The sequence below is a fragment of the Eumetopias jubatus genome, unplaced genomic scaffold (genome assembly GCF_037043125.1).
Source record: "Eumetopias jubatus isolate StellerSeaLion01/CBP00866 unplaced genomic scaffold, mEumJub1_p1.0 scaffold_5, whole genome shotgun sequence".
In the NCBI taxonomy this organism is placed as follows: domain Eukaryota; kingdom Metazoa; phylum Chordata; class Mammalia; order Carnivora; family Otariidae; genus Eumetopias; species Eumetopias jubatus.
The window spans coordinates 148,041,622-148,102,569 of NW_028274811.1; the positions used below are offsets into that span (position 1 = coordinate 148,041,622).

The 60,948-nt window shown below is 45.1% G+C and overlaps 2 protein-coding genes across 5 annotated transcripts; one reads left to right on the forward strand and one right to left on the reverse strand.

Moving 5' to 3' along the window:
• Positions 1-17,061: 17,061 nt before the first annotated feature.
• Positions 17,062-49,476, reverse strand: MTRR (5-methyltetrahydrofolate-homocysteine methyltransferase reductase). Of its 2 annotated transcripts, none has more exons than XM_028122660.2 (15): positions 49,390-49,476; positions 47,303-47,463; positions 45,408-45,561; positions 43,489-43,606; positions 40,385-40,763; positions 34,673-34,795; positions 32,947-33,100; positions 31,954-32,042; positions 29,413-29,593; positions 26,600-26,642; positions 25,846-26,032; positions 22,875-22,993; positions 21,750-21,842; positions 21,452-21,634; positions 17,062-18,993 (listed from the first exon to the last, which is right to left on the reverse strand). In XM_028122660.2, the coding sequence occupies exons 2-15, from the start codon at positions 47,429-47,431 to the stop codon at positions 18,849-18,851; spliced, it is 2,097 nt and encodes a 698-aa protein (XP_027978461.1). In that variant the 5' UTR covers positions 47,432-47,463; positions 49,390-49,476; the 3' UTR covers positions 17,062-18,848. The 2 variants fall into 2 exon arrangements, with proteins under 2 accessions (XP_027978461.1, XP_027978462.1); XM_028122661.2 differs by lacking the exon at positions 49,390-49,476 and adding an exon at positions 48,841-48,909.
• Positions 49,477-49,605: 129 nt separating this feature from the next.
• FASTKD3 (FASTK mitochondrial RNA regulator 3) lies at positions 49,606-60,218 on the forward strand. 3 transcript variants are annotated; one of them, XM_028122670.2, is made up of 7 exons: positions 49,606-49,692; positions 50,584-52,054; positions 52,688-52,773; positions 55,567-55,741; positions 56,923-56,992; positions 58,245-58,359; positions 59,851-60,218. In XM_028122670.2, the coding sequence occupies exons 2-7, from the start codon at positions 50,617-50,619 to the stop codon at positions 59,947-59,949; spliced, it is 1,983 nt and encodes a 660-aa protein (XP_027978471.1). In that variant the 5' UTR covers positions 49,606-49,692; positions 50,584-50,616; the 3' UTR covers positions 59,950-60,218. The 3 variants fall into 3 exon arrangements, 2 of the variants coding, with proteins under 2 accessions (XP_027978471.1, XP_027978472.1); XR_003612217.2 differs by lacking the exon at positions 59,851-60,218 and having other exon boundaries at positions 56,805-56,992; positions 58,245-58,270; XM_028122671.2 differs by lacking the exon at positions 59,851-60,218 and having other exon boundaries at positions 56,805-58,337.
• The last annotated feature ends 730 nt before the right edge of the window (positions 60,219-60,948 follow it).

Here is a 60,948-nt window from a genome sequence, read left to right on the forward strand (position 1 = left end):
TGTAACACAATTCAGTTCCTAAATCATTCCCACGTGTGAGGTTCAAAGGAAACACTATGCTACCCTGCTATCATTTTCAATTACACTGCCCTGGGGGCTAAATCCAAGAACCTAAGGAAATTGCCCTTTCCAGTATCGGGGTAAATTGTAGAGCTTCAAATGCTTCGTCCGTTTTAATGCTTGTTTCTCTTGCGGAGCTGTTCTGCTCTGCGCTCCTTTGACCTTGTTTCTCTATTCATCTCTTAGCAATTATTTCCAGTTGTCTGGACTCTGCCTGCAGCCCACGGAGCTTCCAGCCGTCAGCGGGAAGAGCCTCCGTCTTCGTGGACAGGACGTTGCGTGCGGACGCAGTCCTGAGGCTGGCTGTCGTAGTCAGTGCGCTAGCCCTCTCTGTGCTCCTCCTGCAGAGCTCTGCGGGCAGCCCCGGCACCTGACTCACTCCCACCTGACCTTCCCATAACCAGAGGCTCCTTAATCAATGCCTCACGGCCCCCCGAGTGCTGTCTAGGGTTCTGCACGTTGTCTCTGACTCTGCCCCACAGAGGTTGCAGAACCGCAGAGCCTTCCCTGAGGGTCCCGCTCACTGCAGCGCCCCCAGCGCCCCCAGCGCCCCCAGCGCCGCCCCGCACAGGACTCACACACATGAAACAGCCGTCAGTGATCTTTCACTGAAGGATGAGAAAACAAGCCCTGGGTTACTTGGTCTTCTATCCTTCCTTCATTCAACTCCATCAACCCTCACCTCCCTAGTCTCCTGAAATGTGTCTTCATTGCTGTCAACAGAGCATGCCGACGCCTACCGAATGCTTGGATACTGCTCAGCTCCTTGAGTGCGAAAGTCAGAACTCATCTCTGAGACACCCATTAATATGATCTGCTGGCTGTTTTTATATTTGTTAGCTTTAATATCTTGACCCCACAACTGTTGCCTCCCACCCCTTCTTTCTGGACACAAATTGCCCAAACAGAGGCTGATCAGCTCAAAAAAAAATTCCTTTTTCTTTTGAGAATCATCTTTGACCAACTATTCCAGAAACTAGCTAAACTTAGGCTGACCTAGTTGTCAGGGCTCTATAAAAATTCACCTCTTCTTCCCCAAGACAGAACATTCCTAGGAACATTCCAAGCTCTGGAATTCTGATAAAAGATTTATACTTAAGCATTCTCGGTACTCTGGTTCCTCTTCTTTCCCCAGACCAAGCCAGTTATTTGTCAGTAAGGGAAACTGAGAGAGGGTTTTCTAATATGGGCTGAGCGGACTTGGGGCTTCAGGTCAGGTCACCTTTGGCGCATCAGAAGGAGGAATTGAGCCCCACTAGGGCACTGTTTGAGTTCCTCAAAGAAGGCAGCACATTTACTGCTAGGTGGGGGACTATGTTGAGTTTTGGTTACTAATATTTCATTTTACCAGCAAGCAGAACTGCAGATCTGATATTCTAGAAAGAAAGTAGGGCAGAAGTATCTCTCTTCATTTTCCCCTTGACCTTTTAGATTTAATAGTCAATAGCTTTGTCCCATGGAATTGTAACAAGTGCTGGATCCTGGCTCCAGAATTATGCAAGTACTTCTGTGCATCACTAAGGGACCCACATCACTGCTTGAATAGCATTAGTGTTCCCAAATTATTGGATGTTGGGGATTATAGGATTATATTACCATGGGTCAGGTCACATTCATCCTCTGGAATCTTCTAGTCCAGCTTCAAGTTGACCCTCACCAGTCCATCCCTTTGACCATCAGTTAGGCAAAAAATGCAGGTGAGCAAGAACCTGCCACAGCTCTAGCTTATTTATCAGTGGTTGCTATTAAACAAGGGTGCACTTGAGGAAACAGTCCCTCTATGCGGCGAAGTCCTGTAGCTATAGTAGGTCTTGTGCTATAGAGTTCACATATTTTACTTAGAAACTTCTTACAAAGAAAATACAACTTTCTCACCTCCCTTTGAAAATCCAGAAGAAAAAAATCTTAATCTACAGATATGTCCTGAAATAAAAGCAAAACTTAACTGTTCTTATACACAACAGAGTCATGCTCTTTCATTAAAGTCATCCATCCGGAAAAATAGAAACATGATTAGACCTTTTCTGAACCTGTTCCTTTACCTGTTAACCTTTGGAAAGTGAATGAAAGCTGGTGGAAGGTGCTGAGTTAACTGCTATTGAATCAAGGACCATGGAGACAGATGTCTGCTCTGGAGTCATGCGGTGGGCTGGGCACATGCCAGGGAACTAAAAACATCAGAAGGACCTTGCCATACATCAAATGCTCATCTGAAATTCAAAGCACACCCGTCCGCAGGATGTTTCTCCAGGAACAACCATAGCAGTGAGTATAATCCTAGTAAGTAGCAATAGTACATACTAACACTATTTTATTTTAGTTTTTTAAGATTTATTTATTTTTTTGAGAGAGGAAGAGTATGTGAGTGGGGAGAGAATCTTGGGCCGGCACCCCACTGAGTGTGGAGCCCAACCCGGGGCCCAATCCCAGGACCCTGAGATCTGGACCTGAGCCGAAACCAAGAGCAGAAACCAAGAGCTGGATGCTTAACCAATTGAGCCACCCAGGTGCCCCCAAACTAACACCATTTTAAATGCTTACTTTCCTCTGACACTTCACGTGCGTTAACTCAGATGATAGGGCCATTATCAAAACTCCTATTCATTTAGGTTAAAACTCCTGTCCAGTTGCCAAGATTAATCCCGATTTAAAAATGTTCTCATAAGGTAGACAATATGACACAGACGTTCACCCAGTCTGCCAGTCAGAGTTCCTGGTCTTGAGAAGGCAGACCAAGAGGTGGGTGTACAATTAGGCTTCACCATGTCTTGTTTCCCTAGAGCCTCCACCTCAAAATGCTGTCAGGATTCTGTTCAGAGAAAAAGAATTAGAAGTGTCACTTTATATACATCATTAACTTTATATATATCATTAACCACTAAAGAAATACTGTGCAATTAAGTTTTATCTTGCATAGTCAGAGTGAAGGAGTGTCCTGGGTTTTTTGTTTTGTTTTGTTTTTTTCTGGTGTGTGGTTGATTTATTTGTTGTTTGTTTTTTGTTTGTTTTCAGAAAACCCACACCAAAAGTTTGGGTAGTTTGGTGAGTAGAACTCAAGCCATAAACCACACAAAATCATCTGGCCTTTTAAAGCCATGTTCATCATACCCTGTTGGAAAATGAGTATTTTGCATTTATGCTTGGCTTCTAGTCTAATATTTATGGCCAAGATCAGCTTTGGTTACATGTATCTGAAAACGGAAGTTAAAAAATGTTCAGAAGTCAGAGTGTAACTTAATATACATGATAAGGAAAATCTGTGTCTTAAGATGGCTGACCGAGCCAGCAGGAGAGTCCCAGCCCCTGCCCCGGGGGCTCTTCTGGGTTCCTCTCCCTGCTCTGCTTCCTGAGCGCACCCTTCTGGTTTCTTCTCCCTGACCCACTTTGCGCACATGCAGAAAGGGCCAAGTATGCGGAAGTAGAAGTGTATAAATTGCCCCCTTTTATTTGTGCTCAGGGCTTAGACCTTTGGAGACCGCTCTCCTCTGAGCCCGCCAGGATTAAATAAACCTCCTATCCTCCAAGATCTCAGAGTGCTGCTTGGTTCTTGCGTCAGGTGATCAGTCCAGGTTCCGTAACATTTGGTTCCCTGACGGGGAAACCCAACCATGCTGGCCCATTGTTGCCACCGGTTTCGGGGCAACTTGTTGGGGCGGTGATGGAATGAGGGATCTAACAGAGAAGCCGGGCCCTGCCTAATTTTCGGCAGTCTCCCGCCCCGGCCGCCTTGGGCCGGCCCCACTCTGCTGTTCCTGCCGGACTCGAGGAGACTTGGCAGGTGAGGATCTGGTCCCGATGTCAGATTCCGGTAAGGCCTGGGGCCCCAGGACCCAGACAGGCCCACCCCCACTGGGGTGGAAGGGGAGCCTGATCACCTCCCAGAGACCTCTTAGAGGTCTCACAGGTAGGGATTCCCAGGGAGGGAATGTAATTAACTTCTGGAGTGTGAATGTGTGAGTGAATGTGAGTGTGCAGTCCGACCTGGGTTCCTCAAGCAGACTGAGTCTGTGACTCCACGGGCGGGCACCCTTAAGGTCCCCAGAAGTCTATGGAGTCTGAGGGGTCCCGTCTGCAATTCCGTGGTGAACAGCATACAGTCTGTGGCGGCATCGGAATAGTTTCTGATCGTAAGTCACGACGCTGAGACTGCTAGGGCTAAGCCTCACCTAAGCTCCTTTGAGACACAGCCAGATGAGCATCTGATTGGTCTTCTCACCCCCAGGAGGCACCCCCCCTTTGTCTGTCTCTGCCCCACCACACACGGGGACATCAATATGGGGTCAGGGCATAGTAAACCTATGGTTCTAGAGACCATGATCAAAAATTTCAGGAAGGGGTTTTCAGGAGACTATGGAGTCAGGATGAACCTCGGCAATCCCAACAATTCATCGAGTATGGCAAGTCATAACAGAAGAACCAGGACACCATGACCGGTTTCTGTGCATTAACTCCTGGCTAGGAATTGCTCAGACTGTTCCCATGTGGGTGCGATTCACTTGCAATAGGCAAGGACAGGCCAGGGTCTTAATTGCCTCATCCAAGTGACCTAAAGAAAATCAGCAAAAGCCCCAGTCTCCACAAATCGTAGCCGGAGATCCTGAGGACAAACCAATCCTGCCCCCACCGTACGTACCCCCAAGACCATCTACACCTGGCCCTTCAGCTCCAGACACTCCACCACCATCGGTTTCACCTGCGCCCCAATGCCCAGAGGATCCACTGCTGCCCCCAGGCCCAGAGGATCCACTTTCTCCAGGACCAGTAGCCAGGCTGCCCCCAGGCTGGGCACAGGCGCCCTCCAAATGCTGGTACAAGAGACACGAGAACCTGAGAGGCATGATGAAGACAGGACGGTCCAACCCAGCCATTCCATGATGTATTATCAGCCCTTCATCATCACCGACCTCCTCAACTGGAAACATAATACCCCATCCTACTCTGAGAAACCACAGGCCATGGTAGACCTCATAGAATCCCTATTCCAGACTCATCAGCGAGCCGGGGAAGACTGCCAACAGTTACTCCGCACTCTGTTTAACACAGAGGAAAGGAGGAGAATGATCAAAGGTGCATGGCAGTACCTGGAAGAGCACGCACCAGCGGGAGTCATCGACCCTGCTGCCTGGGCTAATACGGCTGCACCCGAAGAGGACCCAGCATGGGACTTCATCACAACTGAGGGACAGGCCCACATCCTCCCATACCAGGAGGCCCTCCTCCTGGGAATCCGGGCAGGAGCTAAGAAACCCATGAACGTGATTAAGGTATCCTTGGTCACTCAACAACCAGGGGAGTCCCCTGGGGACTACTACAAAAGATTATGTGAAGGCTACAGGATATACACTCCATTTGACCCCAAGACACAGGAAAGCCAACAGATGACAAGCACCTCCTTCATGGCTCAGGCCGCCCCAGACATCAGAAAAAAACTTCAGAAACTAGAGGGTTTTGCCAGGATTAACATTACCCAACTAACAGAGATTGCCAATAAGGTCTACTTGAACAGGGAGTTGGCAGCCAAACGGGAAGCCAACAAAAAGATGAAAAAGAAAGTCAGCCGCCTCGCCGCCGCCCTGAAAGAAAAGGACAACACAAAGATGGGGAGACCCCAACCACTGAAAGGGGGAGCCCTGAACCCCCTTGGCAAGGGATCAGTGTGCCTACTGTAAAGAGAAAGGGCATTGGGAAAACAAATGTCCCAAATGGGAAAGGCTCAAAATCCCAGCCACTACAAGGAAGAACCTGAGAGGAGGACCTCATAGGCCTTGTGGGAATGGACTCAGACTGAGGGAGACTGGGCTCTTTTCTCCTTGGCCCCCATGAGCCCATGGTCAAAATGAAGGTGGGGGGCCAACCAGGGACTTTTATGGTTGATACTGGGGCCGAGCACTCTGTTGTCACCTCCCCAGTGGCACCTTTTGGCAAAAGGACCGCGACCGGGCCACGGGGACGCGGGCGATGCAACAGCCCTTTTGCCGGGCTCGTCAGTGCAGACTTGGGGGCCACAAGGTCCGACACAAATTCCTTTATCTGCCCGATTGCCCCATTTCTCCTGGGCCAAGACATACTCTCCAAGCTTAGGGCTCAGATAACCTTTGAGCCCACAGGACACACTAGCCTCTGATTGAACCCAAGGCAAGAGGAGACGACGTCTCTAATACTAGCAATTACCACACCAAGGGAAGAAGAATTGAGGCTATTCTGTGCCCAGGCCCAACCGAGCAGCCTGCTGGAGTTCAGACTCGCCTTCCCTTCAGTATGGGCTGAAAACAACCCACCAGGACTAGCCCAGAATCGAGCCCCTATCACTGCTGAACTGATCCCAGGGGCCCAACCTCAGAGGCAAAGGCAATACCCCCTTCCACAAGAAGCTAAGATCAGCATCCAAGAACATCTGACCAAACTCAAAGAAGCAGGTATTCTAGTCGAGTGCCTGTCAGCTGGGAATACCCAACTCCTGCCAGTTAAGAAGCCAGGAGGCGGATTCCGACCAGTTCAAGACCTGCGGGCCATCAACAAACAAACATCTCTCTGCACCCAGTGGTGCCGAATCCATACACCCTCCTTGGCCAAATCCCAGGGTCAGCCAGAGGGTTCACTTGTCTAGATTTGAAGGATGCCTTCTTCTGCCTCCACTTAGCTCCCCAGAGCCGCCACTATTTGCCTTTGAAAGGTCTGAACGTGATGCAGGGTGCCAGATGCAACTGACTTGGATGTGCCTCCTGCAGGGGTTTAAAAACTCACCACCCTCTTTGGGGAAGCGCTGGCTGCAGACCTCACCAGCTTCCCAAGAGAGGCCATATGATGCACCCTCCTCCAGTATGTGGTTGACCTCCTCCTTGCCAGTGACACGAAAGAAGACTGCACAAAAGGCGCAAAGGCCCTCCTACAGCTCCTGTCAGACTTGGGATACTGAGCATCATGGAAGAAGGCACAAATTTGCCAACAACAGGTCTGACACCTTGGTTTCCTCCTCACCCAAGGGAAAAGAGAACTAGGGCTGGAGAAGAAAAGGATTATCATCTCCCTGCCACAGCCCCAGACAAAAAGGGGCCTACGAGATTTCTTGGGGGCTGCAGGATTCTGCCGCGTCTGAATCCCTGGGTTCTCGGCAATAGCAAGACCCTTCTATGATCTCTTAGGGGGACCAGATGGAGAACCCTCTGCCTGGACTGAGGAAGCAGAAGCTGCCTTCACAGAGATAAAGACTGCCCTGGGGCAGGCTCCAGCCCTGGACCTACCAGATGTAGAAAAACCCTTCAATCTCTTTGTGCATGAAAAGGAAAAAATAGCGCTCGGGGTACTCACCCAGACTGTTGGACCCTGGCAACAGCCAGTTGCTTACCTGTTAAAGAAGCTGGACCCCGTGGCAGCAGGTTGGCCACTGTGCCTCAGGGCAGTGGCAGCCACAGTCCTACTCATCAAGGAGGCAGACAAACTTACTCTGGGGCAAGAACTTAACGTCAAGGTCCCTCATGCAGTTGTGTCCCTCATGAACGCACAGGGACACTGCTTCCCTTCCAACTCTCGGCTAGCACAATACCAAGGCCTCCTCTGTGAAAACCCACAGGTCACCCTCGAAACAGTAAACAATCCAGAGCTCGCACGGTTCAGTGATGGCAGCAGTTACCTACAAGAGGGTCCCCGGAAAGCGGGTTATGCAGTAACCACAACCACTGAAGTCCTAGAAGCTAAGGCATTACCAGCTGGATGGGCAGCTCAACGGGCTGAATTATATGCCTTAGTCAGAGCCCTCACCCTTGGTGAAGGCAAGGGAGTCAACATCCATACTGACTCTCGGTACGCCTTTGCTACTGTACATATACATGGAGCCATCTACAAGGAAAGGGGCCTCCTAACCACAGCAGGAAAAGCTATCAAGAACAAGGAGATACTGAGACTCCTCAAAGCCGTTTGGCTTCCAAAGGAAGTAGCAATCCTGTACTGTAAGGGACACCAGAAAGGAGACCACCCCATAGCACAGGGAAATCGTCTGGCAGACGAGGTAGCCAAGACCACAGCCAGTGAGGACATGGACAGAGTCCCTTCCCTCGCCATGGCCCTAACACCCCCAGAAGAAGTACCTCCGCCCAGTTACACTAAAAAAGAACAGGAATGGGCCACGGCTGAGGGAGTCACCCTGACTGAAAAGGGTTGGTAGATGATGACAGACGGGCGCATCTTTGTTCCAACAGCAACTGGAGGGCATCTAGTCAAGGAACACCACTGACTCACTCATCTGGGAAAAACAGCATTAGAAGCCCTTCTCAAGAAGCACCAGTACATCAGTCAGCTGCCAGCATTATGCCAAGCAACGAGTGAAAGATACATAACATGTGCTAACAATAATGCTCAGTCTGCACCACAGCTCCCGCCAGGTGTCCAGAGGATGGAAGCAACCCCCTTCGAAGATCTAGAGGTAGACTTCACAGATGTGCAGCCGAGCAGGGGGTTCAGATATCTCCTAGTAATAGTATGCACATAGTCTGTGTGGGTCGAAGCCTTCCCGACCAGGATGGAGCAAAGCCAGGGGTAGCTAAAGTCCTCTTGTGGGAGATCGTGCCCCGGTTCGGCCTGCCATTAACAATCCATAGTGACAACGGACCCGCATTTGTGGCAGACGTTGTACAGGTCTTGACCAAATCTCTCAGCATCACGTGGAGACTCTACACTGCTTACGGGCCCCAAAGTTCAGGGAAAGTAGAGCTAATGAATCACACCCTCAAGGGAACCTTAGCAAAGTTTTGTCAGGAGACTAACCTCCCATGGCCAGATCTGCTACCCCAAGCTCTCCTGAGTGCTCGCTGCACACCGGGGACATCAGGTTTCTCCCCATTTGGATTAATATATGGCTGGCCTCCCCCATGCTTGGGAAGCCTTCCAGGACTTGCATCAGGTTGGAGATAAAGGGATAGAGGAGCAGCTTCAGGCCCTGGGGGCCAACCTAAATAAATTACAAAAGTACACCATTGAAAGGGCCCCAATCTCCTTAGGGTCTCAGCTACACTCCTTCCAGACAGGGTACTCAGTTTGGGTCAAAGATTGGAAGAAAGACCCCCTCAAACCACAGTGGACAGGGCCGCACACTGTTGTTCTAACCACCCCTACTGCCCTTAAGGTCTCAGGTGTCACCCCGTGGGTCCACCACTCAAGAGTGAAGAAAGCTCATCTTTCAGACGAGGAGCTGTGCCAGTGGAGAGTCCAGCCATGGTCCCTGGCTCTCAGTGGCATGATTTCCCTCATCTTGGGTGTCAGACTCTACACTGTTGCCCCTCCTGACTGTACTTTCCCCTGGAGGCTTCTACCTAAGGTCATAGATCCAACTTTTACTGGCCTTCAGCTGTCTACTCCTGTGCACATTTCACCATGGTTTTCCTGGCCCCAGTCAGTCCTGGTCTTCTGCTACCTGGTGTGCTGTTAAGTTTATGATTAAGTCTGTGTTCGCCCCAAGCCTTGCTGTCAACCCTCAGTCAAACAGAATGATGCCCTCTAAACTAGGTGTTTAAAGGGGCATCACAGGGGAGGAATGATAAGGAAAACCTGTGTCCCAAGATGGCCGACCGAGCCAGCAGGAGAGTCCCAGTCCTTGCCCCACAGCTCTTCCCCGGCTCTCCTCCCTGCTCTGCTTCCCACAAGCAGGTTCTTCTCCATGCCCCGCTTTGCACACGCACCAAGAGTGCCCAGTATGCAGAAGTAGAAGTGTATAAATTGCCCCCTTTGTTTGCGCTTGGGGCTCAGACGTTGGAGACCACTCTCCTCTGAGCCCGCCAGCAGTAAATAAACCTCCTACCCTCCAAGATCTCTGGGTGCCGCTTGGTTCTTCTGCCAGGTGATCCAGTCCAGGTTCCGTAACACGCAGAGAAGTAGAAGTGTGCATTTTCTCTTCAATTTGATGACTTAAAAGATCCTGGGCTGTCTGCTTTGCTATCCATGGAGAGAGGACGGGAGCTGTGATCACCTGGTTGCCATGGACCTTGGTATTTTGTGGTCCCCCAAGCAGGTGCCCGCTCACTCCGGCCACACCGTGGCAGGGCCTCAGGAAAACACATGCGTGACCCTGAGCAGTCCTATTTGCCTCCCTCGGTTTTCGTAGCTGGCAGCTGGCCCCATCAGAGCTGGTGCGACCAACACAGCCACGTAGCAAGTCAAAGGGGACGAAGGCTTCCTGACCAAGTCCCCCTTCATTTTCTGACATACAGACAACAACAGACTTAAAATACCAACTCAGCATCCTTACATTCGCCGACCGTCATTCTTCAGGCAGTGTCAGATGCTAAACAATGAAAAAAATGCCCTTTTTGTCCATGACAAAAACAAAAGGAGTAACAGTCCTGTGTTAGATGCTCTGTCTTCAATTTCTGTATTTTAACACAGTCACGAAAACAAAGCATGGTAACATTTTTACGTTTCGTTTTTCTTTCATTTTTTTTTTTAAATGGAATTCCTCCCCCATGATAGGAAGCTCTTCCTTCAGGATACTGTGTTATTTATTATTCTGACCCCATGCTGCTTCCTCTTTCTGAAGTCATACTTTGAGCCAGGAATGACCTATCTAGTACATTTCACACCCCGAGCAGATCACAGAGTAATACCACCTCCTCCGTGGGACAAAATTATTCCCAGCAGTAATTATTTTATGTTAATGAAACACATAATAATAATGGCAGGAAAGAAACACAATGAAAATTCCCTTTTATTGAATTTGTTGTATGTATATATAATCATGCCAGTTAAAAATAAAGTAAAATAAACATTATAATACAAAATACACTAAGACACTAATACATTTTTTGAAAAACAAGGGAAATTTGTAGCTACATATTGGTCTAACACCTGAATGAATTACACTGCAATGTCTAGTTTGATCCTTAACTTCTGCCTATTTGTCAAAATTAACATTTCAGCACATTCATGTTCAATGGACATATAACAAGGTTTGTCCTGTCTCTTCACCCATAGCTAATCGAAAAACACTTCTAAATTTTAATTTCAAAAAAACATTTTTTCTCATGAGGGAAGAGATACATGAATTGTTAGGAAAATCTTACACACAAGCGTGAGTTTGTCAGATTTATACGAATCACATTTCACAATAAATTCCAGAAGTTGATATAGTGTTGGTATCTGTGTATCTTGGGGATTGATTCTAACAGCCTTCAAATGTCTCTGCAGTTGAAGCATTTTCCTGAAGATATCTGCCCTAGAAACTTCACCATCAATTTCTATTAAGGGAAAACATCCAAAGGATGCTGAGAATATGGCTGAAGTTTGACAAATATTTAAGCCATCACTTTGGGAGAAGTGTCCAGGTCTGGGTGAAATTAATAAAAATATTCAAACAAGCCCAGTTGTTCCTTCTGCCAACACGAGGCCAACATCTTTTGTCCTTTCCCCTGACATTCTGCCTTGAAATCGGATTCTTTTCTTTCTGGGTAATTTTCCATTTGCTTATATTTTATTGTTGCAGAGCTAATGGCTTTCTCCACTGTGTCTGTGTGCTGATCTTTAAGGAACGATTTTAAAGCTTGGGTTTTACTATATGATTTTTAGGGTTGGTTCTGGATATTTGTAAATATTTTTTATCTGATTTACTTGATTTAAAATTTCACGTCAGAAAAAAAGATGGCTTGGAGAAAACATGGTGTAGAGAGAACAAAATCGAAGGAGCACCTCTGGTGGCCGTGTTGACATTCAGATGGTAATGAATTTCAAAGGTGGAGGTAGACTTTTCCACATTTGCCTTTCGCTCCATGTGGAGCTTCATAATGAGCATATCATTTCAGCAGGGGGAGACTTCTCATGGTTTTACCTCCATCGTAGAGCATTTTTCACCTATTAAGAGAATTGGAAAGGAATAAATTATTGTTTTCCAAATGTTAAAAAAGCCACCAGGAAGGAAAACTTCAAGTGGTCATACAGAAGAACAGAACTGAAGGAACTCAAGTTCTGTTGCTTTGTGTTTCTAACGTCTATTGCTACCAAGTTAAGTTTTGCATTTCCTGTTTAAATGCAGAAATCTATAACTCTGTGGCTGGAGGCATGGAGTGTACCCAAAGCAAGCGCTAACAATGCTGAACTCCTACCAATCTGCTCTCAAAATAAATACAGGAATGTTCACTCATCACTGGAGGGAATGCAAAATGAGACAGCCGCTTTGGAAGACAATTGGGCAGTTTCCTAGAATTTTTTTTAAAAAATGGAAAATAAAATAAAAACTGAATATTTGACCCAGAAATCCCACTCCTGTGTGCTTCTGCAAGTGAATTAAAATCTTATGTTTACACAGAAGATTCCCTTCAATCGGTGAATGAATAAGCAGTCATATATCCATACAACAGAATACTACTTTGTCGTAAAGAGGAACCCGATACTGACTCACAAAACCAAATGTAGGAATCGTAAAGACATTTTGCTAAATGAAAGAAGACTTACCCAAAAAGCCACCTGTTGTATAATTCTAATCATATCACAGTCTGGAAAAAGGCAAAATAATAGGTATTGAAAAGAAATTAGTGGTTGTCAGGGTTCTCTAATAACAGGAATCAGGGCTTCTTTTGGAAAATGGCCTGTAATGCATCAGGGCTAAGAAATGAAAATCTAAGTACAACCCATCACAGTCAACAAGGCTATCCCAAATAATGCAACCACTGAAGCTATAGCCAACCAAATGATGTCCTCACTTTGCTTCCCTTTCTTTTCTAGAAAAGTCTTTCTCCTAGCTCCAGCCTGGGGAGAGCTCCTAACAACTCCTGTTTTGGTGCTGTCTGATTTGAATTGATTTTTGTTCAAATAAAATTACTGTAAAATTTTCACTATGCCTCGGTTTATCTTTACCAATGCACACAATGGGATATTATTCAACCATGAGAAAGAAGGAAATCCTGGCATTTGCGAATGAACATAGAGGACATTATGCTAAGTGAAATAAGCCTGACAGGGAAAGACAAATAATGTATGATCTCTCATATGTGGAATCTAAAAATAACCCAGAAGGTCAGAATGGTGGTTGCCAGGGAAGGGCTGGAGGATGAGGAAATGGGGAGACACTGGTCAAAGGTTAAAAGTCTCCAGTTACAAGATGAATAAGGTCTGGGGAATCTAATGTGCTCTGTGGTGTTCTCATCCCACATACAAATGGTAAGCATGTGAGGTGATAAATATATTAACCTGATTATAGTCATCACAAAGTGTACGTATATCAAATCATCTCACTGTACATTTTAAATACACAAAATTTTATTTATATCTCAGTAAAGCTGGGAAAATCTTGAAAAATTCACTTTGGCTTTCTGATTTTTTCTATTGTACATTTTATTTTTTTTCTATTTTATTTCATTCTTCTCTCACCTTTGATATATCCTTCTATACATATAAATTTTTTAATCCTTCTGTATTCTTGGTGCTTCATTTATTGGCCCTTTTCTAGCTTCCCAATATATGAGCTTAAATCATTGACTTCTAAGCTTTTTTTGTAGGAATTTAGACCCACCCATGGAGACCCAGAGCACTGATCGAGGCACATACTACAAATTTTGGTATGTCCTTTTTTCCTTCTTCAAAATATTTTCTAATTTCCTTTGTGAGTTTTCTTTGACTCATGAGTTATTTTGTGCGTTGCTTATTTTTTAAACAGTTGGGGATTTTTCTAGTTTCATTTAGGTATTGCCTTTTGATTCTTAGAAAACCCATCGTATGGTCTCCATCTTTCTGGAAGTTGATCTACTCTGACAAATATTCAGTATCAACTAGAACAGAAGCCTGTTCTGAAGGGGTCACTGTCAGGATGCTCTATATGTCTATCAGCCCTGTTGGTTCTGTTGCTAAAAATCTTCTAAATGTTTACTGTTTTGTCTGCTCGTTCTTTCCGCTAAGAACGGGGTATTGCATTTCCCAATTGGGATTTTAGATTTGGCTTTTCCTCCTTTTATCTTTTCTGACAAATGTATATATTTCAGAGCTTTGTTATTAAGTGCATACTTGGGATTTTCATGTCTTCCTTATTAACTCTAATCACCATGAAAATCTCTCTACTAGCATTTCTTCCTTTAAGTTTCCTGTTTATATTGTTCATCTGCTTTCTTGCGTGCATGGCATGTCCTTTTCCAAGCTTTCAAACTTAAAGTGAGTCTTGTCTCTTCTAAACAGCATGTGGGTGGGTTTGCTTAACATTATTTCTTTTACTTGGACTGTTTCGTACCCTTGATGCAAATACTGAATACTTTGGGCAGTTTGTCCAGCATGTGCAATATAAATAAACCCAGGATGGAAGATGTATGAGGCTTGGCTTTCCAGAAAATGTTACATTCTCTGTGTGATTTTTGTCATGTAAAATGAAGACATTCCTTGACCTAAATAGCTCCTTTTGTATGAGGGATGCCCCCTCTGTGACATGCATATGCTAAATCTCAGCCAGGGCCTAAGGGCCTGAGAAGGAAGGACAGGGGAGCAGCAGTGGAGGCAGTCCTAGATTTCTCGGCACGTCACCTGTGTCCTGAAATCACCTGCACACCTGACGTTAGTAAAGGTCAACACTGGTTAAGATGTCTGACTCTCGTGAGCCTGATTTGATGATCCCCCCTGACCTTTTGTATCATGTCAGCTCTCTGAGGTTTAGCTGCTCTGATCCCTGGCTTCCCCAGGACAGCGGGAGTAGGCCCTCCAGAGTGGAAGCTAGATCACGTTATGCCTCCTATCAGGTAGCTCTCTAGACACTCGGGGTAAACGCATTAACCTACAGTGGCCTCCAGGCAGGCACCATCAGACCTACCCTCCTCTGTTCCTCCCACTGCAGACACTGCCCTACCCCTCAGGGCCTCTCTCCTGTCCCCCTCAGCCGGAAGAAATCCACAGTGGCTGGCTCTGATGTAGGAAAACGTTAGGGTTCAAAGCCAACGGCCAAGAAAGAATCCTTGAGACATCTTTGGTGCAAAAAGGTGGTTTTATTAAAGCATGGGGCAGGACCCGTGGGTAGAAAGAGCCGCACTGGGGTCATGAGGAGTGGCCCATTGTATACTTACAATTTGGGAGGGGGTTAGGGACAGCAATAAGTCTCTAAGGAATTTGGGAAGCCAGGTTTCCAGGACCTTGAGGGGGTTAGCTATTGTTGGGAAAAGGTCATTTATTATCATCTATATAAATGATAAATAAATAAAACCTTAGTCATAAGACCCTTCAGATGTGTATTGGTGGGCCATATGCTCGGGGGATGATTGCCAACATGTATCTTAGGGGGTTTAGAGATAAAGGAAGTTTCCAAAGGAATTTTTATACGTTAAAGTAGACCTACAGGATTGGGGCGGTGGGGGGGGGGGGGCGGCTGTTGGTCGAGCTAGGATTTCCTTTTGCCCTTAGCAGAGTAATAACATCAAGGCAGCTGAGTTCCTAGAAGAACATCACTCTGCCTGTTTCAAGGACCTGTCAATAGGCTGTAAGTAGTAAGAAAAATGTTCTTTTGCCTGTTTCCCACATCAGCTCCCCTGGCCCTTTCAAGTTTTTCCCTTTCCCAGTGAGACTGTCCCTGACTACCCACCCCGAAGGTGCCTCGCCCCTGAATACTGTAGACCAGACCTCCTTCAGACCACAGCCTGTACCGCCTTCCCAGACGCATATAACTGGTACATCGATTTATTCAGATACGTCTCTTCTCAACATAGAATGTAACCTTCCTGAGAACAGAGGTGTTTCACGTTTTGCTCACTGCTGTACCCACAGTACCGAGCAGTACCTGACAAAGCAGAAATGGGGGAAACCCCCCTCTGGGTATTGTTTTGGCTGTACCCATGTACATTTATTTAGTAGTCTAAGAGAAATCAGTTCCAAATATTCTATAATCCATTTTTATTTCCTCCTATGCCATGGATCATTTTCATATGTTTTTATTATGTGCTCTGTGGATAGCTTTGTATAATTCATTAACTCCATTAGGGTCAGAGAACAATGCCTTATTTTATGCAATTGTTTTCTCTATGGCCTAGTTCATAATCAATTTCCAATCCAAGTATATTGGAAAGCAATGAAGTGCCTAGTTTGTCGGATGTGGCATATACATCTAGTTTTCTGTCAAATTCAATTTTATCTGAGTGTAGAAATCCTTGGCACAGATACGTAAGTGTGTTACACAGAGTAAAGAACCCTCTGGGTGCACTTAGCATTCTAGTGAAAAAACCCACATTGCAGACAGCTAGCTGCCCCAGCTCTTTGGTGACTTTCCCTGATCAGCACTGGTGCTGAAAACAAGGGGTCCAACAGTGGCTTGTTAGAATGACTGAGGTTAGAAAGCTCTCTCTTGGGTAAAATTAGTGGTATTCAAGATCTGGTGGAGTTTGGATATTCAGGGACGCTCCCCACGCCTACATACAGGTCAGAGGACCTGGCGAGGCCCCTGGTTAGGGCCTGAGACAGCCCTACAGCACCACTGTGTCTAGCCCCTGGGATGGGGGGCAGCCCACTGTGGTTAGATGGACAAAATCCTGCCCCTGGGACATCGAAACCACCTTGAAACTTTTCCTCGGAGAGGTCATGGACCATCTAGCGAGAGACCCGGACCTCCACTAAGCTCACCTAACAGGCTGTAAGAGCTGTTTCTCATGTTATTTTCACTATCGTCCTGTGGTGAGGCTGTGAGCGAGCCGACGGACGCGCCCTAGCACTTGGTGTCTAACGCCGCCTAGCAGGAGTAACGTGGATGCTGGAGGTGGACGAGACAGCTGAGGGCAGTGCCAGCACCCACTAGGATGGCGTATTTGTAGTTTCTCTTTCCGGGTCAGCTCTGGGGTCCCGTTCACAGACAACCGTGGTAGGTGAACACGAGTTCTTATTCCATCCTGTGACACCAGTAAAGAACGTTGTTCTTTGTCCTTTTTAAGGTTCTCAACCCGTCTGTGTTGGCTGATACATACAGTATATGCATATAATTAGATCTGTAACCAGATTCGCTTGATATGTTCTGCTTTTTAGGTTTGTTTCCATCACAAAATATATGAAATAAGACTAGAGATTAAATAGCGATAAAGCTTGATAAAATCTTAACATTATTTTTCAAAATGACCAGAATCCTTTGACAGGTAGAGGTTTTTCAAATGCCAATCTCTTGACTAAAAAAACCAACATACACCAGAGCCTAGAAAAATTAATCATACCCTTTGACACTGTTTTCTGTTCTGACAAGTTTTAAGAGAACTTGTCACTGGGAATTGGCATAGTCCATTCGGGCGGCTGTAACAAAACACCAGACAGTGGGTGGCTCATAAACAAGGATTTATTTCTCTCCGTCCTGGAGGCTGGAGAGTGGGGTCCAAGAGTGGGGTGAGGGTGGGGTCAGGTTCTGGCGAGAGCTCCCTTCTAGCTACAGACTGCGCCTGCCGTGTCCTCACCAGGCAGAAGGGGCCACGAGCTCTGTGGGGCCTCTCGTCAGGGCACCGATGCCATGCCTGAGGGCTCCACCCTCCTGACCTAAGCGCCTCCCAGAGGCCCCACCTCTTACTGTCATTGTAACGGAGGTTAACACTGGAACACAGCAATTTGGAGGGACGTAAATATTCAGAACACAGTAGGAATTTTTAAAAATATAAGGATACTAATTTAGGCAGGCATTTTAAGCCTAGGATACAATTTGATCGCTATCATGGGGTTAAGATAATGTACGGAAACTAAAAATATGCCAAAAAGAACACAGAGGAAGAATGGGGGGGTTGTAGTTTTACTAAAATATATACTTGCTCGCACCTATAAACTGAATGCAAATTTCTCTAAATTCTAGAACTGGGAGATGAAGAAGTAATTGTGATAAATAAATCATATAACAGAATTTTAAAATATATTTCACATTTCTAAAATCATCGAAAAAAAATCTCTGAGCATTACCTTAATATTTTTTTATCAGAAATATAGTTTTGGTAATAAATAACCATGTGATAAAGTTATACACATCTTCCTTAACTTATAGGGAAGTTACATCCTGACACATTCATTAAAAATTGAAAATATTGTTAGGTCAAAAAGCACTTAAGACACCAAATACCACAGCTTGGTCTACCCTACCTCACATGTGCTCAGAGCACTTAAACAGGAGCCTACAGTCACGTAATAGGGAATCGCTCATGTAATGGGCTGAATACTGCACTGAAAGTGACAAAATGGTTGTGTGGGCACAGATGGCTGTTGACCCTGGAGACTGCTGCCGCTGCCTAGCATCAGAAGCAAGGATGTGATCACTCGCCAGCAGCCTGAGAGAAGATCCACACTCAAAATCTGAAGTCCCGTTTCTACTGAACGTGTATGGCTTTTTACATCGTTGTCAATCCCAAGTCAGGAACTGTCTGGATAAACAAGTAACTATACAGAGTTAATTTTAATACATTAATAGTAATCTTTACAGTAGAGTTCATATAAAAATAAATTATTTTTCCTATTTTAAAACTGGCAACGTAAGTTCACAGGCTTTAACCATCTACGTGGTGGGCGCGTGTGCCCACTTCCATGCTGGGAAGCCCCGTGACACAGACAGACGCCTTCCCTGTGACCTGGAGGCGGCACCTGTGATGTGTGGTGCTGGGCAGGAGGGCTGCCCCTCAGCTCAGGAGCCCAAGCTGAAGTCGGCGTGGGGAGCGCAGAGGGGCTGCGGGGAAACCCAATCAGAAGGCTGCTGTCGCGGGAAGGCAACCCACTCCCACTCTATCTCCTCCAAAAAAATTTTTAATTTTTAAAAAAATGGAAAGTCTGTTTCAGCCAAATGGTCTTTTACTACTTTGAGCCAAAAAAGCATCATTCTCTTCCTTTATTTTCTGATTTTATGACCAAATATCCTGAAGATACCGTTTTTCTTCTTTCAAAGTAGCCAATGTTTTCATTGCTTCTAGTTTTTCAATTCCAGCCTCTTTGCTGATTATTTCCACAAGGGTATCATTGACATCTTTGGCCATATTCTTAGCATCTCTAGAAAAAAAGAACAGCATCGATGCTTAGAAAACAAGAATCTCTACCAAAGCCTCCATAATTCACAAATCTAACTCCCACTGACTCTACCATCGCCCAGCCTGGCCCTCCCTCTATTTCTCTGGGAAGCGTCCCAACAGGTGTCCCAGCCTGTCATCCGTAAGACCTCTACCCAGTGACCAATCCAACTGGCAAAGCTGACCACATCATTCACAGCTGAAAGACCCTCCAAGGCGTCCATGTTCCGGGAGCATTGAGTCTTCAATAAGTGTCTAATGACCTCGTAAACCAGGCTCCTGCTCATCTCTCTCATACCTCCCTTCGTTCTCCGGGCACACAGCAGAACTTGCATTCCCAAGGGCAACAAGGCTTTATGCCTACAAGCCTTCATGTGCGCACACGTGCGTGCACGCAATTATTAACAGACACACTTACTGAGAACTCAGTTATGGGCCTGGCTCTAAGTGCTTTGCCATGTTTTAGCTTATTCATTTGTAGGACGGGGGAGGGGCTCTCCTGTGTGCCCCTGCAGCCCCGACATGGCATCTGCTATACTGTGAGCACCTGCTGATGTGGCTTTCCCGCCAGGGAGTGTGCAGTCTGTGGGCACGGAGTGTGGCTCACTTAGCCTTGCATCCCTCAACATCTGAACCGTGCCAAAGCACTCAGGAGGCACCAAATGTTGTTGAATGAGTAAAAGTTGGACAAAACACTAATATGTCCGCAAAAGAACTTGTCCTGCCCCTTACAGTAACATTTCTTGAAAAAGGTGTCTCCAGTGGCCACCTCGACTTCCTCATCATGCTTCCCCTCAACCACTCTGACGGAGCTTCCATCCCCACAGCCCTTCCCATGGCCCTAGTGGCTGCCAGTTGCCAAAGCTACTGGTCCCCTCTGTCTTCTTACTTGACTATCAGCAGCATAAGGCTCCCCCACTTGGGACAGTGTCCCCTGGACTTAGGGACAGGTCCACTCCCGCCAAGGGGCTGGTCCGCATTAGGGTGCCATGGGGTCTCGTTCTGAGCCCCCGCCACTGACCACTGTCATGAACACTATCAGTTCCACTGTGCAGATGGGAAAAGTGAAGCACCAGTGATTGTAAAAGGCGATGTCTGGGTTAACGTGTTTGGACCTTTAAGATATTCTCCAAGCTGTCATTTCCCAGTATTCATGTATTTGTACAAGTGACTTTGCCTCTATTAGTTAGACATACAACTAAAACTCCAGCCTGGGGACGCCTGGGTGGATCAGTCAGTTAAGTGTCTGCCTTTGGCTCAGGTCATGATTCTAGGGTCTTGGGATCAAGTCCCACCTCGGGCTCCCTGCTCAGCTGGGGGTCTGCTTCTCCCTCTCCCTCTGCTGCTCCCCCCACTTGTGCTTGTGCTCTCTCTCTCAAATAAATAAACAGAATCTTTAAAATTCCAGCCTGTTCAACACTGACAGCTCTATCTATCTACAAAGTAAAGGTCAAACACTTCTTTAAAAACTAAATGAAAATGTAAACCAGCACAATGTCCAGAATCTATGCCCTTCATCAACCTAAAGCAGGGTTTCTCAACTGAGAGTCAAAAATCCATGAACGGGTCATAAAATCAACTTAGGAGGCAAAATCAATTTTTAAAAAACAATAAAACAGAAGTTACCACAACATATCATGAGAAGTACATAGAAAAAGTTGTTTTATAAAACTTGTTTCTATTATATTTATATCTATATTCTAGGCCACTGTATCAGTATTTCTGCTTTGGTATCACAGGTAACAACAACAACAACAACAAAAACCACACCTGACTTGGTGATGTATGTAAGTTTTAAATGCCTGGGATGTGCCAGAATTAAAAAGAGCTATTTCTTACTCAAAAGACCTTTTTAATTAGCACAGTTTTTTTGAATTCCATTAAAACAAGTTGGTAAGTTTCTAAAATTTTTATTTATGGCAATTTTGGGTTTCTGTAACAGATCTTGCCTCAGAAAGTATATAAAACTCAACATAAAAATGATTCCTGGCTTACCGTCAACTTTGACATTACAAATTATGCCTTAAAAAAAAAAAAAAAGGATCTTTAGATCCACATTCTCAGAGCCAAAACCATGGTTTTCCTTAGCCAGGTCAAATGCACATATCACATATTCTTGGACACAACAAAATCAATCCTGAGACTTCAAGTTAAATGATCAGCATCTGAACACCAAATAAAACTTTCAAAGGCTCAAACCTGTATTCAATATGGCACAATGTATTCTGAAATGCAAGAACTGACTTCACTTCTATTTCCCTGATGATGACAACTTCTTGGCTATTAAATGTTAAAATCATCTCAGAACTTGTATTTCTATTCTTATACTTAAGAATCAAATCTCTCATCCCAACCTGTCTAGATTATTAATGGCCCTGGTTCGTTTAATCAATATTATCAACTGCCTTCGCCTACCTGGCATTTGAGTGATTGCCACTTACCCACAGACGTAAATACAGCCGTGCTCATGAAGAAGCAGCTTTGCCACCTGCTCGCTGTGAAGACGGATGTTGTCTTGCACATACTTCACTGGGGCTTCCTCCTCTCCAACAGGAGCATCTCTTGAGAAGGAAACCTTCAAGTGAGTCAGGATTCCACGCTGGTGGAAATGTCTGAGCTCCTCTCTGAAATACAATATATAATAGGTTACTGAGAGGTTTGTCATTTAAAGTTAAAAGGTCTGAAATGAGAACTGTATACCCATTGTTGGAGTCTTCCAATACTAGAATTGTATAGTACCTGAATAAATAATCCCGATCCTTATGGCGGCAGCCAAAAAACAACCACATTGCTCCAAAGTGTCCATCTGGATGTTGTTCTTGGAGTTTCTCTCTACGTGCAAAAGAAAGTTGAGATGTGGGATATAAAGAATATGTAAAACCAATCTATTTGGTCAGAAATACCACCAACCAATCCAGACAGGATTCACCATCACTGTGAGTTTAGCCCCTGAGTTAACACAGTCCTGCCCACAGGGCTCCCAAGCGCCCCCATCAGACACCCAGCCCCACAAGCACGTGCATCTGTGTGCTACAGACACCTACAAGCTCTGTATGGCATCTATGTGGAGAATTCAAAATATCCCAGTGTGAAACCTACACTAATTTCTACATTAAATATTAATAGCAACTTTGTGAATAAAATTAACTCTTAATTAACGTAACGGAAAAGTGGCCCAGGGCTTTAAATGGCAGAATGATCTGCTATGAAGGGTTTCAGGAATGTCTGCCATTACTCTTTGCTTCCTTTAAGAAAAAAATTAAAACTAAAAACAACAAAAAGATTTTGTCCAAAGGATATTACACCACTATCTGGGGACCAGCAAAGAATTGTTCATTATTTCACAAACAAGGAGAGAAGCACAATTTATTTTATATCAAATAGTTCTGCACTGATACAATAACACATCTACTAATATCAATCTGCTGAAAATTACCGACATTTGGGTTTAACTTTGAAACTTCTGGTATAACTGGATGTCTGTTAGTAGCAATTTTACCTAGTTAAGTAATAGATGGAACAGCCTATACATCATCACAGCTTAAAGGTGTGCCTGAAATTTGTCCCCAACTACATACGTTATAAACTATAGTGCGGCTGGGAAAATAAAAGAAAAAGAAAGTGCTACAGTAAAAAAGGGAAGTTCTAATACAAAACAAAACCTCTGGAAGACATCATGTTTACTTTTCCCATGGTGACAAATTATGCTATGCTATCACACATTTGATAGTTATTTTTTAAAATAAAACTTTTACAACCGAAGTCCAATATCCAAAACAAGCACTGAAGAAACAAAAAGGCTATTATATTTCCACCCAGGATCACAAGGGATACATTTTCTCAGTAGTCAAAGAAAGCACACACCTGTGTTGCAGGAAACCAATGAAGGGTGCTATGCCAGTTCCCGGACCCACCATTATGATGGGGGCTGAGGGGTCACTTGGTAAGTGGAAAAAATTGGTTGTTCGAGGAGAGATGGATATCTGGAATATTAAACCAATGCTCATGACTCTGAAAGAAAACCTAGACAAAGGCATATAACCAAGATGATCTCTGCTAAAGAAATTAAATAGCAGCATTAAATCTTCCTGAAACCGTGAACACATTTGTCATTACAGAGAAAAAAAAAAGACAAGACTGTCTTGCAAATACTTCTTTTCCATCGAAATCAAAGGTGCTTTAGAAATGACAGGCATATTTCTCAGGTAGAACACTGAAGAGATACAATCAAATTCTTTTCCTAGGCCCATGAGTAAGATCTACTTCCTAGTAGGCAACCCATTATCTGTATTATGGAGAAATGCACGGCAAACTGAAGCTAGGATTCTGTGTTTACACATAAAGGGGCAATGAAGATCAACATCAAGATGGACTGAGAGCTTCAAGAGCAAATTGGCACCTGAAGGAAAAATGGGGGGGTTGCTCCAAAGATGAAGAACTGTGCAATGTTTGTTTAAAGTTTGATGTTATGTGTTCTTGCAAAACTAGAAGAATAAGCAGCATACACAGATAAAGACAATCTTTTTGCTAAAATTTCAGAAAACTTTTCTTCTAAATCATGTGCCAGGGATATGTACAAGGAATCCATTTCTAAATATATCTCATTCCCAGTGTCACTTCTCCATATGCGTGAGTTATACCAAGTGACAGGAATCTGTTCTAGGTGTAACTGTATATATTTTAATCTTTAATGTAAGGAAAACCTTTTGAAGTTCATCACTAGGATGAACACCATACTTTGTAAAGGAAGAACTGGCAGAGTATTGTAAGATGAATGTCGGCATTCTGGAATGAGACTGTAATTCATCTCACACGAGTCTCACTTGACCCACTCACTTACCAGTCTCCCTGATGGTACTCAATATGACAAGCACTACAGATAGAGAAATGAACAGAATCCCTGTCCTCATGGACTTACATTCTAATGGAAGGAAGAGACAATAATCAAATATTCATCTACAAAATGACTGGTAATGATAAGCCCCGTGAAACATACTAAAGCAGGATACACTGGGTAGGACGGGGTGTGCCAGTGAGAGCACAGGGCCTGCTTTCTAGGGACCGCAAGAAGACCGGGATTAGACCACTCTTGCTGCAGTAGATCTCAAATGGTTTACAACATCGAACGCTCCTGCCTGGCTCTCCTTAAAGGCTACAGGTGGGCTACAGCTCTGCAGCCCAGATCCCCTCCACTTGTATCGAAGTCCAAGGAGCATCCCTGACCTGCATCATCCTATCCTTCCATCAAAGAGGAGAGAGAAGCAAGCCACGCCAGCAGGGGGTTCAGCACTCCTGCTTAGAGGGGGCACAGATCCTGTCTGCTCACATCTCACTGGTGGAATGTGGTCACACAGCCAGACTACACATCAATGGGCGGGGCAGTCTATGCTTCCCAAGGACAGGGGGTATCTGTCAACAGCTGTCCCATCTACCAGTTGGAGGGTGTGGGTGGGTCATGTGAATGTTAACATTCTCTACACTTCCTAACAAAATAGGTAGGGCAGTAAGCACCATACAATTCAAATTGTATCCTTATTCCTGTACCTCTAATGCCTGAATACTAGGGAGTCTATAATAAAGATCCGTTAAAATGGACAAAGGAGAAAGAAAAAGGCGGAAGGGAGAAAAAGAATGTGTGAATGGCACCCACGCTCGGTGTTTGTGATAGGTTATGGATATATGTATTTCTTTAACTTTCTGGAGAGCATGCATTTTTATAGGATCATAAAATGACATAATACTTTTATGTCCATACCATAATGTTTCTTCTCAAAAAGGAAGTGTCTCGGGTTCTTAATATTTTGTTGATGTTTTGTGACCTAGGAGTATTGGGGGAGGGTGAAGGGAGGGGGTCTCTCTTTCTCGCACTCTCTCAGGCACCTCCGTCCCAGACAGGAGCCTGGGAAAATACCACGGTAAAGGGCAATTTCAAGCAGCAGCTTCCCATGAGCGCTCTCAAGTATATACTGAAGTCTTACTTTCCCCTGAGGGCATGAACTTTTCAACTCCAATAACTTATAGCAACCAAACCGGTCCTAAAATAATGCTACAAAAGACACGTTCATTTTTTCAATACCACAGAGAGACGACTTTGTGATAAAGCCTGAAATGTTCTGTTTAATTTCAACCATGCTTACGGGCAAGGAGGGACTTTAAATTGTTCCTTATGCTGTGGTCTTGAGTGAGATTCGCCGAGTGCTGTATCAAAACATGAAGGATGGCACTAAGTCCAGATGTAAATGTGTCCACGGTTTGGTCACAAAAACCAAGGAACATGTTTCTCCTACGTGTTTAAAAGTGCTTCCCCCTCATTATGCCTTCACACTAACAGCACTAATTTCGATTCTACACCACATCTAAGACAAAAAGGGAAGAAACACAGCAAAATCCTACTACCCAAAACTGAAGGACATAAAATCAATCTTTGGTTGTCAACTGATTGCTAAGTAAGGATTTATCTGGGACACAGGGTATAGTCTATACATAAGATGAGGCTGTCCCTCAACACCAGCCTTCAGTATTTACATGGCTCTTTTCCTGTGCCCAATCTTCGAAAAAGTATTAGCCAAAAAGATCTTCTTTTCTATGAATATGATGAGGAGGAGAAAAGACTGTATTATACAAAATTCACACTTTACATATTTGAGAAATATATGGATTAATAGTAAATGAAAATGTAACGTTTTCCTGACTTTCCAAGAGAGATTTTAAAATTCAAGTACGGCAAACATTTTCCTTTGAATAAACCTGATGGACACAGACAATGCAGGGAAGACCGCATTAACCAGGCAAATAGCATAATTCTAATAATGCCCAAACTGCACACTCCCAGTACCTCCGGAGCCGGGGCTTTCCCACCTTCTGCACGGGACACTCGCGGGTCTGGATGAAGAATGGACGTGACCATCGTGGCCAGCCAGCCTGTGCACACGCCCTTCCGCAGAACCTCCGTTGTGGTGTTAGACAAAAACTCCACAATGTTAAAAATGAAATGAAGCTTCCCTGGGTGAGTCAGGTTTGAGCTGCAGAGACACACAGGTCAGCTTTAAACTCTGTATCAGGACTAACGCACACAGGTCAGACGCAGCCTTTTTTACTGAACTGAAGGGTATTTCCTGTGGGCTCTCATCTACCTTCTAACTCTTCAGGGAAAGGAGCTCTGTTGCTACTTAAAAGCTCCTCCTCTCCTGCCCCCTGTTTTGTGATATTCAGAAAAGTTTCCAATTAACTGTTTGCTTTAAGACTCCTTAAGATTTATACAACCTTTCATCTGTCCACTGCCCGCCTCTGCTGCCCAGTGGAGGTGGCCGGGCACGGCCGGAGAGGCAGCAGGTGGAGGACCGGGGCACTCGCAGCCCAACACAGGGGAACGTGACTGTGGACAGGAGTGCGCTGGAGATTCTGTACTCTCTGAACACCTGCAGGACGGGACTCCCAACACCAGTCTCCTTCAGTCCCTGCCACGCCTGCTACTGTCCACTAATCAGGTTAAGTTTTCACTGGGGGAATTCAGAACTAATAAGGATTTGGAAGCCAGAGATTCACAACATTTTGGGAGAAAGATGGCATATGTTAATAAATATCCGTACCTTGCACATGAATATGGTCTGGGCTGGAGCTTAGGAAGATGTTCTACAAAAAAAAAAAAAAAATTAAAAATAAGCAATTACTTTACTGCTACTGAAAATTATATGTAAGGTTTTGTAAAAATTCAAGCCTGAGTTGGCTTTTTCTTATTTAGAACACCCAAAAATAACATTTTAATTTAAATCATATTTTAGAGCAAATGTAAATTCACTGTGACTAAATAAGTCTTTACTGAATATTTTTTTCTAATTCTTCACATTAAAAAATGAGACATATTGCATTTCTTTACCTGAAATCACTGTCTTTCTAAACACTGGTTTCTTAAACTGAAGGGTAATAAAAGCATCTGTGAATGGGTTTCAGGATCAAGAAACCCATTAAATTTTCTGTGTGTACACAGTTTTCTGCAGAAGTGTCCAGAGTTTTCATATTTGAAATAAGATCATGACCCCCAAAAGATTAAAGATCACTATTTTAAGGATTATGGGAAATACCTAGGCTTGAAATATCTGTCCTCCTTATATTTCTATAGCAACAAAATGAGAGTATAGTGGTAAAACTTTTAAGTCATCCAGAACCCAGTGGTTTCTAGATACGCTGGAGCTCTTTTAAAGCAGGTCAAAGAATCAATCTTTGAATACCTAACTGCCCACCAACAAACTCTAAAATTTTTTTCTGCTCACGGTTATATACTTTATTTTATTTTATTATGTTACATTAATCACCATACGTTACATCATTAGTTTTTGATGTAGTGTTCCATGATTCATTATTTGTGCATAAAACCCAGTGCTCCACGCAGAACGTGCCCTCCTTAATACCCATCACCAGGCTCACCCATCCCCCCACCCCCTCCCCTCTAGAACCCTCAGTTTGTTTCTCGGAGTCCATTGTCTCTCATGGTTCCTCTCCCCCTCCGATTTCCCCCCCTTCATTTTTCCCTTCCCGCTATCTTTTTTTTTTTTTTTTTTTAACAGATAATGTATTGTTTGTTTCAGAGGTACAGGGCTGTGATTCAACAGTCTTATCAAGGTTATGTTTTTCATAGTTATCTGGCAAAAACTTGGAAAGACCTTTCTAAAATTTAGTAACAGAATAACGCTTAATAGAGGGCTCAACATAATACTAAGCTTTAGATACATTGCTTACTTAAAGAAGTAGAAAATAATTTAAAATTTTTTAAGTCTCAATGCCTTTATTAGTTTTTACAGAACTACATGATAAATGCTATATAAAAGTTCAAAAAAATCCATCAAATCCATGAAAAGAACTAAAACATTCTCATACGCTGGATAGCTTTACAAGAGTTCTTATAACTTCCCTACATACGTTCTGATTATTCTCCCAACCCCTGTATTCATTCTAAACTGAGAAGGGGAGCGGTGTGAGTTTGAATACAGGGAAGAGGGAAGAGCGACCTCATCTAGTAACTTCACCATTCTGAGAAGGAAAAGGAATAGTAAAAGGGAGAGAAAGCAGGATCTGACTTAATAAAGGAGAACGCCCCAAACTGTACTGGACATCAGGGGACCTGGGGCCTAAAAGTAAAAAGCACGATACACATTTTCCTACCACCAAAGGTAAATGCAAATTTTAAATATTTTATTACTTATCATTACGGGAAAAGAGAGAGGAGAGGAGAAAATTATCAGCACAGGAAAGTACTCAAGGTTTAACAATCCTGTCCAATTTTCACAGTTGCTGCCCCTCGCAAATTTCTCCAATCCCCAGTGAGGCTGCCGCTGAAAGCCCCCTCTCCTGACACCAGTTCCTCAAAGAGGATCTTCTCCCTCCTGTGCGCATGAAGACCCCAGGAGACAATGAGGACAAAAACAGAGTCATCTTCCGTTTGATTATTTTGTGACATGTCTTGCTCCAGCTTCAAGCCTGGAGCACCCTGAACAAGGCCACTTGCACTGGCATAGCAGGAGGGGTCTCCGTGGCCCTTGGAGAACCCTGAGCTGGACTTGGCCAGACGGCGGCATTCCTGTCTTCCGCACAGACAGCACACCGCATTAACCTCTGTCAATTATGTCTACTGCTCATCAGCCTTTATTTTTTTAGGATTTTTTTTTTATTTATTTGAGAGAGAGAATGAGAGAGAGAGAGCACAAGAGGGGGGAGCAGGAGAGGGAGAAGCAGACTCCCCGCTGAGCAGGGAGCCCGATGCGGGACTCGATCCTGGGACTCCACGATCATAACCTGAGCAGAAGACAGTCGCTTAACCAACTGAGCCACCTAGGTGCCTTTTTTTTTTTTTTAAGATTTTATTTATTTGACAGACAGAGAGACAGCGAGAGAGAGAGAACACAAGCAGGGGGAGCGGGGAAGGGAGAAGCAGACTTCCCACTGAGCAGGGAGCCCGATGTGGGGCTCGATCCCAGGACCCTGGGATCATGACCTGAGCCGAAGGCAGATGCTTAACCGCCTGAGCCACCCAGGCGCCCCTGTTCATCAGCTTTGAAAAAGAAAAAAAATTTTTTTTCCTTGGGAAGCTCATTTTTAGGTAACATTGGACTAAAAAAAAAAAAAAACCTTTCTGAAAACTAGCTAAATGCTGACCCAAAGAAAGAGAATTAAGACTGGCTGAAATGAGAGCAAAGGCCAGTGACAATGGTAGAAGCAAGAAACAGGAGACAGACAATCCAGGCAGAGGCATTCTTTCCAGCTCCCAGGAGGCCCTGAACACACCCCGACGTTTCCCCGCGGAGCTGTGTTCCCATGTGCCAGACAGACTGCAGAGGGTGGCCCCCAAGCAGAGGGCTCTGAACAAAAAGGCCTGCCGGGCGCAGGGGAGGGGAGAGTGGCCACTCACCGAGCAGGAGACGAAGCGGCGGCCGGCAGGACGGGAAAGCCGAGAGCAGGTCGGACAGGCTGGCGTGCGCATCTCGCACGAAACGGCTGTAATCGGCCGCGCCCTGGCGGCTGCACAGCTCCTGCAGCCTTCGCTTCTCGGGCCCGGCGCCAGTGTAGTCCACCAGGGCTCGCAACAACGCCTGCGGCCAAGGCAAAGGAAGCCGACTGAAAGATCCACGTGTGGTCAGGCCGCTCGAGCTTCTGGTTAGGATCTAGCTGGGGACGTGCCCAATTATCCAAGAAAAAGTGACAGCACCCTTCGGAGTGTGATTAGGAAAAGGGAATTTATCTTACTTGCTTTAATGTCAGGCTGTTAAGGAAAATCACCTTCCATGTTTGACTTTTAGCCACCTTTCCTGTTTCCTAAACCACCTCAGCAGTCCCAAGTATGATCTCAAACTACATGTCCAATATGTCTGAGTAACAATGACCAGAAATCTCCTAACTCATCAATTTTAACTCAAGACAAAATACTTATTCTCGTCTTAGCGGATGATTACAAGTTGGGCCTCTGCGCTCATCGGACAGCTGTTAAGTGCTCTTTATACAACAGGCGGTGGGCACGACAGCCCCTCTGCTGGCAAGGCTCACAGGCCAGGGATGGCATGCAAGAGCCTGACTACCCCAACGGGGGCACACCCAGGATGTCAGGGCTTCTGAAGCCAAATGTGCCCAGAATGCAAGCCTGAGCTGAAGGCTGGCCATGGGAGAGAAACAAAGTGTGAAGAAGGGCTAAGCCGATGGCCCAGCTCCATGAAGGCACAGGAGGCAGGCAAAAGCACGCTCCCGGGGCCAGGCACAGTTCCGTGTGGATGCAGGGCAATGTGGACATGGGACAAAGGCTGAAAAGACAGGCAGGGCCAGAACATCAAGAAGCCTCCTGCACGTGGCCTCTCTTAGTCACCTCAGAATCACTGTAGAAAGAGGAGGAGAATATACATGAAGAAAGCAAAGCAATAACATCCTGAACCCCAAGCCCCAAAGACAGAGCCATGTCCAAACTCTTGGACAAAAGACCAAACTTGCTAATAACAACTTTTGGTTTCAACATATTCCAAATATGACATATATAGCTCTTACCACTCAAGGGTTAAGAACAAAGCAATTAAGCGCGTAATCTGCATCAAATGCTAAGTGAAATGCTAACAGGGACTTTTTCAGTCCATGGCTCAAGCACCTTTGTGTTCTGGACTCCCCTACCAGGGAGGATGACATCACTCCTCTTGTGAGGGTCACAGGTGCTCAGTGGCTCAGCTCAGAAGTCCTGCCTACAAAAATCCTAAGACACCAACAAATCACAGGCCTTCTTCAAAATGCCAGACACGGGGCCAAACGTGGAACAAGCACTTGGGAAACCATGTGGGGTCAATGAGCACCCCACGTCTATGCACAGACCTCTGGTAAGATACCTTTCTCGTGCTGGGGTATACAAACTCCAAAGTTCTATTTAGGTAAAGAAGGAGTGTGACAGAACAGCACATATACCAGAGGACCTCGTTTTTTTCGTAACAAAACAAAATTTAAGGGTTGAGCCTGAGGATTTGATTATAAAGGTCTTTTGCTTCCCAAGTTACTTAATTTTGTGTCCAGAATTTTTATGAGTGCGTTACTTTTATAGCAAGGAAAAACATGTTCACCTCTACATGCTTTTTATGAAATGGGAGCGGTGAACTAAAATTGTGAAACTGACTTTTAATCAAGAAGTTCTCATCACAGTGAACACTACATTTATTCAAATTATCTAGGTCCGAGCCTCTCTCTAAAGGAGCTGGTTTCCCGAAGACTGCATGCAACAAACACATTAATAAGACAGAGCATAAAAAAGGCCTTGTGGAGGGCAGCCTGATAATAGCACTATTATGCGCACTGGCAATACGAACTTGGCAAAGCACAGCTGGGAAGTCTCCCCCATTCATACCCATGTGAGGGGACAGGCTTAGAAGGAATCAGTTACAGCATCTTTTAAAAGACAGCTCCTGGCATCCTCCTGACCTCTAGTGGATCATTCTGTCCAGGGACATCCAAACAGCAATACAATCTCCCAGAACCTTTCATTTTGTCCTGAAGAATTCTGACTTAACAGTAAAGAATTATGTACTTTCACACAGAAGAGATCTCAACGTTAAATGGGTGGCAAGTAGGGGTAAGCCTGCACTCTCATAAGCCTCCTGTCATCAGTCACAAAAAGGGTGAAGTATAGCTAGGTAACACAAGGTCATCTGGGGTCACTTTAATCACTGATTAATGTAGCACATCAAGTTAATAAGAAAAAAACTCTACTTTAAAAATCTTGTTTCTATAGAAAACAGAATTTCAATACAAGCACAACATAAAAATATCTGTCTATGACAACCGCAAAAATACTATGCACCCTTGGGACCTATTTTGAAAACATGGTGTGAAAGCCATATTTTCAAAGCCTTTAAAGGGCAAATGCCAGATTTAATAAATCCTACACAGAGCTGAGTATACTTTTTAATAGTTACCCAAAGAAAAGTACCTTTTTAGGAACTGCTCGTATTTCAAGGCACCAGGTCAGAATGAATTGGAGAGAACATCCCTCAGGTATATGCTGGGGTAAGGCTGCTCCTTTACAGGCAGACAAGAAAGAGTCCGTGACACAGAAAGTAAAGAACAAAACATTTCCTCACTCTTAAAAAACCAATTAACTGTATACTTTGCATTACAGTGCTAGGAAGGTATAACATGATTTGCAGCAATGTTTATGCAGTCAAAAAAATTTCCAAAATGAATGCGGGGATGGGGGGGGGGGGGAGAGGACACCTTACCAAAAAAATAATAAAAGAATTATAAATTCAATAGCATTAGCCACACCTAAATCTACCAAAGATAGATCTTTGGTATGTTTCGTAAAGATACCAAATCTAGGTGTACCAAACAAGAGGGAAATTATCCAAAGCCAAGGAACAAAAAGCCAAAAGATGGCACTTGTCCACTAACACTGCATACTATTCTCAAAAAGAATTTTAGAACTGGTGGAACTCCAGTTCAAGATTCTAAGCAAATACCTAACTTCCTTTAATCATGAAAAAATGTTTTTATATATTACATAAGCAATAAATATGCTATGAGAAATACACATGACAAAAAAACTTTAAAAAGGTTCATACAATAAACGTTTATTGTAGGATTGCTCTTGTATAACTCAGAAACAAAATAATGCTAACTCAATAAGCAAACTAACAAATCAGCCCAACTAATCTACCGGCTTCTCCAAGACTACAGCTACATTCATTTTTACTGTCCAGCAGTGTCCAAATAAGCATAAAATCCATCATCATCCCATTCAGTACACCTGATGTGAAAGTTAAGAAACCCACAAGTCAGACAGTGCCAGGGTTCTGCCCCCTGACCCATGGCCAACCTGGGACCACCTATGCAGCCGTCACACAGGGTGCAGGGTGGGGTCCTTGCACTTGTCACCTCCAATCTGTTAGCCCAATGACACCCTAAGAAGAGATCAGGGCCCTACCTTTCTTTTGTGTGTCTGCCTTAATTTTTAAGACGACACAGTGCTCTCTTCTGTCCGTGAGCTGCAGTCTTTGGAGAAGGTTTTGTACCTCAGAATCACTGTTGGGACAGATCACATTGAAGGCATCTCCAGGCTGATAGGAAAAATCTGTTTTCTAGAGAAGAAACAATGAAAGAAAAAAGAAAAGCCCATGAGTTAAAGAGTTTTAGTTGTGGGGTAACAAAAGCATGTTTTTTATTATATGATTCTTTAAAAATATGAATTAGAAACAAAATGATTCTAACTGCAAAAAAAATAAGCCCAACTGAACAAATCTACTTTTATTACGAGTTTTTTGTTTTTTGTTTTTTTTAATTTTAAGCAATCTCTACACCCAAGGCGAGGCTCCAACTCACAATCCCAAGATCAAGAGTCACATGCCAGCCAGGTGCCCCAAGAGTTACTTTAAAGAAAAAAATTTCAGTTATCCAATGATTTGCTTTAAATCATTTCAGTATTTTTTACAATGTTAGTTAAAACCTTTCTCATTTAAGATGCCCTAGTAGGTAATGTTTTACCAACATAAAAACCCCTCTTATGAAAACACACATTATGAGGGAGAGAAACTACCCAACGCTGTCTGCATTGGTTCTCAGTTTCCTTTCTTTAGGGGAAGAAGAGGGGTGGGAGATGACACTTTAGTTTTCCTTACTGAGCACAAAAGGTTGCAGCACCTAGCTTGGTACTATGAATGAAGAGCATGGCCATTTACAGAGTGATGGAGAACAACAGCAATATCTGGAGAGAGCCTCTGACCACACATGCTCACGGCCCTGGCCTGTGAGGGGCACAGACTGAACCCACCTACTGGCCAACCCTCACCACTTTATGACCAAAGCGTAGAACAGAATAAAAAAAATGCTTTGGTGGACAAAGAATATTTAACAGTATGGATTATTTAAATGTTCCAAAGGAATGTGGAACTACTCAACAGTATATAAGCAAAACCATCTAGTTTTGATGCTTGTCATTTTTTTCCCTATTAGGAGGTTCAAGAAAATCTACACTGACAGCCCTGACACACCCTTTTCTGAAAGCACAACCCACTTCCCAGAACCTCCATCAAAATACATAGCTGAGTGACTCTGAAGACGTAACTCAAGCACTGAGGTTACAGGATTAGCAGGTAGCTTCTTAACTGAGGCCAATGATTTGGGACAAGGGTTGGGCTCATGGATGGAGGGGAGAGGCAGCATGTAAGCCTCTGAAGTTATATGAAAAATGTTTACATATTTCTTTTTCTGTGGGGGGAGGATCTGTGACTTTTCCCAGAGTCTCAAAGGAATGAGACCACCACTGTGGGAAAGGAAGCATTCTAGGCCCGTCCGGTCTGAGCTCTATTTCCAGCTACTGGCTGACCTCAGGTGAGCAGATGCCTTGCTCAGGACTCTTCTCCCAAGGAAAATGCTGCTCTGATTCCATTACTCTTTTGTCGCTTACTGAGTAAGGGAGCAATGCTGTTCTTCCAAGTTGAGTCACCTCCAGGGTGACTCCTCATGTCAGCCCCTTCCTGAAGTGAAAAGATAAGGAGTGTGAGGTGGGGAGGAAAATGAGGGGTGAAGAATAAAGAGGCCAGATGTCCGGTCAGAGGCTCTCCTCCTTCCTGAGTGTGCGGACCACACCAGCATGCAAGTCTCCGCACTTCTTGACAACATAACAGTGCCGAGAAATAAATTCTGTAACTTACTGAAATGTCCAATTCCACCAGAAGAGTGGTTCTTATGGCATCATCTGTAGTCAGTTGAACTGCCTTTGAAATTGGAACTTGAAAAGTTGGATCCACTGAAGTCACAGATGCTTGGCTTTCCTCCTTGAGAAACAAATGTGATAAAATATTACAAAATGCAAATTTCAATTTTACTTGCCATTGCTTCACTTAGTGACCAGGTAAGATCCGTAGGATTTTATAAAATAGCCTAGATATTTCAGTATTCTTTTCTAAGGCAAATGGCTATAGACACAGGCCTCTCGATCTTTTAGAAGAGATAGCTCATCCACATCTTAAACTCCTTGACTGTTAGACAAATTTCTGAGATAGATACTGAAAATTATCAGATACCAGCATGTTCCTGTAAAGCCCTAATAGTCTTCCAAATAAACCATGCTAAAGGAGACCATATATGCATGCACAATTTCAGGATGGAGATTCTAAAGGAAAGGACATATTTGGGGTTGGGAGACACCTGCACAGAGGTTCACAAGAACCCACAGAGTGGTGGGCCCTGGTGTGGCTATGTTCCACACCTGTGCTGGTCAGTCCAGGAGCCACCAGCCATGTGCCTAAGCACCTGAATTCTTAGTTTTATTTTCATTTATTTAAATTTAGGCAGCCACACGTAGCTAGCGGCTCCTGTATTAGCACAGGTCTTGGGAAACCACAAAGAACCCAATTCGTTGTACTAGTTCTGTTCCTTTTCTAACTTGAAGTTTCTAAGTTCTGTTGAAGACAGAAACTTTCAAAATGCTAAACAGTTAAACCTGGACAAGTGGCTATGTGGAAAAACTGCGAAGAGGATCAGAGCTCAGCGCCTGACAGGGCCTACGGGGCACTGGGAGATGCCCCTGCCTGAGAGAGCCTTCAGCAAGGCTGCTAGGAACGCTGTCAGCAGATGGCCCTCAGCTAGCTCACAGTCACCTCGGAGAGTGACCTCAGCATTCCCAGGTCATGCCTTTCAGAGGCAGCCCATATCCAATGGCTAACTGAGGACTATAAACACCCAGCCCCTTTGCCCCAACTCAGGACAATGTTGAAGGGCCATCCCAGCTCCGGAGAACCCTGTGAGGCTGGTTGGGGCCTCTGCTGGGACACATCACAGCCCACTTCCCACTGTGCCCAACTCCAGCTTCTGTCCCCTCCATTCCCCAAGGTGAGGATCCCAAGGGGATAAAAAATAATCACCTAAAAATCAACCTAAAAAATAATCACATAGTTTGATTCAAAGGAACCCAGTCTGGGACAGCTGGTGCTAGAGTGGTTTCAAGAAAGATGCTAAAATGGGAGTCTAGAGCTGGATCACCGACCTGGCTGACAATGAGCACACGACACTGGTGACAGATGGGAGACAGAGAGCACAAGGTGACAGGTGCAAGAGCTAAGTGGGACGGTGCACCATAACAGGGAATGCATTAGCCAGTACACAGGAGCTGGTGCTTGAGATCTATGGGGAAATGGCACTGATAAGTCCAGTAGAATTGTGGGCATTGCCAAGCTTCACTGACACTTCTGGAAAAAAACGCAAAAAGCTGAGAAAAACTAATCAACAATGAAACACTAAGTGTGAAAGCCAGAAAACATGCTCTGGAGCACACAAAGAAGCTGCTCATCTCATGCACACTGACAGAATGCTAAGGCCTAACTTGGACAGGCAAAGAATGGCCTCCAGGCAGCTGAGAGAGGGACATGTGGGTCGAAAATCTTGAACCCCTAGATTCCCTTGCACCTGCTGAGCCTGCAAAAGTAACTACTTCTTCCTATGAAGAGCAAGAATTTTCTTCTTGCATTAAGACCTCTGCCCTGCAAGTCATGTCCACATTCCCAACTCCTGCATCCTCTCCTAGCTGCTGAGCCAGTAAGGGTTAAGTCACAACATACCAGGCCTCAGATGGGCTGGACCAGCTAAGACAGGCGAGGGACCATGCTCTGAAGAAAGTGTAGGACACAGCAACACGCACCAGCAGAAACCATCAAAGTATGTACAAGATGGAAGGTTGAAGTCCTGGGCTAACAAAGTTAGAATGTCAACTTGGAGAGAGGAGTTTTGCTCACTGGGAGCACTATCCCAGAATACTGGCTTTAACACCTTGGCAACACTCTCTAGAGATGGTTATGAGGCCAAGGAGAAAGCAAAAGTCCAGACTTAATGAGACAGAACTGCTGAGAGTTCCACGGCCAGCATCAGAGGACAGGAGTAAAAGGCCCAGGGATGTGGAGAGTAGAGTGGATGAAACTATGAAGAGCCCAAACCTCTCCGATGACGCTGTCCCTGAGCACCCGGAGCACACACCACTGCCTAGGCCGACAGGACAGCGCTGGTGAGGGGCACCAGCATCACGGAGAAGGTCAGGGCTGCCTGCTCTGCTGGCCAGAGCCAACAGACTGGGCCAACAGCAATGGAAAAACCTGGACCACCAAGGAACAGAGGGGCGTGGGAACACTCAGCCAGCAAAGTCCTGCAGGGTGTTAGAGCGAGTCATAATTATCACAGGAGAAAGGCTGGAGGGGCTGCTGGAAGCAGCCCCCCACAGGTGGTGTAGGTTGGTGGGGGAGACTCAGCAACATTACAGAAACTGTACTCAATAAAGTCCTTCTTCCAGGGAGTAAACATATACTGGGCCAAAGGGAATACCCAAATACTCCAGGAACTGCTAGAAGAGGGTCCAAGTTAGGCTGTTACCCAGGAACCCAAAGTGTAATCATGGGCACATACTAGAGTGGGGCCTATAGGGCCAGGCTGTAAATGGGAATCCTAGGCCAAGTCTGGCTCCATGGGTCCACTCAGTTCTTGGCCTGTGGTTAAGGGCTATAGAGTGGAGAGGCCAAGAGGAAGCCTCTGAATTTGACACTGTCCTCTCCCCTCACCCAGGTAGAAAGTGAAAAATACAGCATCCTGAGGAATGGCAGGTATCAATACTACCCCTAAAAATATGCAGGACCGGGGATGGTCTCCACCTAAGTGACCAACCTGGTCCCTGCATGCAACCAGGCGGATCCTGGGGACTGACAATGAACCACAAGGAACACAAGCAGTAGCTCCAACTGCAGCCTCCGTGAAGGATGGTTTCTTTCGCTAGAGCAGATTCATATGGCCTCAGATACAGGGCGTGTGGACAGAGTGAGCCATTGTGCTCTTTTCCAGCTCTATCCCTAAAGAGGGCCACACACTTTCACTTGGAACTTTCCATTTACAATTTTGCCGCAAGAGGGTGATAATGCTCCTGCCAGCTGTTACAAAACAGTCTGAATCAGTGTGGAACATCTGGACACCCAGCAAAACACCACACCAGCCCACTACACAGGGACATCATGCTACTCACACTAAACGTGCAAGAAGTGGCTAGTGTGTGTGAGTCTCTGGAAAGGTCCAGGCCCTGTGCAGACTGAAGGTCCAGTGCTCCAAGTACAACTTCCAGGAGCCCAACAGCCTGGGGCATGCCAGGCCACCCCCTCCAGGAAAGGACACGCTAATGCATCCTTGTACCTCACTTCCCCTGGAGAGAAGGAAACAGAAGGTAGGCCCTCCAGTATCTGGAGCAGCATCTCCCACCCCTGGGATGACAGCTCCAACCCAAACAGCAGGTGACACAAGAGGCAGCCGGTTGAGAGAGGGGCCCTGAGCAGGAAAGGGCTGTGTGGCAGGTCCAAGTGATGGTGTGGACGAGAGCCCCTGCAGCTTGTCCCACAGGATCCAGAAACCCCACAGGCTACGAGACACCAGGACTGGTGGAACAGATGCTGCGTGGAGCGGGACTGGCTGGGAAGACAGTGAAGCTCAACTGCCTGCTCCACCCAGTGCTGCTCCCCACTCCTCTCCTCGGGTCCCTAATGTGAGGATCCCAAGATGCCCCCACCAAAAAAAAAAAAAACCATTTTCCAACCCCTTATCCTCTAAGTGTATCCCTTGAACAAATGTACAAATAGGACTTAAATAGTTGAGGTTTTAAAAATCTCTCCACTACATTACCAGGAACTAAAGCCTCTTTAACGACCTGTGCCATACCGGAAGCGTTCTCAGGTCCTCCTCCTGAAAGTGCTCCGTCCGATAAACCACGTTCACAGGCCTCTGCCACACGCCCCGTCCTTGTGGCGGGCAGCAGGGCGCTCTACCTGCCCGTGCGCCCACACCCACTGTCCAGCCAGAGGCTGACTGCATGCACTCCTGTCTAGTCCCAAGCCTGACAAAAATGTACTCATTATAATTACCTCACCTAACTAAACAATTTGCACAGTAATGAAGCGTAAGTGGAAAACAATCCCCGACAGAGACAGCTGTTTGTGTAAACACGTTTGTTTATCTGAAGGCTCTAGAAAGACACTATAAGCCACTATCCTATCAGGTGTGGGCCAACAGTTCTAATGTACTAGAAAGTTGTATTTAAATTGCTTCTCAAGTGTCTAAGCCCTGCTTCATTAAAATAAGAAATCAAGGGCGCCTGGGTGGCTCAGTTGGTTGGGCGACTGCCTTCGGCTCAGGTCATGATCCTGGAGTCCTGGGATCGAGTCCCGCATCGGACTCCCTGCTCAGCGGGGAGTCTGCTTCTCCCTCTGACCCACCCCCTCTCATGCTCTCACTCTCTCTCATTCTCTCTCTCAAGTAAATAAATAAAATCTTTAAAAAAAAAAAAATAAGAAATCAAGAAACAAATCGTGACCCTGCACTGAGGGTGAAGTTTATGGGAGAAAGCCCACAGGGAACTGCACAATGAGCCACTCTAAAGAAAGAGGGCGTGGCTCTCCATGGAAAGATCGGCTGCAATGGAAATTTATTCTAGGCATGTTGGAAGAAGTTTCAGGGTGCCATATGCTGGCATTAGTGAGGAGAAATGAGTTGTTATTCAACTTAATGCTCAAAATTTACATACTACTTTAAAAGCACTTCTTTATTGTTAGAAAAAATACACTTGAGCAAAAAAAATGACAATATAGGCAAAAACTGGTCTGGAAGATGTTACCAAGAAAAAGAATAATCCTGGGGCGCCTGGGTGGCTCAGATGGTTAAGAATCTGCCTTTGGCTCAGGTCATGATCCCAGGGTCCTAGGATCAAGCCCCACATTGGGCTCCTGGCTCAGCGGGGAGCCTGCTTCTCCCTCTCCCTCTGCCTCTCCCCCTGCTCATGCTCTCTCTCTCTCTCTGTAGCTCTGTGTCTCAGATGAATAAATAAAATCTTAAAAAAAGAAAAGAAAAAGAAAGAAAGACAGAGAATAATCCCCAAAGTGGAGCATCCCAGGACACCACAAGTCCATGCTGGAAAATAGATTTTACTGTAAATTAGTGCTTTCAAGTGTAGCTGAGGTAATTTCCTGAGTGCCCACAACAACTGGCCATCACCTGACTCACATCTAAAATGAGAAACAAAGCAGAAGTGATATAATACAAGTGCTTCTTCAATGCCCAGGCAAACTTTCTCTGTAAGGGACCAAACAGTAACCATCTCAGGCTTTGCCAGCCTCCAGGTACCCCCTGAACCCTGCCGCTAGAGCACAGAAGCAGCCACAGACCACATGGGAAAGGACTGGCAGGCCGGGGTCCCCATAAAGCTTTACTTCCAAGATAGGCAGTGGACCACATCTGGCCAAGAGGACAGTTTGCTGACCTCTATTGTAATCTAATAAACAACAACAAAGCAAAACCCTGGGTAAGTTAATATTCTACAGCCTGAGGCATAAAGTAAAACCACTTACCTGGCCGAGAGACTCCTGTAGATGCACCTGCAAATATTCTGGTGGTAAGGCGGGAATATTCAGAGAGGCTTGTGAAAGTGGGGGTATCGAGTGGGTAAGTGAGGACTCAGATTCTGCTGGTGGAGCACTTGACTGATTTCTGTTCACTGTATTCTGTTCCCGCACCTCAGAATCCTTTCTCCCCGGATCATCTAATCTCAGAAGTTCAACTTGTGATTCAATGTGTAATAAGTCTGGTTTCACAGGATCCATCCGTTGAGAGGCATTAGATGCCATCTTGAGAGCCCCATTCCTCTCCTCTTTTCCTCTACTGGCCATAAAATGCTTCGTGAGGGCAGCCCAGAGTCCATCAATCCATGGCTCAACCACAAGTTCTAAACTAGATTGTTGTAATAAAAAAGGAAAAAATAAATTCCTAAGTTCTCCATTTAAATATTTAATAATGGGACAATAGCAGTCTACTTGACAGAATGCTATGCAAATGTCAAAAACACTAAATACAATGACTATTCAGAATACAAAATATACTTATCGTTAAGTTAAAAACATTACTGTGTGCTCGTTAGAACTTCAGCTGTAAAAAAACTGAGCATACATAAAGGTCAGAACAGAAATGAAGGCATTTTAAAAGTAATAGGTAACATGAACGAGATTGCTCTTAACTTCGTAAAATATAGTTGGCAACATTTTAAGAAGTTGTCATTTTAAGTGGGCATGTGAAATTCTGATGAGGTTAACAGAACTTATCCCAAATCCAAGTCTACTCTAATATCACATAATAATTACATATGTCAAATGCACCATCATTTTCCCCCCTAATTTAGTGATTTTTTTTTCCCCTATAGATTAAAAGATCACCAAAAAAATAACTCTGAATTAATGCTAGGTATTCTAAGTAAACAGTTCACACCTTCAACTGGTTCTGAACATTTCTGATGAAATTTTCAGGAAGTCTGAACATAAGAGGAAAAAAAAAAACCCTAATTTTCCTTTAGGAAAGTTGAATGAATCATAGGTGCCTTTTAGAATGTGGTAGCGTATTTACTAATAAAGTAGGGCAAGCCAACAACAACATCCCCTACATTCTCACGGAGAAACTTGAAGTAAACTAAACAGGTAAGAAACCGTGCATCAGAATCTTGGAAATCACATCCTTCTCATTTTTAATCACAACTCAAAGGACATATCGATTAAATTCTAATTCATAAAGTTAAATGACAGGAGGAGGCACATTTCAGACCTCCGTCTTATGATTCTAGCTATAATCTCATTAGAACACACATCCACCCCTCAGAGCCTTTGGAAAAGCAAGTACATAAAATTCTGGGTTCAACAATGACAGCTATGTTTAAAATGCCATTTTCACAGCTCCGAAATATTAAGACAATAATACCCCCAACAGAAGAGCTAATTTCGGGGCGCCTGGGTGGCTCAGTTGTTAAGCATCTGCCTTCGGCTCAGGTCATGATTCCCAGAGTCCTGGGATCAAGCCCCACATCAGGCTCTCCACTCAGCGGGAAGCCTGCTTCTCCCTCTCCTGCTCCCCCTGCTTGTGTTCCCTCTCTCTGTCAAATAAAAAAAAGAGAGAGAGCTAATGTCCACGGAGTACTTACTACAAGGCAGACATTATTCTAAGAGGACAACCTGTATCAATTCATCTGTTCCTCCCCAAAAAAAATCTCCACAGCACACACTATTATCCCCTATTTCACAGAGGGAGAAAGTGAAGCCCACAAAGACACAAAACGTAAGTAACATGACCAAGATTTCAGTCAGTGAAGTGGGGGGCAGTGGTTATCAAGGATCTGCATGCAGGTAACTGGACTGCACTCTGCATTCTTAACCCCATCAATGTGGGGGCTCTACACTAAGTCAGGATATATCCTTGAAAATAATTTTAGAAGAGGAAAAATTCAAGGGAGGTAGTTAGGTTGAAAATTCAAGAGATGCAGGTTGATGAAATACACATTCAAGAATTTTAACACTGGAACCAGTAAATGAACAGGGAAACTGAAAGCCTCTGAAGAGAAAGAAAATACAGACTCAGTGATAGGCCCAATGGGTTCTGGAAGAAGTCAGCAAGTAAACGGCTCATGAGACAATAAACACTTAATGGCAACAGGACTCTGGCAAAAAACAACAAAACCCCCCCCCACACAAAAATCAATATAAAGAGACAAAACTAAAAGGTGAACACGTAAGGCAACATGGTAGAGCTTTGTCACAATCAAGAACATATGCACTGGGGATGTGGAAAAAACCCAGCTCATCGCCACCACAGAAAATGATGCAGTGGAGGGTGGGCTACGTGGAAAGAGAAGTGTCTCCAGCACACCTGTGCAAGGTGGTGCTGTGCAGAAAAGACATTCGCTGAATTTGCCATTCATAAACAAAGATCAAGTGAGTAAGAAGTTAATACATACTCCAAGTAGGAAAAAATCAAGTGGCTGTGCTGTCATCTGCTGAAATAGCCAAAAGCTAAATGATAAACTTAGTTGTAGGACATCTATAAGATCTTTGAATAAAGACATAGAGGATCTGAAAGGTGGCACATAGGGTGAAATACTGAACTGTAAAAACAAGAGTAAACTAATGGAAACAGGAATTATTTTTCTGGCTGGCATGGTGGCAAGCGGCCATTAGGATGGTAAGGAGAGAGCCGAGGCACGCAGCATGCTGTGAACGCCTCTGGTCTGTGTTCTCTGCTGGGCGCCCTCCATGTGAGGGCCCGCAACCAGTCACTGTGTGTGCACGGCAGAGAAGCAAACACGCAGGCTATCAAAGTTCCTAAAGAAAATGCGGACTTCTACAAATGCCTACACACTTCAAGACAAAAATAACTTTCCTGGGGCATCTTTTCAAATTTCTTCCATTAGCAGGTACCGAGATGCACGAGGCACTTAAAAAAGTCAAGAGAATATATAAATCAAGCGCTGGCTGATCTTTGGTCCTAGGAAAAAAGCTAACAAAAGGAAAATAACAGTCTCAAAATAAAAGCTTCAGTGCTAAATCAAAAATCATCACATTTTATAAACTCACAAACTTGCATCCAGTACACAGAAGGGCTGACAGGAAATGGCGGAGGAGAAGCACGCTGCTCTTACCCCACACAGTCATCCGCATGTCCGGTGTCATAGAAATGCTGGGCACCAAGCTCCTGAAGTCGCTTATCAATGATCTTCCCACCATTACAGAAGTATGTGTATTCTGAATCACCGAGCCCTAAGGAGCCCAAATAGGTTATGAGTACACACACAGTAAGGTTTAAATTTAAAGAAGAGATACAAATATTTAAAACAGTACCATTCCATGCTCTGATTAATAACGCACACCTTCATATCTTCTGAGGCTTTCCTTGAGTGATACTAAGTATGCAAATATTTGCCTTCTATTTTACAATATTAAAGTACCAGACCCATCAAAACAGAAACAAACACTTCTTGGCCACTGTTAACAGGAATATTTTCACATTTTTGTTTCCATGAATCTATGTAAAAATATGGGAATCTTAGAAGAAAAATTAGGTTTAAAAAAACCATAATATCTGTATTTGCAGACTTTTCTGATCTAGTGCAGAGTTCTGCAAACTACAGCCTGTGGGCCAAACACCACTCAGTCTCTCTCTAAAGTTGTGTTGGACCACAGCCAAGTCCACTTGTTCACCCACTGTTTATGGCAGCTCTCCAGCTGCAACAGCAGAGTCAAGTAGTTGTTATAAAGAACACATGGTCTGCAAAGCCTAAAATATTTATCATCTGGCCCTTTATTGATTTTACTGACCCCTAATTGAGAGCATAGACAGGTACATCTGCAACATAATCATTCCCTATATTTTTGTGTTAGATGAATTAGGAACTGCTGTTTCCTGGTAAGAAAATGGACTAACATTTTCAAACGTGGTTAAAAATTTTAAATTAAAAGCATCAATTTCTCAGTTGTTTAATCATCTCCATGTACTTTCACAAAAAAAAGAACAGGGTGAGATATTGTTGGGGGGGGGTCCATAAATGGCCTAGGAGTGACTAGAATGCTTGGATACTTTTTTTCAGGAATTTTTTAAAGCAACACATACACGTTCATTCTTGAAAATAAAGAAATTAGAAAAAACCTGAATAAAAAATGTAAATATTCTAAAATAAGTTATACAAGACAGATCTTAGCCAGGGTCATAACCTCAAATTTCTAATCAGTTACTTAGCATAATCCATCTTTATCAGATACCCTCCCCCAAAATAATTCTCAAAGAGGATTCAAAGAACATAGACCACAAGCCAGGAATACAGGCTCTGAATTCTCTCTCTGGTGTTCTATCTCACTGAGCTGGTCCTTCTGATACTTTATCTTAGTTTTTTAATCTATACTTCACAGAGCCCTAGGCCAGTGTTTCCTAACCTGGAATGCATATTAGAATCACCTAGGAGTTTTTAAAACCACTGATGCCAGGACTCCACCTCCGAACAATTAAGTAAGAATTACTGGAGGTGGGACCAGGTAACAGAATTCAAGGAAAACCTCCCCCAGCTGATCCTAACATATGGCCGGGATTGGCAATCATCCTAGGGCAGTGGTTCTCAGGGAGATCAGATCTACCTGGGAGCTTCTGGATTTTTCTTTTTTCCTCTTAAAAACAACAAAAACAAAAAACCCAATAAAATAGAATTCAGAGTTGCTCCTTCAGGGTTTTTCTTTCTTTTTTTTTTTTTTAAACCAAGTTTGGGCAGGGGTGGGGGGTGGGGGTGGACTAGCCGTTGATATTCTTAAAAGGTTTCCTAGTTGAATCTGATATGCGCCCATGGTTAAGAATGCTACTCCCGGGGCTCCACAGAGGAGCCGCTATGGGATGAAGACAGAGGAGGCATTCACAGAACACAGAACATTATAGAAATGTATAAAACACGTAACTGTAAATAGAAAACCAAGAACAAAATCTATACAACCACGTATCATGGTTTTGAAGGATACATTCAGATACCAGAATTAAAACCAGGAATAACTGAGGGCAGGCAGAACGCAGAGTCCATACCCAGTAATCCATAGTGCAGGTGAGCAAAGAAATCTCCCGGCAGAGCCTTGTCCTGTATTGCTTTCACGAACTTGCGCGCAGTGTCAGGTGGGTCTCCAGTGCCAGTGGTGGAAACAACCACAACAAGAGGCGCGGTTTCGGTTTTCAGATCATACTACAAAATGAGGACAGCATGTCAGGGATCTCCGGCAGTACACAGTTTTGATTTAACACATCAGCAAGGCAACCAGCTAGGTCTCTACCCAGAACCAGTCATCCGTGCTTCATGTGGCTTCACAGCACAGAGGGTGTGGAGTGTTTCCAAGTTGGGAAAGTGCAAGTGTTACTCCTCAGACACCACGGAACCTGGGTCACTCCTCACTTCCTCTGGGTCCAGGGAGCTGGGAATACTGAGCGGGTAAATGGAGATCATCGGCATTTGGTGTCTTACAGATAAAGTTTCTTCAGTCTAATTCTCACCTAAATTGAAATATTCCAAAGAGAGCACTCACCCTATTTCTAATGATTCCATGAGCTCTACTGCTCATGTGTATCATCGAATCTGACTCTGAGGGATTCACTTATTTTTCATGCTGATACAAGGATCTGAGCTAACAGACTACCTGGTGATTTGATGCCTACAGGGGACAGCACAAACTGTGTATTGAACTTTTACAGTTAAAGTAACTTCACCTCGACAAGAACTATCATGACCCAGGAAGTGGACAGCTATCTGTTTAAACTTGGATCAAGAACTGGAGAAATCAATCAGCTGGGGAGAGCAAACAGGACTACTAACATGGCACTAAAAAAAAGAACATGTACTATTCACCTAATGTTCAAACAGCTGCTGGCCTAGGTGGTGAGGTGACCCCGAGGGGCCAAATCAGGGCTAGTTATATGGTGCTGACAACTTTTTGTTTGTAGTAACAGATTCAGATTATATTCTAGCATGTGGCATCCTCAACGCCAACACTGACGTTACTGTAGGATTACAGAACCTGCTGATTGGTGGTGTCCTCCAGGATGCTCCCTGTTGGGTGAGTGGCTACATCTGGAGTCACCATGACCCTGATGCATAAAGGAACATGAAGGTTCTCCTATGAGCTGAGTTTATAATTCACTGATGCTGCTGACAGTCTAGTCTTTTGAACTAGAGATGTGGGAAAGGCCAGAGGAGGTTATGAACTTGAGTCAGTGTATGAGCAGGGTAATTTTTAAAGTACTGAACTGAATTTGACTTGTTAGTGGCTGGCACGTCAACTTGGGCTTATACAAAAGCTCCTGCTAGTTGCTATGGACTGCATTGTCTAAGACAGTAAAATCTGGAGAACTCAATCAGACTAACTGAAAGAAGAATACAGATGTTACAATCTTACATGACCTAAGGTAGGAATTTCTGCAGAGACTGAGAGTAAAAATAAGCAGTCCCTGACCTAAAGAAGCTCAATCTTCTCTAGATCCTTACACATCTGCTTTAAATTCTATTCCACAAAAGAAATGCATGGTCCTTCACTTGAAGGAACTCTGACATGAATGGCAAGGTCTTTATTTTGGGGAAATACAAACAGGGCACTGGGATTTGTGAGCTGGAAAACACATGTGTGCAGGCGAACACACATCTCTTTCGTTCTCACAGCTGCCCTGAGAGATAAACAAGGCAAACACTACTACTTCCCCTTATGGTTGAGGAGTAATTACTTGTTTCAGGTTTTTGAGACTGTTTAGGCTAATTTAAATGTACACTTGATTTGTTAAAAAAATGACAAATCTTACAACACAGTTGATAAAGTAGATTTGACAGTTGAAAAAAAGAAAAGTGTACGGAAGCATTTAGCAGCCTACTTCGTTTAACATCGCCTCCCAACCAAAATACTTCAAGCATAAAACAGTAAAAACCGTGAGTAACCATTTACCTTATCTGACTCACTAATACAGTGAAGATCTGCAGAAAATCCATGTGCAAATGCTTTTTCACATATTTCTTCTGCTATGGCCTTTGCCTGTCCTTTCTGTGTCGCATAGAGTAACAGAAACCTCCTCATAACCTCACGGCATATGCTACAGCTTTAACACACTGTAAAACAGAAGAGAGAAAAAGGGATTTTTTTTTTTAATTGAGGAGTACACCACAGGTATTAATTCTCCCTCACAATCTTTTTTAAAAGACTCCAACAATATCCACAAATAACATTTAATAGATTTCTCTATAAATATGTTAGTGTAATTCTCAGTCAGTCTAAAAAAGAGAATTCATCAAACCAGGGAGAATACAGGAGTAAAGCTCTAAGTCCATGGCTCAGAAATCTGAGGCTGGGGTCAGACGACCTGCGCTCGAATCCAGCATCCATCACTCACAACTGCAGAACTTCAGGCAAACTTTTCAACCCATCTGTGCCCCGGCTCCCTCACCCTTAAAATGGGGATAATAGTATCCACCTGACAAAGATGTGTGAGCTGCAAAGACCTGAACCATAGCTGAGACACAGCAGTACTCCAAAAATCTCAGATATTTTTATTTTATAAAAATGTAATGGGGCGCCTGGGTGGCTCAGTCGGTTAAGCATCCACCTTCAGCTCAGGTCATGATCTCCGAGTCCTGGGATCAAACCCTGAGTCGGTCTCCCCGCACAGCGGAGAGTCTGCTTCTCCCTCTCCCTCTGCTCTTATGCATGCTCTTGCTCTCAAATGAATGAATAAAACCTTAAAAATAAAAAAAAAGTGTAAAAATTGCATTGGAAGTATAGGATTTTGTTCCTACGTGATCCTAATACCAAATAAGCTAATCCCAGTAGTGAAGTTAATCAAGCTCCATACTCTGCTCTATTGTTTAATTCAGTATCAGACACAGAGGTGAGAGCACGGGTGTAGATGGAGAGAGGAACTATTTCCAGTCCACTCAAGCTTCAACTGTTTTTCCTGAAGAGAAAACCAGGAGTAAAATACGGGACTCGAGCCCGTGGGGAGGTGGTCTAGATACTTTTTTTTCCATACTCATCCAGGATCTACAGCAGGGGCACTGTCGGGGGCCGGCTGGCTCAGTCGGAAGAACGTTGAGACCCTTGATCTCGGGGCGATGAACTGCCAGCACCCACGTTGGGTGTTAAGATTCCTTAAATAAAACTTAAAAAAAAAAGTAACAGAACTGGGGGACTGTCAACTTGTAGGAGCTGATTTCAATAAATCAATATCAAATCCCGGCTTTTTGGGAATGGACCATCAGTAGTTTTATGCTCCATTGCTCAGGTACATCAAGGGATAAATTAAGCCACAAAGAAATTAAGAGAATTGTGTTAGAAAACATTAAAATCATGGGATGTCCTCAGGGAGCAGAACAGCGCCTGGCACAGAGCAGGTGCTCAATAAGTCGGCTAAACGAACGCTGTGAAGACAACACCCATCTTGGACTCGGCGAGAACTGCGGAAATGCAGTGATGGAAAGGTCACCGCTTACCGTCACTCTAGCTGAGGACCTCGAGCTCTTGCTGGGCGCCAGGCACAGCCCCGGGCGCCCCCGCGCAGGAGCAACCCCTCAGACCCACCACCACCTTCCACAGGTCTGTGACCCGGTTCTCAGAGGCGGATCCCCGGCACCCGCAGAGCACCGGCAGGCGGAGAAGGGGGAGCAGCACCCCGCGTCACCCCTTCCCGACGCCCCCGCGGGTCCCGTCGCCCCCCAATCTAGGGAAGTGTTCTGGACGGAGACGCCCACGGAGGGGCCCGCAGCGACCTGCGGGGCCAGCGCCATTCGTGTCAACGCCGCCGCGCGGACGGACCCGGTCCCGGGGGGGCGACGGGAGGCCCCTGGGGCCAGCCTCTGGCGCAGCCAGCCCAGCCCTCCGCCCAGCGGGCCGGACTCCTGACCGACCCGCGAGCGCCCAGCCCGGCCGCGAGAGGAACGTGCGGGCGCGGAGGTCGGGGCCTTCCCCCACCCTGTACCGCCTCCCCGCGGGCTCGAGGTGGGCGGGCAACCCTCCGGAGAACAGCGGCCACCGGGTCTCACCTGAGGGCGAAGGCCGGAGACACTCTAGGACCGCGGAGGACCGCGAGCCCTGCTCCCGCGCCTGCGCAGTCTGTCACGGCGCGCGCCTGTCCAGCGCCCAAGACCAATAAGGAGCTCAGGAAGGAACTGGGCCAATCACAGCGCTTCGGGCGAGGGCGTGGCCTTCTCCTTGCGCATGCGCCGGGCTGCTGGGAGGGGGCGGGGGGCCGGCTATGGAATGCGCGTACGGAGGCCCGCGAGGTTCCGGGGCCTCGGCGCTGCTCGGAGGTCCGGCGGTCTGAGCGCGGCAGGTGTCGCCTTGCGGTAGGTGTCCCGGCCCGGCATACGTGAGCCCGTGGCGTTGCCGAGGTGTCCGTGCTGCCATGGCCCTCCCGCTTCTCTCTGGCCGGCGCTGCTGCACGCCCCGTGCATGAGCTCAGGTTCCCGGGTCGCCGGGTTTGGAGGTACCCGGAGCGTGGGGTCCTTTGATTCCTGGGAGGACGCGGTTCCTGGGGCGCCCCGTCTGCCCTGGACCGCACACATTCGTGTTCCCAAGACCAGGCGGAGCGTTTAGGTCTACACGGAACTTCCACCTTCCTCCCGTAGTGCCCTGCATCGTTTCACTTCTTTTAAATCTGCCTTTTTCCCCCTTGGCCAAACTAGACCCCTTTCTTCCTCCGCCCCGGCCTGATCTTTTCTTCGAGAGGAAAACACCTCAAGCCTTTTATACCTGTTTCGACCCTTGCTTTGCGTTGACCTATACGAATTTTGGCCCTTTTACCCGTTGCTCCTTTTGGGTATATTTAACCTGACGCAGTGCTTTCTATCAGCCAACATAGAGGAGGCGTGTTTCGGGTGTAGACCGCCTGAGTGTGAATCCCAGCTCTGCCCCGGACGAGCTGTGCAGACCGGACAAAATGCCTCTTTGGGCTCAGTTTGCTCATCTGTAAAATGATTAGAAGTACTTAATTCCTTGTGTTGTGAGGGTTAAGCTATACCGGTAAAGCACGGGGGTACATGGCGAATAATAGCGAGTATTATTCTTAGCTGCCACTTCTCTAAGCCGTGGGATGCAGAGATTGATGTTCGGGTACTTGTGTTTAAGTGGGAGGTTTTTGTGAATCATTTGTCACGAGTACTCATCCTGCTTCATAAGCGTTCATGTTGTTGAGTTATGCTCTGTATATATTTGACCATGTTTTTTATTTCCTCTAGTCATAAATCAAGAAGAGTTGAGAATCTGATGGCATGGCTTTAATTACCTTGCGGAGGAACCTTTGCCATTTGTCTGATTTTCGGATCCACGGAGCTCTGGCTGCTTTGAAAAATCATCCTGTAAATTATGTTCACAAGGTTTCCGAGGAGCGTCTGTGTCCGTGGTTCTGTTCACCACAGTCTGAGCCTTTCAGGGTCAGATTCCATCATGGCCGTTGTAAAAAGTTCCATTCAGAAAATGGAAAGGACCTTAATCCAGTTGGTGAGCCGGTGTTCTCTCAAGCACATGATTGGGATAGGCCTGAACAAAATCTTAAAAGTGGGGATGAACAGATGTTTTACAGGAGACTGAACAACTTCACCTCATCAGAAGAAGTGTTAAGTTTTATAAGCACGCTGCAAACTTTGCCTGATACTCTAGCAGCAGGAGCCTTACAGCGGATTTGTGAAGTGGAAGAAAAAGAGGGTAATCAAAAGCTGCCAAAAGAAATACTAAAGAATAGTGTCTTTCAAGCCTTATGCATTCAGTGTGAACAGGAATCCTCAGGTCTGCCAGACACCGTTTTGGTGACTGCTTTGCAAGCCCTGACTCTGTTGCACATGGATCCCCCCAGTAGCTTGTTACTGAACCTGGTGGCCGAATGCCAGCGTCGTCTCAAACGGGGTGGCCTGGAAGTTCACAGTCTTTGTGTTCTTGGGGAAAGTCTGATTAAACTGCAAGGTCCAGGCTGTGCGACGCTAGAACTGATTATATGTCAACTGAAAAGTGAAAAATTGGAAGAATTTACTCCTGAGGATATTGTGGCCCTTTATAGGATACTGCAGGCTTGTAGTGAAAAAGTGGACCAACACCAAGCATTCCTAAATAAGTTAAACAACTTCTCTCTGTCAGTAGTTTACAACTTGAGTCCTACATTGATGAGCCAAATGCTCAGTGCCCTAGCAGTTCTTGATCAAACTCAGGCACTTCCTCTGGTTATAAAATTGGGAAAATACGTTGTGAGGCATATCCCTCATTTTACTAATGAAGAGCTCAGAAAAGTCTTAGAGGCTTTCATATACTTTGGGCACAATGACAGATTTTTTACAAAAGCCCTAGAGCAACATGTAGCTTCAGTGTGTCTCACTTTGGATCCTGAGGTTGTCAGCAAGGTCATGGAGTACTGCAGTAGGAAAAGGATTCTTTCAAAACCCATCCTCAATGCAGTGGCAGAAACCTTTGTTTGCCAGTCAGAAAAATTTTTGCCTCATCAGATTTCTGAGTTAATCGAACCTTTTGGAAAACTCAATTATTTGCCCCCAAATGCCTCTGCTTTATTTAGAAAGCTAGAAAACACGTTGCTCACTCATTTCAATTATTTTCCACCGAAAACACTACTGAAAATTCTCCATTCGTGTTCACTAATTGAATGCCATCCGGTCAACTTCATGGCAAAAATATTCAGCCCTTATTTTCTTCAAAAGCTGCAAGGTGAGTTGGTTATAACTTCTGAGAGTGGGGAAATTGAACGTGTACTCTTTTCAAGTTGTGTATCTACCTGTACACTGAGCAATGCGTCACCTCTGTTTTCTCTTCCGTAATAACCTGAAGATGAGTGTCAGGTGCCAGTGGATACACAGAGTTCCAGGATGATGGAACACTGCACAAAGCAAAACAGTTTCTGGTCAACAGACCGCCAGCCTGAGTCTTGAGGGATGTGACGTGGCCCTGGTCATAGTCACAGCATGTCAGAAGCCGTGAACGCAACTGGCAACTTCTCGGTTTTGAAAGGATGGCGTTGGTCGTCTCAATTGATGGCCACCCAGATATGTCAGGTGTCCATGTCTCCACAGTTAAAGGAAATTCTCAATGATTTTAATATACCTGGTACTTTGAATTATATTCTGTAGTTTGGAGCTTGAGTTCCTTGGAAGTTAAAATGAGATTGTATTGATGGCAAGCTAGAGGGCATAATTAACTCTGACACGTTCTTTTCCCAGAGTCATTTAAAAGTACGTTACTTCCGGAGTGATCAGTGTGTGTTGTGCATTCCTGGATGTACCTTTCTTTTGTCACACATACCAAAATCAAACTTAAGTACAACTGGAATGCTTTTTATTTCAGGTGAAGAATTGTATTTGGACAGACTGAGCCTTGCACAGCTGACCCAACTGTTCTTAACCTCAGTCCTAGAATGCCCTTTCTACAAGGTAAGAGCAAGAGCCGGGCTGCCTTATTTCCCTGTGGGGGCAGCTTTCTTTTGTCTTCCCTCTCCCAATCTTTTAAGTTTCTCCTCTTTTGATCTGTCTCAGTAACGGCATCAGAAAGCAGAACTTTCATTCGCTTGGAGTTACTTGCCACCAGGTAGTCTTTTCTTTTGATATTGAATTGGCCCCATTCCTATTGTCTTTAAAGGACCCGTTTCCTGCCGCAAGGTGTCTTGGAAGATTTGTCCTCCAGTCAGAGCGACCTTAGATTCACTCTGCTGGCTGTGAAGGGCTTTAGTACTCCCCATAGCTGTTAGATACAAAAGTGTGAATCTCTGGACTGAGCAAATCCTAAATGATTTCAAGTACATTTTTAAGCCAAGCCAGACATTTCCTTCTTCTCTGATAGGGTTCAGTGTAGGTGCAATTTGTGCTTCCCATCTAGTACTCTAGAGATTCATTCTCCTAACCTAATCAGGCCCCTTGTGTTGGGTCACAGATGGCATCTCTAGACTTGCTCATCCCTGCCTGGTCCTCCGGGCTACACGGAGTCCCCTTTAAGAGTAGCTCACTTCAGAGTAAGGTGTAAGAATGAAGATACCACTATTTTCTTCTTCTTTTTTTTAAAAGATTTTATTTATTTATGTATTTGACAGGGGGAGGGAGAACACAAGCGGGGGGAGCAGGTTCCTCGAAGAGCAGGGAGCCCGATGCGGGGCTCGATCCCAGGACCCCAGGATCATGACCTGAGCCGAAGGCAGAGGCTTAACTGACTGAGCCACCCACATGCCCCCCACTATTTTCCTTAAAGCTGCTTAAACAGTGCTAAGGCACATAGAGATCAATGGTACTTAGGTCCAACCTCCTTCCATCCCTGAAGGAGCAGTGTTGACAACAGTTTTTATGTTGAGTTGCGCACAAATGCACGAACACTATTTTGCCTTGGCGTGGGACTACTGCAAGGACAGTGTGCTTGTATGTATCCAGTATATTGCAGACGTTCCTTGGGGGCAATACACAAAGATTAAGTGCATTCTTTTTAAGGATGGCATGCTATTTCCAGACATTTATTCTGTTGCATCATTGTTGGACTTCCAGGTTTTCTCCAGCATTTCTCTCCATCAGCGGGCTGTAATAAACATCTCTGCATACCCTTCCCTACTGGAGCCTTTTTGTTTTTTGATCTAGAGACTAGATTCCTGAAAGTGAGTTGATTGCATTACCCACAGATTTGCTGCCCCTAATGGTTGTAGATGTCCCTTCCTCCACCGTGGCCCTGCCTCTTCTGTCGCTGTGTTATTAGTCCTTTAATTGTTGTCATCCGACTCCATGAGAAAGACTACTGTGCCACATGTTTAAATTGCATTTTAATGAGCAATAATGGGTTGAACATATTTTCACGGTGCTTATTGGTCATTTACATTTGCTGTGAATCCTCTAGTGACCTCTTGACTCAGGTTCCTATTGGGTTGTCTTTTTTTGGGGGGCGTCCCATCCTAGAACACATAAGATGGAGCTGTTATCTCCTGTGTATCTGTGTATGTTGTAGATATTTCCTCCTGGTTTGTAGTTCTGAAAAAATTTTTTTTTCTTTTTTTGGGAGAGAGAGCATGTGCACATGTGCATGGGGGAGGGGGGAGGGTGCAGGGAGAGAGATAAACTTAAGCAGACAGCCGCCCTGAACTCAGAGCCTGGGGCGGGGTTCAATCTCAGGACCCCGAGGTCATGACCTGCGCTGAAATCAAGAGTCGGACACTTGACTGACTGAGCCACCCAGGTGCCCCTGTAGTTTTTACTTTTTTGTTTGTTTTAATTTAATATTGTTTATGGTATCTTTGTGCTCTATAAAAATTTTTAAGTTTTGGGCGCCTGGGTGGCTCAGTCGGTTGAGCGACTGCCTTCGGCTCAGGTCATGATCCTGGAGTCCCGGGATCGAGTCCTGCATCGGGCTCCCTGCTCGGCGGGGAGTCTGCTTCTCCCTCTGACCCCCTTCCCTCTCGTGCTCTCTATCTCTCATTCTCTCTCTCTCTCTCTCGAATAAATAAATAAAATCTTTAAAAAAAATTGTTTTCTGTAGTGAAATCTATCCATCTTTTATGGTTTCTTCTCTCACTTCAGAATATTTTACCTGTTCTAAGGTAATATAAATATTTTTCTAAATTTTTAAAATATCACTTCCCGGGAGTAAGTCGGAGGGGGAGACGAACCATGAGAGACGATGGACTCTGAGAAACACACCGAGGGCTCTAGAGGGGAGGGGGTGGGGCATGGGTCAGCCTGGTGACGGGCATTAAGGAGGGCACGTTCTGCGTGGGGCACCGGGTGTTAGGCACAAACAATGAATCATGGAACACTGCATCCAGAACTAATGGTGTAATGTATGGGGATTAACATAACAATAAAAAATTAAAAAAAATACAAATGTCACTCCCCTTCCTGTGTTTAGCTCTGTAACTGACAGTCCACGCGCATGCTAGGATTTTCCCTTCGTCCCCTCCCAGGTAGATTGCCAGCTGCAGTGTTTACTATATAGCTGTCCTTTTCTCCCTGAGTTCAAATCTCACCTTTTTCATATTGTCCTCTGTTAAAACCGTGAGCGTCCTCGAGGCCCTTAAAGCGATTCTGAGAGTTCCAGAGATGTTTCTTGAGCTGTAACAGCATGGCTATTCCGTCCCTCCCTTTCTGTGACCTCTGACTACTTTGAAAACACATTTAAAAGATATATTGAACTATTGGATTTATTTTCTTGTTTTGTATCGTATCTTCCTTTCTCAAGTTTAAACATCCAATTTTTAGGGTCAGAAACTTCTTCCTAAGTATCAAGTGAGGTCATTTCTTACTCCGTGCTCTTCCCTGGAGACGCCTGTGGATTTTCACCTTTACAAATCTGTGAAGATTGGACTGATTGACCTTTTGGGAGCAAGATTGTATTTTGCTTCAAAAGTGTTAACGCCCTACTGTTACACAATAGGTGAGTAGTAGGGAGTTTTGCTGTTGCTTACCAGCTTCGGCATGCTGTCCTCTTTGGGAATCTGTGGGATTTAGTAGCCAGTGGAAGGCCTGGAAATGTAAAGCAGAGGTGGCCCTTTCCTGAAGGCAGATTGGAACAGTGGGTGAGCGGTAGGGCTGTGGAGTCCAGACGGTAGGGGGGAGTCCCACGTGGTAGCGGAATGTCTTTGAGCAGAGGAACCTTTCTCTGCTTGCTTCTTTTCTGTAAAATGAGAGTAGGAAGCGTAGTGACCCAGACTTCCATAAGGACCAGGTGCGAGTGTAGAGTGATACCAGGAACTATGGGAGCTGTGCCGTTGCCCATTGCTGTTGTCCTCTAGGGCAGCGCTGGCCCACACAGCAGGCAGGAGTCCCTGTGGCTACTTAAATTTCCATTAGCTCAGATTTAAAACCCATCCGAAGTTCAGTTCCTGGGAGCCACACGTCAAGTGCTCAGACTCCCAGGGGGCGGGCGGATGCCGTAGTGGACAGCAAAGGTGAAAATACGTGCTTCGCAGCAGAAAGTTCTGTTGCACGGGGCTGGCCGGAGAGTTCAAGTCCTTATGTCCTTCATGGTTTTTTAAAAATTAATGAGTAAAAGAAAATCAGCTCGAAGGTGACAGTGTCTTATTGGCTTCAGGTGGTCATAGCTCACCTCCCCCTTACGTGCTCTTTTTACAAAAGGAATGGCAGACCATCAGAGGAAGGCAGTGGGGTCTCCTGTGCCCCACAACCACCCGTCGGGGTGCAGGAGACAGTGCCTACCTTGGCGGCCCTGGGAGCCCCAGCGATGAAAGTTTTGACTTGCAGAGGTTATACCTGTGCTTTGCTTAAAGGATTTTCTTCACTCTGGGTCGAAGGGTGCCCACCGCTTACTATAAGGAGAAGGAAAAAGCAGGCGGGGTTCTTGTCACGCCCGATACCTTGAGGACCCACTCCTGGTTTTCGGGTGGTTGAGCCTCCTTAATTTAAGGCTGACGTGGTTGATCATAGAGCTGGTTAAAGTGAAATTCTCACCGTGGTCTGGTGTGGTCATTACTTCGCAGCCTTCAGCACAGCTGGGTGCGTTGCGGTGTGGACGAATTCAAAGCAGAAGGAGGAGAGCAGGCGCGTAGTGTTTGTGAGGGCACCACACGGAGAATGTTTCCTTTCTTCTCTCACCAGATGTTGAAATTAAATTAGATGAAGAAGCATTAGTACTGCCATATACAGTTGACGAAGATGTGCATAAAAGGTAAAGAAAATTGGTGTGGTTTTTATGTGACAAGACGTGGCGAGCTTGATAATCGATGCTATTTTCTCAAGGTGGGAGAGTTGACATGGTTCTGGAAGTAAAGACGGTAGAGTGCAGCAGCCCAATTGTGGAAATTCTGTGTAACATAAACATTAATGTTAATGAACTTGAGTGCAGTTTCAGCATAGGAAAGGATAGCACACCCGTGAGTTCCTGAAAATAACGCTGACACACTGAAATAGCCGAATCCCCAGTAAACCCTTGCCACAAAAAATGTATAAATATTTTGGATTGTCTTAAAAATTGAGTTTCTCCCTCTTATTAGATAAAGGGCTAGTATCCAAAATCTATAAAGAACTTATCAAACTCAAGAACCAAAAAAACAAATAATCCAGTCAAGAAATGCGCAGAAGACATGAGCAGACATTTCTCCAAAGAAGCCACAAATGGCCAACAGACACATGAAAAAACGCTCCACATCACTTGGCATCAGGGAAATACTGATCAAAACCACAATGAAATACCACGTCACGCCAGTCAGAACAGCAAAAATTAATTGGTGGGAATGCAACCTGGGGCAGCCACTCTGGAACACTGTAGGGAGGTTCCACAAAAAGTTAAAAAGAGTTACCCTACGACCCAGCAATTGCCCTACTGGGTATTTACCCCAAAGGATATAAACATAGTGATTCAGAGGGGCACCTGCACCCCAATGTTTATAGCAGCAATGTCCACAAAAGCCAAATTATGGAAAGAGCCCAGATGTCCATCGACAGATGAATGGATAAAGAAGAGATGATATATATACCCAAGGGAATATTACTCAGCCATCAAAAAGAATGAAATCTTGCCATTTGGAACAACGTGGATGGAGCTAGAGTGTCTTATGCTAAGCGAAGTAAGTCAACCAGAGAAAGACAAATACCATATGATTCCACTCACGTGGAATTCAAGAAACAGGTGAACATAGGGGAAGGAGGGAAAAAAGAGGGATGCAAACCGTAAGAGACTCTTTAACTAGGGGAGAACAAACCGAGGGTTGCTGGAGGGGACGTGGGTGAGGGGATGCGGTACTGGGTGATGGGCATTAAGGAGGGCGCTTGATGGAATGAGCACTGAGTGTTGTATGCAACTGAAGAATCACTGAACTCTACCTCTGAAACTAATAATACACTATATGTTAACTAAATTGAATTTAAATAAAGAACTTAAAAAATAACAAAAAAATAAGTTTCCCCCTATAATTTTTCAGGGTAGCGCTGTGCATTGATGATCCAAAAAGATTTTCTCTGAACAGCAAACACTTACTGGGAAAGGAAGCTATTAAACAGAGACACTTGCGCTTGCTTGGTTATCACGTTGTTCAGGTATGAGTTCTCCTGTTTCCTTTGCTCCAAAACCAATTTCTTTTTTTTTTTTAATATTTTGTTTATTTATTTGACAGAGACACAGCAAGAGAGGGAGCACAAGCAGGGGGAGTGGGAGAGGGAGAAGCAGGCTTCCCGCGGAGCAGGGAGCCCGATGGTGGGGCTCGATCCCAGGACCCTGATATCATGACCTGAGCCGAAGGCAGATGCTTATCGAGTGAGCCACCCAGGCGCCCCTCCAAAAGCAATTTCTACTTTAGATTTGCTTTTCCCAGGGTGCTAGGTAGTCTGCCAGCCCAGTGGACCAAGGATCTTACATCTAGTTTAAATGTCAACTTCGTTCATTAGGCTTAATCTCTGTATTTATATTTCGAAATACAGAACGTTCAGACCTTCCGTTTTCCAAAAGTGAGGCATCCCTGTATTTTCTATGAGCTGTGCTAACCTCTGCTTCTAGAATTACTAAATTATTAGAATATCTGTTTTACTTTCATTTCCCCCTGATATAATGAATAGAAATAGACAAGAGGACCCTTTAAAACCAGAATCCTCACCAACACTTTTATGTATTTATTTATTTTTGAAGATTTTATTTATTTATTTGACAGAGACACAGCGAGAGAGGGAACACAAGCAGGGGGAGTGGGAGAGGGAGCAGCAGGCTTCCCGCCGAGCAGGGAGCCCGATGCAGGGCTCGATCCCAGGGCCCTGGGACCATGACCTGAGCTGAGGGCAGACACATAACGACGGAGCCACCCAGGCGCCCCCTCACCAACACTTTTAAGGCCTCAGCGCTCGCTTGCATCTGCGGTATCGATGGCTCACCAAGGTCCCCTGTGAGGAGTCCGCGGTGAAGGTGCACGGAGCTGCCCAGCTGCCAGTCTGCTCTCATGTCTGGTTCCGTTTTTCCACTCCGTATTTCACCTACGTCCCCAGACTAATTTTTCTAGAGATAACACGCCAGTGCGTGTTCAGAAACCTTTATTGTCCCTTCACCGCTTACAGGAGAAAGCGAAAACCCGTCTACATCTGAGCGTTTAAGACCCCCCCCCAGCTGGCCCGCAGCCAGACCCTCCGCTCCGAGCTCAGCGGCCTCTTCCCTGCCCCCATCCCTCTCCATGCTCTCCTGCCTTTCTCCCCTTGCCCACGCTGCTTCCCCTGTCAGACTGGTCTCCACCGCTCTGAGGATCCAGATTCGGGCTCCGTCTCGGCCCCTGGCTCTGGCTCTCCTTCCACCCTCAACTGAAACGTGAGGCTCTGCCCACGCTGGAGTTGGCAGTGTTCTCGGCATGTTCTGCTGCTGGTGTACGGAGCCCCGCCTGTGTGCCAGGCGCTGTTGGAGGCGCTGGGGGTACACGATGCCGGCTGTGAGCTCTGCCCTCCGGGAGCCTACGTGCCGCCGAGGGGGGCGGGTTCGAGAAACCAGAACACCAAGGTGCTTCAGAACGTGACGGGTTATGATGTCTTTCTTTTATTTCCCTTCCTTTACAGATCCCCTATTACGAGATCGAGATGATAAAATCAAGAGTGGAATTGGTGGAGTATTTACAAAGAAAACTGTTTTCTCAAAACATGGGCGTTCGTTGGTAACAGGAAGGAATGCTGGTTCTAGGACTCAGAACGTGAAGAACCTGGGTTTTCATGGGACTCGGTACAAAAACAGAACGTACATTGTGACTTAGCCGTTCGTGGACTGTGGTGATCTGGAAAGGGTCTAGTTTTCCTTATACCATGTATACACTTAACCAGTGGTAAATTTTAAATAAAGTTTTATTTTTATTTAATACCATTATAGGTATTTTATACATGAAGCAATTGATCGAGTACAATAAAGGATTGAAATGAGGGTCATTTTTAAATCTTTGTCTTATGGTGGTTATTTGCTAACTGAAAATATTTTCTTTCAAGACCTTTGTTTCCTCTTGTAACAAATAGAAGGAAGAAATCTTGTCTCCTATTTCCCTCTTTCATACTTGGTTAGAAGCAGTCCTACGTGGTAAGGAGAAGGAACGGTGGAGAAGAGCCTAGGACTGTTGATAGAAACGTGTCATTACAGAATTATGCAGAAATAACTTTTTAGTTAGTAAGAGAACATTTTCCATCGGAACAGGAGCTATTTATCCTTTTTTTAAGGTGTAAAGATGTGAAAGTTATTTAGGTGGGATTTGGGGAGAGGCACTTGATTGAGAGAGAATTTTCTGATTTTGAATCGAATGGATCAGATTGTCTGCCAGTGCAAATGCGTCCTCGCACCGTTGGTGTCAGGTTCGAGTTTCGGGGGAGAAGAGTACGAGGAGGCCAGCTGGTGGGCGGCGGCAGCTCAGGAGCTGCGCACTCGGGCTCTTAACCAGCAAGTTCCGTGACCCTGGACGGGGGGACGGGCTGTGCCTTAGCCCGTGCTCAGTCTCTGCCGAGCCCCGGCTGAGCTCCACAGCGGACGCTCTTGCAAGTCCCCGGCTCCTGACCTGGGTTTTGTTCCCGCTTTGCAGGTTCGTGGACCAGCTCAGCGAGCTTGAGTGTCCTGCCCATTTCATTCATCACAAGAGGTGAAAGAAGGTTCCAGTCTAGTCTTGAGGCTCAGTAGAGCAC

Coding starts and splice junctions, on each gene's coding strand:
- MTRR (XM_028122660.2), bottom strand. CDS start 47,431: ATGAGGAGGTTTCTGTTACTCTATGCGACACAGAAAGGACAGGCAAAG. Junction 32,043..32,946: donor GGCAGACACACAAAAGAAAG/GTAGGGCCCTGA, acceptor CTGCCTGTAAAG/GAGCAGCCTTACCCCAGCAT. Junction 18,994..21,451: donor GGCTGTATTTACGTCTGTGG/GTAAGTGGCAAT, acceptor CTTTTTTTCTAG/AGATGCTAAGAATATGGCCA.
- FASTKD3 (XM_028122670.2), top strand. CDS start 50,617: ATGGCTTTAATTACCTTGCGGAGGAACCTTTGCCATTTGTCTGATTTT. Junction 52,774..55,566: donor TAGAATGCCCTTTCTACAAG/GTAAGAGCAAGA, acceptor TCCAATTTTTAG/GGTCAGAAACTTCTTCCTAA. Junction 58,360..59,850: donor TTGGTTATCACGTTGTTCAG/GTATGAGTTCTC, acceptor CTTCCTTTACAG/ATCCCCTATTACGAGATCGA.